At 33.3% G+C, this 72089-nt stretch overlaps 3 protein-coding genes across 5 annotated transcripts; 1 reads left to right on the top strand and 2 right to left on the bottom strand.

Annotated features, from left to right (window-relative positions):
* Positions 1-27115: 27115 nt before the first annotated feature.
* Positions 27116-52199, bottom strand: LOC132745291 (transcriptional repressor NF-X1-like). Of its 2 annotated transcripts, none has more exons than XM_060734173.1 (22): positions 52101-52199; positions 50994-51092; positions 49172-50456; positions 48380-48622; positions 47807-47909; positions 47179-47250; positions 46408-46547; positions 44177-44267; positions 42808-43016; positions 42220-42351; positions 41363-41448; positions 40850-40958; positions 38745-38864; positions 37949-38028; positions 37347-37451; positions 36208-36336; positions 35551-35636; positions 33325-33429; positions 32663-32797; positions 32007-32219; positions 31438-31545; positions 27116-30126 (listed from the first exon to the last, which is right to left on the bottom strand). In XM_060734173.1, exons 2-22 carry the CDS (start codon positions 51081-51083, stop codon positions 29838-29840), a joined length of 3930 nt encoding a protein of 1309 aa, XP_060590156.1. In that variant the 5' UTR covers positions 51084-51092; positions 52101-52199; the 3' UTR covers positions 27116-29837. The 2 variants fall into 2 exon arrangements, with proteins under 2 accessions (XP_060590156.1, XP_060590155.1); XM_060734172.1 differs by lacking the exon at positions 52101-52199 and adding an exon at positions 51928-52075.
* Positions 52200-52360: 161 nt separating this feature from the next.
* Positions 52361-59797, top strand: LOC132745293 (UPF0538 protein C2orf76 homolog). The gene is made up of 6 exons (XM_060734177.1): positions 52361-52437; positions 53741-53934; positions 54580-54630; positions 55232-55269; positions 57358-57439; positions 58316-59797. The coding sequence occupies exons 2-6, from the start codon at positions 53751-53753 to the stop codon at positions 58390-58392; spliced, it is 432 nt and encodes a 143-aa protein (XP_060590160.1). The 5' UTR covers positions 52361-52437; positions 53741-53750; the 3' UTR covers positions 58393-59797.
* Positions 59798-60250: 453 nt separating this feature from the next.
* LOC132745292 (protein YAE1 homolog) lies at positions 60251-65437 on the bottom strand. Of its 2 annotated transcripts, none has more exons than XM_060734175.1 (3): positions 65294-65437; positions 63002-63123; positions 60251-60984 (listed from the first exon to the last, which is right to left on the bottom strand). In XM_060734175.1, exons 1-3 carry the CDS (start codon positions 65417-65419, stop codon positions 60558-60560), a joined length of 675 nt encoding a protein of 224 aa, XP_060590158.1. In that variant the 5' UTR covers positions 65420-65437; the 3' UTR covers positions 60251-60557. The 2 variants fall into 2 exon arrangements, with proteins under 2 accessions (XP_060590158.1, XP_060590159.1); XM_060734176.1 differs by lacking the exon at positions 65294-65437 and adding an exon at positions 65123-65190.
* Positions 65438-72089: the final 6652 nt, after the last annotated feature.

Genomic DNA, 72089 nt, shown 5'->3' with positions numbered 1-72089 from the left:
TGGTAGACACTCATTAGAAGATGTTTCATGCTAAATATCTTAGCTCTAGCTCTCTGAGTTCTTTAAAAAAGATTTTTAAATTTTTACTTTATGCATATAGGGAAAATCAAAGACCCCCTGGGGCGGGGCCAAATTTGACCCCAGGGCTTTTATATGAACAAACTTGGTAGACACTCACTAGAAGATGTTTCATGCTTAATATCTAAACTCTAGCTATTTGGGTTTTTACAAAGAAGATTTTTAAGTTTTTGCTATACACATATAAGGAAAATCAAAGACCCCAGGGGCGGGCCAATTTTGACCCCAGGGCTTTTATTTGAACAAACTTTGTAGACACTCACTAGAAGGTGTTTCATGCTTAATATCTAAACTCCAGCTATTTGGGTTTTTACAAAGAAGATTTTTTAAGTTTTTGCTATACACATATAAGGAAAATCAATGACCCCCGGGGCGGGGCCAATTTTGACCCCAGGGCTTTTATTTGAACAAACTTGGTAGACACCCATCAGAACATGTTTCATGCTAAATATCTTAGCTCTAGCTCTTTGAGTTCTTTAAAAGAAGATTTTTAAGTTTTTACTTTAAGCATATAGGGAAAATCAAAGACACCCTGGGGCGGGGCCAATTTTGACCCCAGAGCTTTTATTTGAACAAACTTGGTAGACACTCATTAGAAGATGTTTGATGCCAAATATCTAAGCTCTAGCTGTTAGGGTTTTTTAAAAGAAGATTTTTTAAGTTTTTCCTATTGGTTGACATGGCAACCAGAGTTTTTAATGGAATTTAAATTTTTGAAAGGTGTCCACCTAAGGATCATTTCTGTAAAGTTTGGTTGCAATTGGCCATGTGGTTTAGGAGGAGATGTTGTTTGAAAAGTTTGACGCCATTTTTTGAAGGATGCACGACACACGACGGACGCAGAGTGATGACAAAAGCTCACCCTTGAGCACTTTGTGCTCAGGTGAGCTAAAAATGAATTGATGTAATTATTTACATGGTTTTTAAAATAACTAAAGGAAAGGTTTATTTATTGATGTCTTGTAAGTATAAACTGTATTTATTGATAAATTTTGTATAAATGATTGAACAATTGCTACATATTAGATCATAAATTGGTTACAAGAAAAAGTAGCTTTTGTCGTTTTTTTTCTCTTCTATTAATACAAACTGATCATGGATTCAGATTTGTCAAAACATTATTAACTAGAACTATCGCTGAATGCGATTTATACCCCCGCCAATGTCCTTGACATAAGAGGACTTGGAAAGGTGGTAAAGGGAATAACTTGGGTTCTGCACATTACCCAGTTGGGGTGAACATTTGAGTAAAGTTTGAAGAAAATTCTTCCATTAGTATAAAACTTATAGAGCGGACACGACATATTGTCTAATATTTGATTGTATGTAAATTTGAAGACTTAAAAAGGGGCATAACTTTGTTAAAATGCAATAAAGAGTTCCTGCATATCTTCATTGTGACACTTCATATACATTTTAAGTTTCAAGCAAATACCTTTTCTAGTTTCAGAAATATTCAAAACATGTTAAAATTTAAGAATATTTTCTAAGTCAATTTTTGACCTTCAAGTGTGAACTTGACCTTAAGCCGGCAAAAGGGTGACATGGGTTCTGCACATCCCCTTGTTGAGGTGAACATTTGAGCAAGATTGAAGAAAATCTTTTAATTAATGTAGGACTTACAGAGCGGACACGACATACTGCCTAATATTTGATTGTTTGATATTTGACCTTGAGCTGACACATGGGCAACATGATTTCTGCACATCCCCGTGTTGAGGTGAACATTTGAGCCAAGTTTGAAGAAGATCCTTCAATTGGTATAGGATTTGTAGAGCGGACACAAAAATGGAGACGGACGGACAGACGGACGGACCGACGGACGGACGAACGCGACAAAGCGAATCCATTATACCCCCTCCCACACACACACATTTTGTGGTGTGGGTATAATAAACATGGATATTTTTGAGACTTGAGCTGCTTAGAACAAATAACACGTTAACTTGCAAACCAGTTTATTGTTTTCAGTATGATATTTTAAATTGTAAATTACGATAAGACCTTTTTAATCTGAGCATCAATAATTGGTGTCAGGTGTAATCATTAATATGTTTAACCAACAAGTCAAGAATATTTGGACTAATCAATACCAGCTGGTACATGTATTTGATATATAGACTCAAATAAACATACAGAGATTAATCAAAGACAATTAATAAAATATGAATTATTGCATGGCTACTAGTCGGTAGAGTCAGATGGGGAGTTCAATACTTTATATAGTAATTAGTTTTCATTTTGTCGCATCTGTATAAGAAATTTTTATTTTGGTTCAAAATAATTAAGATTGTGTTACTTTTCATTGTCATTTTCAAATAAGTTAAACGATAGTGAGACGATATCAATTTGCCTATTTATGCATAATAAACTGAATTGAGACATATTTCACTATACCCTATTTTGGAAAAGTCAGTAGGCTACCTGAAAATCTTCAGTGATTCGATCCGTAATTACATGTCGATTACGTATAGTGTGAAATTTAATTAACTTAAACATTAAAACTTACAGTAAAAATGATTGCTATCAAGTTACCTTATACATAAAGTTAAAAGAAAAAAATGTCATCATTACAGAGCCAGATTCATAAAAATATTAGATAATATATTTAAATAGCTTTAAACAACCTATTGCATAATATTTTCACGGATCATTTACCCAAAACTTGGCAGCGAGCCAGAACTATAGATCAAAATGTAATGCCACACAATATTTTTATTCAGATCTGCAAACAGAATATGACAGGATAGTCAGAGAAATTTAATAATACATGTGTGATACTTATGGAAATGGAGGTTGAAACAACAACATTATATCGTCGTCAGCTGTACAGAAATAAAATTGAAGAAGCAATTTCTAGTATTCCAGATGATTGTATAAAGGCTGATGTTTTAAAATCGATTGAAATGTTAAACAGGTTTAGAATATTGCAAACAGAACGATGCGAATCGTTAACTCGAATCTGCTCAGGGTATCCATCAAACAAAAAACGTTTGAAAGTGTTTGCCTGTGAAATTTACCATCCAGGATCGTTACAATTTCTTTTTTATATTTTGGACATAATTGGACACAGAGACATTGTAAATGCAATATCAACAACGATTCGTAGACCGATACACAGACCGGAACTGCCTCATTCAAAACATTTACAGAAATTCTATTATCAGCTGAAAAATAACATCGATAAAAATACATTATATGACAGGGCCAAGTTTCTAGAGGAAATGTACAATAAAATCAGTAGTTCTTTCAACCAATATAGTAACGATGACGATAAACTAAAATATGCCGGTAGGTTTGCTGTCGTGGCATGGGTTCGTATCCAGCACTGCAAGCGAAATACACAACTTATCAGAGAGGTTTTGAATGGAATGTGTGAACGCTGGCCAGAAGGACTAGATGACACGCTAGCTGTGATATTCTACAACAGTAAAATGGCAATTGCTGCCATTATGGATGGCGACGTTGATTCAGCCGAAGGGTATAGTCGTAATGCGAAATATCTCAGTGCGTCATGGCAAGATCCATTAACAAAAGCACTTACCTGCCATGACAGCAGGTACACAAACCAGAGAATTTTCGAATATCAGAGAACAGAAGAACACCGTAAAGCAATAATTGACGAAATGATAACAGGTCTGTGTTTCCTCGAATCCGACAGTAATGGGTGCGAGCTGTTTAGTCGACAGTTGAAGAGAATGTTTTTACTCTATATTGCACAACACAAACTAAATATTCATAATGATCTAAATTGCAGTGAAAGTGTTCTCGCGTCTGTCGACGATGTAAGATATGCCTCGAACGCAATCGAATGTTTTGAAAGGACATTGGAAAGGAATGATAGGACATTGAACAAAAATGAAAGGACATTGAACAAAAATGAAGAGATATTGAACAATATTGAAGAGATAGATCCCCGGAGAGACATGATTTACAATGTTTGTAAAGCAAGAGTATGTGAAAGCCAAGGAAAATTGTCAGAGGCTGTGAATTTGCTTTATAAAGCCACGGAACTTGCAGAAGAAGGAGCGCATTACCAAAATGAAGCAAGAAATATCAGAGAATTCACAGACAGATTAGTTTTAAGAGATTAACAGTATAAAGGGATGCGATCTCCTAGTAAGAATATGTCTTTACAACAGAAAGTGGTCATGTACTTGTTTGGTAAGAAAACATTGAAATAAACTTCTATGCAACAATTTCTTCACCATGAAGCGAACACTTTCTGGAATCAATAAAGTTAAGTCTGAGAATGTTGTATTTGCCCAATAGACGGGTTTGATTTTCAGAAAAGAGCCTCCGTTAAGAGTCTAACGGCATTTTTTAGTACAAGCAGGTAGTCAATCGTTCTTACATAATTCGGGTACGCTGAATCCATTTTTTGCTCTACCACAGCTGTACTTGAATTCCTTGACCTTCTAAAGGTCAAATCAAAATGGCCGCCATTGTCCTTCGCCATCTACTTAAAAAATTATCATTTCTGGTACATATCGCATCGTATGTCCGTTTAATCTGCATGAAATGAAGTTTCAATTACTTTTAAGAATAATTGGCTGATAATTACACATGCTTTACACATTGACTGCAATGCCGACCATCTTTGATTTCAAAATGGACACCCTTTTTAACAAATATAAGTAAAGTGCTTTTAAACAAATGGATCCTTCTGTAGGAATGTGTATCAATAATTGTATAATGATATGAGCAACATTTCATGTCGAATTGTACACACACTGTGTAGGTATACTGCACACTTTAATTTATATCATTATTTCAAACTATCACAGGTTATTCTTTTTGGACAATTAATCTTTATCAGGTATCTGAGATCCAAAATGTCTTACATAAAACCTGCACATTTTAATTTACCATTAGTTGTATAAGTTTTCTTTATTTTAATAGAATAGCATTTGTGTAAACATTTGTGGACACTAGATCATTTATAATTTGAATGCCAAGAGTCAAGATCAGTATGTAAATATTTTAAAGATTGTCTGTCATCTCCATAGGTCAGCGACTATGTATTTGAGCCCGCATGTCTTTGCAACAATATCTATTGTACGACCCGATTAAAAATAGAAAAAAAAACAACAACAGAATCCCTAAAAACAATCAAAACGGCAAAATTGAAAACGTTGTAGGCTCGATTTGGTTAATGAATAATATAGAGTAAAACATCATAGGTCTACCGCGGGTACATTCATAGAAGATTAGACAGTTAATTGATACCAATTCTGCAATTAATATATTGACGATTTACTGCTGTTTACCCCTTGTATTAACACAGAATGAATTGATACAGCATTTCGGTTTTTTGATACTTAATCATGTTAAATATATGCCGTCGAAGCTTATGTCTTTAAATTTTATTAAATTAACTGAAAATCAGATTTTTTTTGCGTTTTGTCTTTATTCATTGGTATGTATTCATTGTCTTAGTTAATATCAACGTCTACATTATAATTATGTCACTTTGTCAAGGACGCTGCGCCTTATTCTATCTCATGTTTTAATATCATTCAAGTGACTAAGATATATTCAAATCTTCATACTTATTTTGTTCTTGGCTATCTTTCAAGAAATTGATGAGTATCTTATTCCATTATGATATAACATATAATTGATGTCATTTGCCACAATATAATTATTTTATCTCATATTTCTTCAGCTATCACTCCATAAAATTACTTTGGCTTTTCTTAGTGTAATTTTAGTCACTAAAATGTATACCAACTATTTTTGCACTATCCTGACAATTATGTAAAACAAAGATAAACAAGGGCGTGCCACTTGAAATGTCTCCGAAGCTCGGCTCAGTTAAGGATCCATTACCTTTGTTGCTTTGTCGTGTTGGGGGTTGCGTCATTGAACGCCACCTTTCCTTGTTAATCTTGTTTTCCAATTTTTACATTGAAGGCATGGTTACTGTAGTCTTACAAGTTTTACAAAAAAATAGAAACATTAAGAAGCATTTATTTATATCTTCTATTTCTTATTATTTCATCCATTAATGACAAAATCCTTATCCAGAGTTTTTAGACACTTTAAGGAAATATTTTGTTCGAAGTCAAAGTATGATTTTGGTCTTTGATTTACATCATCAGCTGGGTTTTACATGTGACTCATTGTCCATATGTGCCATATATTTATGCAGAATTATTTCAAAAGGCATCAATTAATGAGAACGTTGTAGATCGGACACAAACATCTTGTTATGTTTATATCATGATTTATGATATAGAAGTTTAACTGTAGACATAACCTTGCTTTTGCATTACACGACCTTTTCAAATATCTTTACCCGTACACCGCCTGCTATAGGTCAATCAAAACAGATAATTTAATACCACATGATAACAAAATAGACGACAAAAGTCCTAACACAGGGGCCTCAACCACCATGTTCTTGTCGGGTTACCTATATAAGCAAATGAAATACTATCCTCATGCATAAAGCTTGGCACTAGCATGTAGGGGCTTCTATGGGATAAACACAATATGGAATATTTCTCTTACAAGAAGAAACATTAAGAAACATAAACTCTATTCTTCAGGAAGGTAGTCTATTTCATGAAAAAAAAAAGATTTCCAATGCCAGCCTGGATGGCGATTCCTATATTCTTATATTACTTTTGGAAATACTAAGACGTTTTTAATATCAGGTCGTGCATGAAAAATTGTTGACCGGGTTCCCCACCAATGAACTTTTACAAAATTTTCTTTCTTGATAGACATGACCCTGATCTTTGGACTGTTGGATTGGCTGTCAAGCACGACAAGTCCCAGTACATGTTCTTGCGCGATTGACATTGACATAAGAAATAACCAAACAATTTTCATGGTATCCCTGTTTGAAGAATAAGTAATACTATAAGGGACATCATTCCTTATCCTATATAGGCCGTATATTTATGCTTAAATATTTCAAAATCCATCTCTTAATGACAGAATACTAAAATGCACATCTTTTTAAGTACTTTCAAGTCTAACTTTAGGAGTTGAGCTTCAAACCTGGTTCTTTCTAATGACATTGTATCAATGTGTCACACATTAATGCAATTTATTTCAAAATCTATCCAAAAATTGACAGATATGGACGGGATTAAAAACGGGCAGACAGGGACAAGCTCTTACTGAGAGATTTGTAAAGATTCTGTTATCTTCAATATTTGTTTCTTAGTCAAAAAAGCAGCATTTTTGCCTCCCATAACCAATGATTCATCCTATAGGTCGGGGTTATACGGAAATAATCTTCACGCCAAATTGTGATCGCAAATACCCCTAACTGACACAAGAGGACGCTCGGACAGATAGACGGACAGACATTTGAGCAGGTCCCCCCTCAGTGCGATACAAATCGAAATTACAAAAACATTGCAACTATTTTTAAAGAACATGCATTGTATTATTAGAAGTATATAAATTACATCTTATTATAAATGACAAGGTGAACGCAATTATGACTCTCATTTACGTTGTATTAGGGTATAAATTGTGACCTTTTGCACCATAGAATTTGTAATTTTAAATGGATGCGCTTGGAAGTCTTACTTAGTATCATTGCACTTCTAATAAAAGAAAACATGCCTAGTAATAATGCCCTTCTTGTGCTTCTTTACTTTAATTATAATACAATGTATAAAACTTAGGAAATTGTCAGCCAGTTTGAAATCTAAGAATGCCGCCGCAATATTTTTTGTTTGTTTTCATCATTCTTCTCGTCAAACTAAGCAGACTAAAATTAACAAAGCTTAAAATTGAAATGCCAAAAAAATGTGTATATACTCGCCCATGAAGAATTAAAGTAAAATTTTTTTTTTAAAAAATCAATGGCGGCCATTTTTTAAAAATTGATTTTAAAGGTCAAGGACTAAAAATACAGCCGTGGAAGCAAAAAATGAATTCAGCGTAACTCGAAATAGGTTAAGTAAGCCCCAACTACCTGAATTTGTACTAAAAAATGGCCGTTAGGATGAACATTTTCCCCCAAAATCAAACCCCAGTCTACAATTGCAATTCAACATTTTAACAACATAAAAAATAGAAAGCATATAGAAATGGATTGGGCCAAGAGTTGAAGCAATATTAGTAAAACAGACCATTCCCAATAATGTTATGGAGTCCCCTGACAATTTGAACTATAAGAATTATTTTGGAAATTTTAATTCCCTTGTTAAGTCAATGTTTAATCACGTTTTAGTGATATGTTATTGTCTATTGCAGCAAGCAAACATTTATTGCAACACTCCTGGCGGAGTTCTCTGACACAATTTTTGTAGGGATCCTGTTTGAATAGAATAGGATAAAACAAAGTGAAGCACTATTCAGTAATTGCACAACATAAATTGGAGTGTATATGCTGCAAAAAGGCATGTACAATGTCCCGAATATCAAGCTCTAAACAGTCAAAAATGATGATATAAAGGATGAATACAACGAAACATGCTTTTTGACGGTAGAAACATCAAGCAGTACAAGCAAATATCGTTGAGCTGATCCTCCGTCACATGTTTTAAATCACCTATGAAGTATCATAATATCAATGTATCTAATCACCTAATTGAAGCATCTTAATGAATGTAATGTAATCATTTTTTAATATTATTCTACCTGTGAGCATAAATATGATATTCAAATATATAAGCTGTGCATATGCACTGCATAACTCTTAAAGACATTTAATGTTGATAGCTTTTACGGGGCCTCAAAAATAAATGAAAAACATGCGTAGGGAGTAAGTCTTTAAAAAACTATGCCCCAATGAGAATTTTTGGGGGGTTTGGTTTCCTTAGGCCAAAAAATATAGGCTTTTCCTTTTAGAGCTTTTAACAAATGTATGAAAGTTTAAAAGTCGATATATATGATATATCTTCAGTGTTTGGGTCTTGGGCAAAAATAAAATCAAAAAGATGTCAAAGGGCAATTGTACAAAAAATCATAAAAAAAAGGGAATTATAGTTCTAAAACAGTGTGATTCTCGTTATCGAGATAAATTCTAATTTCAAGTGAATATCTTCAACTTCAAAGGACGAATCAACAAAGAAAACTTCTATAAATAATTTAATACGTTCTACTATAGTAAATGTTTATGAAGAAACAAGAAACCACAATTCTTCTATGCAAACCAATCGATTAAACAACTTTTCTCACAAGAAACGTTAAAGATTTGATCAAAGAATTTTCACTTAAACGTAATTGATTTCACTTATTCCTTAATGAGATGATAACCCAATATTTAGTTTTAGATTCCACACTGAAACAGTTTTATGAATGTATTCATTTTTTTTTATTTTTTTTATTTTTTTAATTTTTTGCTTTTATTTTGGGTTTTTTTCCTTTAAATTTTTTTGGTTTTTTTTTTTGGGGAAAGGGATAGGGGAAAAATTTTTTAGCTAAACAATATTAAATTTTTTCAATAAAAAGTTGTTTTTTCCCCTTTTTTCCCTTTTTTTTGTAAATTTACGATCATCCAAAAAGTTCTTTTGTTTAAAAAAAAATACCTTTTTAAAAAAACCATGAAATTTTTTTATTTAATGCTTCAACTACAAATATATCTAAATTTTCCCCCGATGTTTAAGGGGTTTTTTTTTCGCAAATGGAGGGCTTTTAAATTTAGAAGGGCACATATCTGATCAAAGAAAATTGCTTTTTCATCTGTCAAGGTGCCCTTTGCATTTATAGGGTTATTGTAGGTGTGGTTAACCACATAAATTTAAGGTCAATATTATAGTAAAAAATCTTAACGGTTAATAAACATAATAACTGTCCTTCAAAAAATGTTTTGTGTCACAAATAGATTCAATAAAGAATCACATGCAAACTTTACAACTTACAATCCAAACAGACACCATTTTCAGGTCGAATAATCACCTATCAACAAAAGGGTTCAATTTAATCCCAAAATCTTTATTTCTCTAAACATTATGAGCAATGCTTTAACCAACAACCGCTATGAACATATGGAGCAAGAAAGTAAGATGATATCATTTTATAACAGAAAAAATGAGTTACATAGTGTTTCAAAAAAAAAGCCAATAACATTCCATACATTATCTATTATTTAACAGGTAAAGAAAAATGACAAAGATATTCAAGATCTAAAATTTTACTTAACAAAAATAATAATAAATAAATTTGGCTAAGAAAATCAAACAAAGGATCTCACTGCATGCCGGAAACACACACTAGGAGTAACTTAACAAGACAACATCCGCAACTTTATGGGGGCAGTTTAAACGGTTTCCCTCTTTTACTCTTATCTGTCGAATAAGTAAGAAAAACAATTAACCAAATCAAATCTAAAAACAATAGCACCACAAAAAAAATTGGAAAAATAGCAAGCCTTAATAGCCTGCAATGACTTGTTATGAGGTGTCTTTTTTCATAAAAATTAAATTGAATAAGAATTTTAAACCTACAAATAGGTATATTTCAGAAAATTCCATAAAAACCATCTAATATCAGATTTAATTTATACAAACAGATTCTTTTTTGTTTTTAAAAAAAGACCCCCTTAAAAAATAAATAAAAAAAATAAAAAAGTAAAGAAAACCAAAAAAGTACAAAACAAATTAACACTTCTGTTTTTAGTTTACAGCTATTTTAAAAAAAATAAAAAAAATTGTGATTTAACAAGTATTGTTTCATTTTTGGGCCTTTCCAAAATAATTGGGTGCATTTAAAAACCTATATTTTCCCGGGTTTAAGGGTTTTTTTTATAGGGGTATTAAAAAAATAAGGTTTAAATCATATCTTTTAAAAAAAAAAAAAAAATTTTTTAAGGGCATAAATCTAAAAAAAAATAAGGGAAAATTCCGGGAACCTTATTTTAAAAAAATTTTCTTTGTAACATGGGTTAAAAATGAACCACTCTATTTTTATTTTTTTAACCGTTTTTGGGTGTTGGGGATAAACATAGCTTCAAAGGGGCAAACGCCCTGAACCTGGGCAAAAAAAATACAGTTGACAATGACACACTGCCTCTCCGCGTAAAACCCTTCCCCTTTTTATTCCTGTCGGTGCAAAAAAATCGAAAGCATAAATCTTTGACAAAAAGAGAGATTTTCTTCTTATGAATACAATTAAAATGATTTCCATTTACATGATTTAGTGACTCATGTTAAAGTATGTCAACAATATAATATTAAGACAAACATTCTGACAAAGATTGATGAAGATCCATCCAATCTTGTTTTTGACCTAGGTTTTCTTATGATTTGCAAGTAACTTATGTCTTTATCCAAATGACTTATATTCGAGCCTGACCTAGAAATAATCAAGACTGCCACTTTGAATGTTTTTTAAATCAATGTTTTTATTGCCTTATTAAGTCTTGTCTTCTTTTTTTAATGCGTGTTTTTTTTCTGTTATCATCGTAACAGGACACCGTGATTTACATTTTTTTTTATTATTCGGTGCTTTCATTACAGAGCTATAAACTCTTGCCTTAAAACTGGGGTTAAGATTGATTGTAATCTGTAAATCGATCATAAGTACACAAAACGTATGAAGCAATTAATAAAGTGTTTTGTCAAGGTTGCATGCCACGATATGAATAAGGTTACATGCAATTATTTTATCATTCGGAACACACGTATTCGGTCCGAATTTTGATCCCGTACATCTAAAATCAAAACAAAAATTATGTGGAATTGTTCTAAAAAATGGTATCTCAAGTGTTAACAATGATTACCATTGATTTGAAAAAGTTTAAAAAAAAAACAACTAAAAATTCAAATCAGTAATTAACAATCGTAATGTCGCTATTAATCTGTGCTAATAGGCAACCAACCATTAATTGAAAGCGGAATTCAATCTTCACCATTAAATTATCCTGTATGGTGTTTCGAACACTGTCTGATTTATTTTGACTTATATACGAACACTGTGCAATTTTATTTTGACTTATATTTCCAAAAAAGGGACCCATATATTTTCCCCCTTTTAGGATTGAATAATTCAATTTTTAAATAAAATTTAAAAAGAAAAACGGGTGGAATATTCTTAAATTTTTTTTAAAATTTTTTTCAAAAATATTTTTCCCCGAAAAATTTTTCTGTGTGTGGGGGATGGGTTTTATGCCCTGCATACGTTTGGCATTCGGGGGTGTTTGTGTGTTTGCTAGTGTGTGCGGGGGTGAAGGGGTTGGGGTTTTTTTCTATTTATCGCAAGAGAAAAATTGATTAAACAGGCAGCGATAATATTAACATTTTTTCGGTGCCCCATGACAGAGCTATAAACTCTTGCCTAATAACTAGAGTGGTGAAGACAGATCTTTCATAAATACATATTTGTATGGAACAATAACTAAAGTTTTTTGTTAAGGTTGCATGCTATATGTAATAGAAAGAGCATCGAAACACGAGACTATCTGATTTGTACGAGAGGGCGTAGCCTCGAGTATTAATCAGATTGCCGATTGTTTTGATGTCCTTTCTCTTTTGAAACATAGTCAAACATAAAAACACGTTCCCTGTTATCACAATATGAAACCCCAGAAAAAAGTAATCAATGAACGCACATCTGAATATGATATTTCTATCGCTTTCCCTTTCTCTTTCGTCACAATAAGTAAACCCAGGAAAAATTGAGCCAATGAATGGGCATGCTCTGGAGTGCGGGTAACTAATAACTGCACCCAGGGGGGAACGGGGACTGAAACAAACGTAGGGGAAAAGGGGTTAAAAAACCCGGGGCACATTTTCAAAAGAAAGGTCCCCCAAAATATTATACAAATTTTTATATTCGGAAAAACCCCCGTAATCGGCCCCCGTTTAAAGCCGCGATATGCCCTCAGGTTAAAAAAGTAAAATTTTAACCCCGAAAACATCTAGTAATTTACCCAACCGACAAGGGAATCGATGTTTTTACGGAAAAACGTCGAAAACGAAACTCGTTTTCCCTACTATTAATGGGACCTTGAAAATAAAACCCAACTTATTGAGGTGCAAACAATTTAAAATTCATTTATTTTTGATACTTGTAAACTAAAAACGTTAATCTAAGAGGGCAAACTAAAAAAAATATTTAACATAACAAAAAAGGGCAGACGTTAAAAAGATCCTGAAACAAATTTTTATATTTTAGTATCAGCAAAAATGCATCTATTTAAAAACACATTATACTATTTGTATAATTGGGAGAAATAAGTCATGTTATAAAAGCTTGTGTTTTGAGGTTATTATTGTCCTTTTTGAATTTAGAATAAATAATAATAAATAATTATCTTCATTTTACACACACATATATCATTAGTTGTGAGATACGTTTTATAGTGTAATAACGTTTGAAATTGTAGAATGATCGATTCTGAAGAATACAAAATGTCACAATTGGAGAATGATTCGTCGTCTTAAAATCAATTAAGTTTATGCCTTGAGGTTTTTGGATATGTTTTAAGAGGCTTTTGGACTTATGTTTTGATAAAACGTAAGTATTTTGGATATGCTCTCTATTTGTAACGGTAAATCAGTCAAGACAAAATGGAACGTGGCATGAGGTGGTACACAGATTTAATTGTCTGTTTTGATTTTTGATGGTGATAAAGATAGAATTAATGATTTGAATTTTAAAGAAATACTTAAGAAATAAAAAAGATGGTAGCAGTCATTGGAAACAAGAATGTTAACAACAATAGGTTAAATCAGTTAAAATATGTTGAAAAAGATCAACAAGGCAAGGCGGTGTTCAATGAACTGTATTGCTACCTGCTTAGCTGTGTGTCATGTTCTGTGTTTTGTTTGGTGTCCTGCTGGGCTCCTTGTCGGTGTTCCTGAGTTGCTTGATCGTGTTGGGGTTCATTGAACGCCGCTCTTCCTTGATGATCTTGATTTTCATATTTTATTTACATATTGATTAACAAATTTAACAACTTTAAGTACAATTTTTTCAAAGACCCTTACTGATTTATTTTAAGATTTTATAAATGAAGGCAAAAGCACATATGACAGAGACAATGAAGGTGGTCTTAATATGGGTTACATTCAATTTTATTAACATTGTTTAATGATAAGATAGCTAAAAATTAGATAGTGGTAATAGTAAAGGAAAATGTGTTAATCTTTGGAATTCATAGTTGAAATTTGATAGAAATTTGAATTGAGCAGGATAATTGAAAAGTGAATTGATAATAAGTCAGGTGGTTTTTAAAATTACTAAATCAAGGAAACGTCTCTGGATTTATGTCTTGAAAGTATAGATTGTATTTATAGATAAAGTTTGTATAAATGATATTGAACAATTAACTGATCATGGATTCAGATTTGTAAAAACATTTTCAACGACATGGATATTCGGTAAACTTGAGCTCCTTAGAACAACATGCATGTAATATTGCAAACAAGTTAATTGTTTTCAGTATGATATTTTTAATTGAAAAATTAAAAAAAAAAACTTTTTTTCAAATATACTACTATGAGCTGTTACATCAATCAATCTTAGTTGTCCGATGCAATCATTAATATGTTTATCAAGCCATAGGAACCAACAAGTCAAGAAAGATAGGAAGCATACTTTGGACTAAACAATATTAGCTGGTACATTAATTTGATATATAGCCTTAAATAAACACACAGTGGTTAAAGACAATTCATAGAATATGAATCTTTTGCTACTAGCCGGTAGAGGTAGATGGGGAGTTCAATACTGTATAGGAATAAGTTTTAATTTTTCAGTTCTGTTTAAAAAAATTGTTCTGGTTTAAAATAATTTGCATTGTGATCCTTTTCAATGTCATTTTTTTTAAATAAGTTAAACTTATTCGATATCAATTTGACGATTTCTGCATAATAAACGGAATTGAGACATATTTCACTTTACCCTATTTTGGAAAAGTTAGTAGGCACTCTGAAAATAAGAAGCTTTTGCCTTCAGTGATCCGATTCGTTTCCGTAATTACATGTCGATTATGTATAGTGCGAAATTTAATTTATTTAAACACCAAACTTACAGTAAAAATGATTGTTATCAAGTTAACTTATTCATAAAGATTTAAGAAAAATATATTATCATTTCAGGGCAAGATTCATAAAAACATCCGGTAAAATATAACTATTCTCTCGTAATACTGTTTTATGAAGTCAATTTTACAAGCCTGGTAATAAAGAAATAATAGGAAAGCAAATTTTATGGATCATTTACCAAAGATTTGGCAGCGAGTCAGAAATATGAATATCGAAATGTAATGCCACATAATAGCGCAAAATTTTTATTCCGATTATCATGCAGGGAGAACATGACAGGATAACCGCAGTAATTTAACATTGTTGTTACTTATGGAAATGGAGGATGATGATATTACACGATGTCGAAAAAGATCGAAGAAATAATTTCTAGTATTCCAGATCATCGAATAAAGGTTGATGTTTTAGAATCGATTAGAATCTGTGAGAAAGTTAAATTATTGCCAAAAGAAAGATGTGATACATTAACTGGGATATGCGTAGATTTAGAATTGAATAAAGAACGATTGTCAGTGTTTGCCTGTTGTGTATACGAAACTGTATCGTTACAATATCTATGTCAATATTTGGACATAATTGGACTAAGCGACATCGCAAATGCAATATATCCAACAAGTAATAGACCGATACATAGGCGGAAACTGCTTCATTCAAAAGTATTGCAGCTAGTCTATTGTATCCATAAAGAAATAATCGATTGCAATGCACCATTTGACAAAGGCGAGTTTCTTAGGAAAAGGTACGATTCCATTAGTAACAAATTCAAAGAAAAAGATAACTTGGAGCTTTTAAAAGAAGCCGGTAAGTTTGCTGTCGTAACATGGCTTCGTGTCCAACATTGCAAGCGGGATACATCACTTATCAGAAAGGTTTTAAATGAAATGCTTGAACGCTGGCCAGGAAGACCGGATGACACTTTAGCTGATATATTTTACAACAGTAAAATGGCAATTGTTGCCATTATGGACGGAGACATTGATTCTGCCAGAAAGTATAATGGTAATGCGAAAAAGCTCAGTGCGTTATGGCAAGATCCTTTAGTAAATGTACTAATCTGCCATGACACAAGGTACACAAACCAGAGAATTTTTTAGCATAAGGGATCAGAAGAACACCGTAGAGCAATTTATGATGAAATAATTGCAGGCTTGAATATCCCCCGGAGAAACATGATTATCAAGGTATGTAAAGCAAGAGTATGTGAAAGCCAAGGAAACTTGACAGTGGCTAGGAAATTGCTTGATGATGCCACGGAACAAGCAGAAGAAGGAGCCCATTACCAAAATGAAGCCAGAAATATCAGAGAATTCACAAACAGATTATTATTAAGAGACTAAAAGTATAAAGGGATGCAATCTCCTAGTAAGAGTATATTCTTTAGCTCTATTTGTTTGTTTGTTTGTTTGTTTGTTTGTTTCATTATTTTAATTTACGCCTGTTCCCAACAGTATTTCAGTCATATAGGCGGGTAGTTTCCTAACCATCGTTCCTGGAGAGTTACACCAGTACTAGACTACCTTCCTCCGCGCTAAACTACCAAAGCATCTCCCGGGGATCAAACCCACGCCAGAGAGGTTACTGGATTAGAAGTCATCGACTCTAACCCCTCGACCACGGAGCTCTATTTACAACAGAAAGTGGTAATTTACTTGTTCCTCAGCTAATTTGAAAAGAAAGCATTGAAATAAACTTCTATGTAACACTTTATTCATCGTGAAGCTAAAACTTTCTGAAATCACTGAAGTTAAGTATGAGAATGTTGCCCAACATAGTTACAAAAAGGAGAATAGACACATATAGAAATTGATTGGGTCACGAATTTATTCATTATCAGCAAAAGGCACATTCCCGTCAATAATGTATTGAAATCATGACAATGAATTATACAAATATTTTTAAAATTTAATTCTTTGTGACTTTGTTTTTAAATGTTATTTCTATTGCATCATACAGCACCTGTGTGCTGATACAATTTGTAGGGATCCTTTTAAATAGAATAGAGTACCAAAGAGAAGGTTTATTCGGTAAATGGCACGGCATAAATTGGGCGTAAACTATACGCGATTTCAAATATCCAGCTCTTATTATGATATCGGGAATCACATTCTGCCATGTTGTTATTATGGATTATTTTTGCTCTGTTTGTTTGTTTTTTGTTGTTGACTTTCTTTATTTTGCTTGTTTGCTATTATGCGTAATAACTTATTATCCAAAAGGAAAACTGTAATTTTTTTCGTATCAACTGTAGGATAGTAATTTATTACGTTTAAAGCAATATAAAGTGTTTCACTAAATTTGTTAAGATTGATTTTTACATATCTAATGAGCACATGTTAAAAACCAGCAGTAAAACATGTGATATGATATTACAAGCCAGAACCGACTTTCTATAGAGATAAACCTATGCATATATTTAAAATACCTAAATAAGAGCTTGAACCATTTTTAACTTCAGCTCAAAACGTATGATTTTATATATATATGAGAACCAAATTTGTATGTATACAACAAATAAGATAAAAGTATACAAATGATAAGAAATATTCAAAATAGATCAATACCCTTGCTTGTATATATGTTTTTTATGGACTGCATAAGTCCAATATGGGAAGTAGGAATCTTACTGTTTCAGAATTATGCTACTTTTTGTCTGATTGTCATAAACATAGCACATGTGATCAGGGTTTGAATATTTCTTTTAACATAATCATTTGAACTTCTTAAAATGTAAAATATATAGAATAGTTAAGCTCATGTATCTTTTAAACATGTGCACAAAATCATTGCTAATCAGTTCACACCTGATCTGTAATCTGATCAGGGGTGATATCTGTTTTTTTTCTATATTTTCCATATAGTGCACATTAGAGCAACATTTACAAATTTCAATATCAGTTTTTTAGGATTTATGTGTTTTATGGCATTTTATTAATAAAGGATTTAGATTACAAATGTTTTTGTATCTTCAACTATGTAAATATAGAGAATTGCTAAATTAAATATGATATGCAGTCATTCCTTACTGGGAGTTGAGTTTACTGATATTAGTTAATACAAGTGTTGTTTAACACAGGATTATGTAACACCATTGGAAAATTAAGTGGTCAAAATTGTGTACCAAATTTTAAAATGTAGTACTCTCAACATGTCTCTAGTTAGTTTAAGAAGTGAAAGGTTTATGCTTAACCTATGAAGGAAGAGTGGGGTGTTTTTCATATCAACTATATGATAGTATTTTATCACATGTAAAGCAATCAAAAGTGTCTCAATAAATATGTTTAGATCGGTTTTTACATGTAAATGCTATGTAATTTTTTCATATGTCTATTGTAATGTGATATATAAAACGGGACAATAAACTATACAAACTTTTGTAAGGCAGTTTAAGGTTATCTTAAAATAACTGAGAACAAAAAATTAACAACATAATTCATCCAGAACATTAAAGTTAGAAATTGCAATATCACCAACAGACAATGAAAAATTACAACATAATAACTAGCAAGTGATCTTTTATGAGTGTCTTTTCATAAATAAAATAAAATAAGAATTTAGCTAAATGTCGGTTATTTTATGTTATTCCATAACCCTATCTAATATCCAGAGTTTATGATACAAACTAGTTTTAAAAATGTGACCACTAGAGTGTTAACAAGATTTTTCCATATTTGGGCAGTGTGAGCTAATTTTTGACCCCAGGTGATTGATATTCAAACTTGACATAGAAGTCATCAAAACAAAGTTTCAGACCAATTTCCAGGATATTTGGATGAAAACAGTAGCCACTAGAGTGTTAACAAGATTTTTCTATTTTTAGCTCCTGTGACCTAGTTTTTCATTAGCGATAACCCATGTTCAAACTTTTCCGAGCAATTACCTAGACAAGCATCCTGACAAAGTTTCATGACGATTGAGTAAAAAAAATGTGATCACTAGAGTGTTAACGAACAAATGTGGATGGACGAAGGACATTCAACGATCCTAAAAGCTCACCCTGAGCAAGCTCAGGTGAACTAATAGGAGACTACTTCTGTTTATGATTACAGTCGGTAGCTATTTTAGAAAATTGTTCCACAATGTGTTGTTGACATTTTCACCTTCATTTAATAATTCATTGAATTTAAAAACTTCATTCCGTGCTGAAGTTGTATTTGTTTTTAATATCATGTCAGGGGTATACATAAATATAGGTATAGTTATAACTTAAAATTCTTAAAGAACTTTGATTTTTTAGGTCCTAAATTTAGAAGATATAAGAAATATGTCGGAGCCTTATTTAGATCATATCTTAGTAAAATGTTTAATTGTGAAACGTCCGCCGATGCGTTTACTACTTTTAACACAATTTTAGAGACAAGCTTGCTCAGAAGTTCTGTAATGATGATTGTCGGTTGAAATAAAGAGCAAATGTTAAAAATGTAGGTAATACAGTTTCAAGCATTTGGCCATTGGGTCCACATCTAAAATAGCCTTGTGGGGAAGCTTCTTAAAATACTGAATTTTCAGATTTGTTGAATCTTCAAAACTTTGCAAGTAATCAATTTTTCAACCAAGATGACTAATATTCGAGCTTGACCTAGAAAAAATCAAGACTGCCACTTTGAGTGGTTTTTTTTCTAATTGTCAATGTATTTATTGACTGAATAAGTCATATCTTCTGGGCGGGGTGTTTTTTCTCTGTCATTGTCGCAACAGGACATCGTGATTTACAATGCTTTATTTTTCGGCGCTTCATTGACAGCGTTATAAACTCTTCCCTAAAAACTGGCGCAATGATTGATTGTTATCTGTAAATCTTTCCTAATTACACAAAATGTATGGAGCAACTAAGTAATTTAATTTTTTTGCTAAGGCTGCATGCTACGATGTGAATAGGTTTCCATTCTCAGAACAGTCGATTCCCCGTAATCGACGAATGACGGAAAACGTCTGATTTTAATCCCGTATGTCTAAAATAAAAACATAAATTTTGACCAAACTTCTATCTGTAATTGTTTTAAAAAGTGGTATCTCAAGTGTTTACTATTATTTCCTTGATATGAAAAAGATTTTAAAAAAAAATAGCAATCTCACTATCAATCTGTGTTCATATGCCCCCATTGCAGACGATTAACTAAACTGAACACCCAATGACCCTGAATGGTGTTGTCGAACATTTGCGATTTGAAATAATTGGTTTGAAACGAATGGGACATTAGCAGAATAAGGTGTTGAAAGTCGTTATATCATTTTTTGTTTGCTAACGAAATACAATGGAATGTACAAGACCCACATATCTCATTTCACGTGATTAAGCGGTATTCAATGTTAAACAATGGCATTAAACAGAATACAATACCTCAAGGAGGGGGGTATATATTTAAGCTGACATGCTCATTTTTTTTTGTAAAAGTAGATCTTTTCAAGGACGACATTGACCTGATAATTCACCACCCGAATTGTTTTGTAAATTATAGTATGAATTATTGCTCGTATATTCCCACAGGAGCTTCATACATTCCAATAGGTGTGAATCATTCTAAACAACTTTCAGATGATAAAAGAAATGAATATTCTTAAATGTTTGTAAAAATATTTCAATGTATTAATTGCCTGAAAAAGTCTTCTGTATTAGTGTGTCTGTGTTTTTTCTATTATTGTCGCAAGATATATAGAAAGGACAGCGTTAACTATTAACATTTTTTCCAGTGCTCAATGAGAGAGCCATCAACTCTTCCCTTATAAATGGAGTAAAGATTAAAAACAATCTGGAGGACTTTTATAATTACACAGTCTGTATTTTAAATTATCACAAGTATAAAACAGGTTTCTTTCAAGTTTTTGAAAATTCTGATTCAGCAACGTTTTGATATAATCCCCTGACATGAATCCGTGTTGACTAATCCATTACAACTCGTCTAGGTAGCATGGAAAGCATACACCCACTACCACTATCTTTATGTTTTTGATGGGGTGTACAATCACATGTCTTTTGTAATACGGCGACATTACCGGATTATTGTCATTCAGTGGCTTATATTTCTAACATCTGTTACTTCGATATGGCGAATGCTAACATTAGGCGACATTTGAGAGAAATAGAGATATGGAGGCCTGTAGTGATGGTGCAGCAGGAAGCCACCCTCCGCCAGGTTGTTGCGGCACTTGGTGTACACCACACCGTCATCACCAGAGCATGGGAGAGATACTGGCTACATGAAAACCAGGAGGCATGCTGGAGGTTGGCATAGGGTCACAATACCTGCTCAGGATCGGTTTTTGGTCGTTCAGGGACGTCGTGTAAGGTTTTTGACAGCAACTTCTCTTCGAAATGCAGACGGTATGTAGAAGGCTGCATGAAAGTAATTAGCGGTCGAGAAAATCTTGCATACGTATACCTCGCGCGTTCGTTTGGTTTGGACCATTTAGCATACACGGTGGACCATGCAACACTGGAGACAGTATTGTTCACTGATGAGTCCAGGTTCTGCCTAGACTTTACAGATAGGCGTCAAGAGTCTGGAGAAGACGAGGTGAACGGTTTCAGGCTGAAATATTGCTGTGCATGACCGCTATGGATGTGGGTCAGTTATGGCGTGGGGAGTCATCAGCTAGGATGGATGAACCGACCTGGTTGTGCTAAATAGAGGTATTAACAGGTCAGCGATACGTTGACGATATCTTAGACACGGTGAGGTTGTTTACTGGAGCAGTCGGCGATCAGTTCATTCTAATGGACAATAATGCCCGCCTCCAAATGGCCAGGGTGGTCCAGGGCTATCTAGAGAGGAAGTTTGCGTAGCGCATGGACTGGCCAGCTCGCTCATCTTACTTGAATCCCATATTACACACGTGGAATGAGATGCAGGTAAGAATTTCAGTTCGTCAGCTGCAACCCAGAACAATCTAGGAGCTTGGAGCCATGTTGGTTCAAGAATGGGCAGCCATACCCGTAAGAACAATCAGAATCCTAATAGGGAGTATGAGAAGGCGTTGCAAAGCTGTCATTGATAGTCACGGTTCACAAACACGGTATTAAGTGTAAAACTGTAAAAGAAAAACAAATTTGGAAAACACGCTGCATGTTCTTAAATCTTCTAAGATAAAACATCAGTGTAAAACTCATTTATAGGGTTAAATTCGTCCTTCAGCTGAATAGATAAGACGGTAAATCAACATCTAAAACCTTTTGCATGGCGTTAATAAAATTATCCCAAAAAATAGTCACACTCAAACATATGGTGCTAAGCAAAAGTTGAGTAGTATATATATCCTTTGGAACATCTATCTGGTCGATTACCCATACAGGTAATCGATGTATGACAAAAATACTTCGAAAGGTGATCCCGTTTCAATATGTTATGCAATCACAATGTACGCGAATACAAAATAATGCCAGCCTATTGTTTAAGTGCACAGTGCAAAACAATGTTAAAGTTAATTATTTAGATATTTGTAAACTAAAACTGTAAAACTAAGAGGACAAAAACAAACTAATGAATTAAAACCTACATACACAGGTGCAGACGACACCAAACGTTTAAAAACCCTGATCAAATTTCAAAATTTATAGTGACAGCTAAAAACATAATACTATTTGTAAACTTGACAGAAATGAGTCATGTTATAAGAGCTTGTGTTTTGAGGTTTTAATTGTCCTTTTGAATTTAGAATAAAGAAATAAATAAACAGGATATCAAAACCTTTTAGAAAAGGTTTTAACCAGAGCCTACCTTAGTTGGGTGTGCCAAAAATTATCTTTGAATTTACCTGGTGGCCCATCTTTAGACTTTTTCAAAATACAATCAAGGAAAACATTCTAACAAAGTTTAAATGACAAGTGTCTGTGATTTGAACAGGTGATCTTGTTTCAGTCCTCATATGCCCACTTTAAATTTCATTTAAACCAATGAAAAACGTTGCCTCTACTCTCTACCGTTAACAAAGTTTTAATTTGATCTTACCTGTTGACATAGTTTTTCTTAACAAAAATAAGTCTTGCTTAAACTCGAAAAGATATTATGAAAATCATTCTGATAAAAAAAGTGACCTCTAGTGTTTTTTTCCGTTATTTAAACAGTTGGACCAGGATTTAGACCCTAAATGACCAGTTACCAAAAGTGACCATAAAATCAAAAAGACTTATTTTGAGTAAATTTCAGTTAGAATTTGTTATCCGGAAATGGGAAAAAGTGGATTATTCCAAACTAATCATCAGATACAAACAAAATAATTTCAATCTGCACAACCTTCACAATAGATTAATTAGTCGATCTGTTTCGCTAATTTTCGAATCTGTGACTGTCAGTTTGTTTGTACCACCGGATTAGCTGGGGAAACCCAAAATGTTCTTAAATCCACAGTCACTCTACTGGCAAGAGATGACTCCCCTGTGTGATTATAAGGTTGTCAATTGATCTAAACTGGCCATCTAGTTTTTACGCCGTAATGACACATGTCCGAATTCGTTAAAACTAACCAGGAAACTCAAAATAAATCAACTTCAACAGATAGTCAATGAAAGATAATTTAAGACAAGAGCGATCAGTAATCACATGTGTCGCCTCATGATGGCCAATTTCATGTTGGGACAAATTTTGTGACAGACAGACGGACAGACAGACGGACAGTGCACAACTAGACTTGGTACTGATCATTCCTGTAAAGTTTGGATAAAATTGCACCAGTAGTTTATGAGGAGTAGTCCGGACAAGCTTTTGCGTATCTGGCCACACAGAAAAATACACATTTTTATCAAAGGGCCATAACTCGGCCAAAAATCATTCAACCAAAAAACCCGTGCAATATGCGCAAGGACTTGAGCTACAGATCAATCCTGTAAATTTTCATTGAAATTGCATTTGTGGTATAAGAGAAGTAGTCCGGGCAAACTTTAAAAATAAAAATTATTAAAGGGCCATAACTCTGACAAAAATCATTGAACCGGAAAATGCTGACAATATGCACAACTAGACTTGGTACTGATCATTCCTGTAAAGTTTGGATGAAATTGCACCAGTAGTTTATGAGGAGTAGTCCGGACAAGCTTTTGTGTATCTGGCAACACACAGAAAAAACACCTTTTTATCAAAGGGCCATAACTCGGCCAAAAATCATTCAACCGGAAAACCCGTGCAATATGCGCAAGGACTTGAGCTACAGATCAATCCTGTAAAGTTTCATTGAAATTGCATTAGTGGTATAAGAGAAGTAGTCCGGACAAACTTTAAAATTAAAAATTATTAAAGGGCCATAACTCTGACAAAAATCATTGAACCGGAAAATGCTAACAATATGCACAACTAGACTTGGTACTGATCATTCCTGTAAAGTTTGGATGAAATTGCACCAGTAGTTTATGAGGAGTAGTCCGGACAAGCTTTTGTGTATCTGGCAACACACAGAAAAAACACCTTTTTATCAAAGGGCCATAACTCGGCCAAAAATCATTCAACCGGAAAACCCGTGCAATATGCGCAAGGACTTGAGCTACAGATCAATCCTGTAAAGTTTCATTGAAATTGCATTAGTGGTATAAGAGAAGTAGTCCGGACAAACTTTAAAATTAAAAATTATTAAAGGGCCATAACTCTGACAAAAATCATTGAACCGGAAAATGCTAACAATATGCACAACTAGACTTGGTACTGATCATTCCTGTAAAGTTTGGATGAAATTGCACCAGTAGTTTATGAGGAGTAGTCCGGACAAGTTTTGTGACGGACGGACAGACGGACGTTCTCACAGGACAGTAATTATGTGGCTACTCTATTGTTCTTTTAAGCCACACAAAAGAAAATAGCCACATAAAAGCATTTTGGAATGAATGACATCAAAGAGAAAGAACAGTTACCTATTGTCCCTCTAGCCACATAATTACTGTCCTGCGAGTGCGGACAGACAGACGGACGGACGGACAGACAGACAGACGACGGAGAAGTGATCCCTATATGTCGCCACTACTCCGAAGAAGAAATTTTTAAATGTATACGTTCGTCATAACAGGTTGAGCTTTTGCCAATAGATGTTATCCGGAACCTGGCAAATTTGAGTTTTTTCCAGCTAATCCGTAGGTATAAATAAACTTTTACCTTTATAGCTTCACGGTGCACTGCAACAAATAGAAGCTAAATTTCGAAGCTGTAACTGTAAAAGTTTGTTTGTACCCACGGATTAGCTGGGGAAAAAACAAATATTCTTAATTTCGAATTAAGTATATTTATAGAGATGGCCTTGAGTTAAGTTCCTCATTAAAAGCTCTTGTGGTCCTTGTGGCCCTAAAAAATAGAAAAAAGAACAAAATAAAATTTCTTTTATATAACATTTTTTTATTCCATTTACAGAAAAAAAGTAATGAGTTTATATCAATCATAATGAACAACTTTTATTTCAAAATCAACAACTATTTTTATTAACAGTATCTACACATCACCTTTTTACATAACCAATACATTTGTAGCACATCACATAACGGACGTCGTATAGAATGACTAATCATTTATTTAGCTAAGTGGGGTTACAAAAATACTATCCTTTTTTAAAATATAATCTTCTGACAGGGAAATAAATAATAGAATTAACTTCCGTCTTTACCTTTGGTATGATTATAATAATCATTATATACATAATACAAGGAAATAAATAATTGAATAAACTTCCGTCTTTACCTTTGGTTACCATTAAAATAATCATTATTTACAATGACTTTACAGAGAAAAGTTTATTATGCTCAATTCTTTTTATATAAAATACTTTATCTTTTCAAGTGTATAAAGCTATATATTTGCTGTCTGTGGATTGTAACATTACTGTTTATATTGTAATTGAAATAATTACAGAATACTAAAAATGAAAGAATTTTATCGCAAGCCAGTAGGGTATGTGTGAAATCACCGATCAACCTACTACAAAAAGCAGCGGAAATTTTGAATTTTATTCCAGAACATTTTATTGTGAGAGACAATAAGAACAAAGAGGTATACTACATTTAAAACCATATAAGAGTAACAGGTCATTACCAGTGAAAAATATTTATGATCCAAGAGTTATGGGTCTTTACCAGTGAAAAATATTTATGATCCAAGAGTTATGGATCTTTACCAGTGAAATGTATTTATAATCCAAGAGTTACGGGTCTTTAACAGTGAAATATATATCATAAAAACAAAATTACCATGCTTATTTAACAAAACCTATGAACACCAAAAATCAAAATATAAATGCAAAAAAGTTTTATACAAACAAAACAAAAATACAACAACACAAAATATATATGGTAATAAAAAAAATAAAATTGTCCAATGTGACATTCGTTATGTATTGTGTGTAATGTTTACTTCTTCAAAAAAAAAAAGATGTGTGTGTATATAACTGTTGTAAAATGATAATTTATCATCTGCTTGTGTTGTCAGTCTTATCTTGTAACAAAACAAATCTGTCTTTAAATAACTTCAAACATCAAAGTGTCCAGTAATAAAGACACGAGACAAAGATCAACAAGGGAGGGAGAGAGAGAGGGGGGAGAGAGGGGGAGAGAGTGGGAGAGAGAGAGAGAGAGAGAGTGTAACGTTAACCGCACACAGGTCAATATATCCTAACAGGCAGGGGCAGATAATTGGGACAAGGGTGACCAAACAAACAGTATTTTATAACAATCATATTTGAAGGAAAAAAAATTGAGGCTAATAATTAATTACTTCATAATTATGATACATTTTTTAAGTTTGTAACTTAAAAAAATCTACTGCTTGAAAAAGGTGATTCAGTCAAAAACATATTAACAATTTGAAATGTATCAAGTAGTAAACATAATTGTAACATTATAATTATACATAATTGTAACATTATCAAAATTCATAATCACAACAACATTCAGACAGAAAATCTCAAAACTTTTGGTGAACAACTGTATCTGTAACTAAATTGTGACAATGTAAAAATCAAGCCTACCTGAAATGATCCTATTTATTCATATGCAACTAAACCTTGCAGACACAACTTCGGCAATTTAATATTGAAATAGGTTTGATATGTTAAATAAGGAAATAAGAGCCTACAACACCTGGATCGGACAAGTCAGCAACATTAAATCTGCAAACAAATGGTGACTTATTTATTTTGATTACACAAATCACAGATTAAATTTTACAAAAAAAAGAAAACAAAAAAACATCTCTTAAAATTTTACCCACAATTTCAAAAATAATAACTTTAAACGAGGTAAGAAATAGATACTATCAAATCAGAAAGAAACATGCAGAAAAATAACAAAAAGAAACTATCCCATAAATGAAACATTGCAAAAAGACAAAAAACAACCCCATCCTATATCAAATTTACAACAAAAAAAACATATACACTATTTTTACGACATGAAAGTAAACCTTCCTGTGCATTTTAACCATAATTGGGCTTCGTCTTGAAATAACAACTTCTAAATGATTATAATTCTAATTCAAGGGCCGACCTATGAATATTATAACAAAATGTGGAGAAAATTTGGTGCTATAGGTATTTAAAGCTATCATGTAAATTTTCATAAGTATTTTGAAAATGTATTTAAATGTAAGATATTGGGAAGGGGAACATGGCCAGCAATCTACTCACTGCAAACATCACTTATAATCCACTGAAATTACCATAAAAAGGTCAAAATATGCAAAAACAGACCTTACAGTTACTGCAATAGTCACACAGTAGAACTATGGTGATAAATACTTCAAAATCAGTCATTAACCGCACATAACATTTAAATTATTACTTGAATTGTGAATCTTTTTACTTTTTTACTTTTCTTTAGATCTTAGTACATTTTTCTTAAGTTTGATTTTCTTGAAATATTTTGGCTCATCTGGAGGCATGCAGGTAAGTTAACAGACAAAACTGCAAAGGGAGAGCATCCTACTAGCTGTAGATATGATGCTGGGAACCATACTGTCAGCTGAGACTCGGCACACTGGTCTAGTGTCTTAGGGAACACTTTTGACTACAAATATATGCATATAGGGTTGCAGGCTCAATTTCCTGCTACTGTTAACAGAACCACTTCAAAGTGTTTCAGAAGAGGTTTTTAAAAATCAAAGTCTCACATAATGGTGCCTTATTATGCTATGCTCATGAAAGAACCACTTTCATTCTGGAAATAGTGCAACTGATGTATTGGGTTGGTTAAAAAAGAAGAAGAAAGAAAATGGTGCCTAACATCATCTTTATAAAAGAACCAGTTTCTATCTGAAAATTGAGCTCAATTTTTGTATTTTTCAGTTAATTTTTTTTTTAATTAGAAACAGTATTCTAGAGCATGTGGCCTACATACATTTTTGTAGGTGACGGAAAAAAATATGTTTCTGTTGGTGAATATACATAGCAAGTACATCAGTATGTTCAATTGGCAGCCAAAGTACACACAAAGAAGTGATTGTTTACCACTTCCTACATGTCCATCCTGAGGATGTTCTAAGTTAAGTTATATATGAAAACACAGCTTGCTAAATTCTGTGTTAACAACTTAACACAATTTGACAGCATGTCAAACAAATCACTTCTGCATAATATACAAAATGTTTACAAACAAAGTACCAACTTGAAATAAGTTAATATAAATACGTGCATGTATAAATCAATACAAATAAATCATTAAATTTTAAACATAATTTTTTAATTCCATTAACATTATAATATTTAACCCCAGAAACTTTTACTACTTTTAAACTGAATCAATATATTTCACAAAAATTTACATTACTGTTCCTTTGTTGTGTCAAAAATAAATAATTACCATTTTTATAATTATTCTTTACTTAAACTGGAAAAATTTATCTCCCTTATATACAAATAGAAAATGATTATTATTATTATTTTGCCTTACCAAACCACCTTGTAGCATAGGATTTTTTTCTTTTTCTGGGAGTAAGATAGAAATTAAATGAATGGCAAACTAAAGCTAAAAAACACTTGACTAATTGACTTTTGCAACTATTCAAAACCTGTGATATCTGATACTATAACTTATAATTAAATAAACATTATGCATTACTTAAAGACATACATTACACATATACTGCTATTTAAATAACCTTCAAACAAGACTGTTTATAATACTATTACTATGAATTTTCAAAACAATGATCAACAAAATATTCTGATTAAAAAACAACCCAATATTGCATCCATTATATGTTAAAGCTTTTCTAAAAATTTCAAAAAACTTCATCATAACTTTATTATCCCTTAACCTGATTTCTTCTGTATATTTCACTTTCATACATGTTTAAATGATTTTAGTAAAACACATGTTCTGTTCATACACATATGTTGTGTCCTGTTTACAGATAACCATTGCATGATTTTTTCTGACCATTTTGTTATCATCACAGCTTTGAAATGTGTCAAATATGTAACAACAGCTTAGTGTTAGACATGGCCACCTGCTTTTGTATATGTTTGAGTGAATTTTCATAATTTATAGACATTTTAATAATTAATCATAATTACCGATATATTTAAATGTGTATTGGTTATTGATCGACAGAAAATATATCAGCGATACATCGATATTGTTTCCATTGATGACAGCTCTAATAATCATTGTTCTTCATCTTATTTACACTGGCAGTAACCCTCAGCTTCATGAAAATCCCCTAGTTCGTACAGTAATTCCCTGTACAATTACAGCCTTATTCCCACATCTATTTCAAGATTTAATTAAAGCTACAACAACTTTTCTTTCTATAGAAACCATAAACATATTACCGCATCAATTATCCCTGTACCAGACATAATTGTCTGCATACAAACGGTCAACACATAAAACTGTGTTAATTAATTAACAGTGAAATCGAAGTAATCGACCACCGGTTCAGATTTCAAAGCCTGTTTACTCTCCTTGCTGAGAGAGTCGTAATTAATAGTCCCTGTAGAGCAAATGTCCTCCAAGTCGGATTCAAACTTGTCTATTGTTGAGATAGCTGATTTTGATGTGGAAGCGGAGTTCGAGCTCGTCTTTTTCGTCTTCTTTCCTATCACCTGCCAGCCCTCGGGAGTGCTGGAGGACGATGATGGTTCACCTCCGAGAACCGATGTTGATTGTTTTGTTGCTAGGTTTGTCATCCTGGATAATTAAATAATCAACTTCTTTAAATTATTTAAATTTTTTCAGGAGGGATTCCGTTTTACATCGCACCAATGCATAACAGGTGTCACCGTCATATGGCCACTTTCCAGCTTTACTGGTGGAGAAAAAAAAACGCATAAGCCCCACTGTTAATTATTTCAGGAATAAACTTGCATATGAGTAAAGTCACAGACTGTTTGTAAGGTAGCTGGATAGCTTCCTCACATGAAAGAATCCATAGTCCCTGATGGGATTCGTACCCACAGCAGTAAGGGGCAAGTGGTTTGAAGTCAACAACCTTGACCACTCAGCCACAGATACCCCTTTTAAAATATTCAAATATTAGGTCAGTTCATTCTATAAATTTGGGCCTGTCTCCTGATAAATGCAAGTTTCAAAGCAATAACTTAAAAGAGTCAAGAAAATGGGTGGGGGGAGGGTAAACTTTTACATTAATGGGATGATGGTCGTAAAGAACCTTAAAAGTTGTAAAAGATAATTATAGAAGTAAACTAAAATTAACCAAAAGTTAATTTAAAGACCCTGTAACTCAAATTTTTTTATGGTTTTATATCATTAATATGATGCTGAAATAAAGAATTATCAATATTGCAAGTTCCAAAAAGCATTATTTGTAAAGATATTACCAAATTTACATTTTATGTAAATAAAGGGAGGTAATTAGAAATTTATTTTATATAAATTCTAAGCCAAAGTTTTCAATAAGAATTGAATGCATATATTTAATGATTACTTATAATGCATATAAACATTTGCAGTATATATTTAACGTATTCTTGGATGTTTGGAAATTTGTTTTAGAAGAATAATTGTATACATATATAAAATTTCGCTTAAGTGTGGTAACAACCTGAATTAAAACATACAGGATCTTCAAATGTTGCTACATCCTTAATTACAACACACAGGATCTTCAAACCATTTCCCATCGGAGCTAGGTACCAGCTTTATGTTATTGTACATGTATTATTTTGATACTGTCTATAATATCAACTTTTATTGAGTAATCATGACATGAAATAAAGCTATATACACAACTGCTACAAACTGAAATCATTTCCTTTCATTACCATAGAAAGCCATTATGAGTAATATCTGTTAGTTATATCAAAACTTTTGACTGGTTATATGGCTGTGTCTAAACAGTTGTTTGTTATATAACCCTCATCTGGCAGTTCAGGTTATATGAGCTTAAAATCATTTATACTGCACCATATAACCGGTCATAAAATTTTCATAACTATTCAAATATTAATAATACAAATAACTAATAAAAGCACTGTTTACCTGAGAGTGTCTTCTTTAAAGAGATGAGGTATTGGTGGTGGGGCTCGAGGGTGAAGCTCCCTCTGTACAAGGGCAGTCAGTGTTACCGACGGCAACCAACACTTATCCCTAGAACAAACATTACAATTTCACTTCAGTGATTTCTATATAAATAAGCAAAGTTTCAATATTTTGGTTAATATAGAATTTTTATTATAGTTTGATTGTCTAGGAAGCTAAAAGCTTACAGACACACTTTCGAATCTGTTCCTGGAGCTATTAGTACTAAGCAACGAGTGTAAAGTTTTTTGCTCAAGGAAACAACAACTTGCTCCTGACGACGGGGTTTGAACCAAGGCCGATAGCAGTCATTAGATTACTAGTCTATTGCATTTACCACACAGCCATGCCACAATTACTATATTTACTTATTTTGTTAAAGCATATAGTGGTTTTGATCCAGAATGATATGAATTTATACTACGTTCTTATACTTACAAAATACCAAACTTACCCTTTAAACTTATTGTTTATCAAAACAACATAAATATTGACAGAGAAATAAATGAAAAACACTAAAATATTGTTACCTTGGAGCTGTAGCCACTACATTTTTCTTTGGTTCATAATCATAACTCTGTGTCTGACAGCCGTAAAATTCCGCCAACTCATGCACAAGTTTTCTCTGGTTCATATTCATACTCGGGAATGCGTGACTCCTTGAGGGCTGCTTGGATTGTTTCGCAGACTGAACAAGATCAGCGAAGGCTTTCTCAATACCGGCTACAAACACTGGATCTTTTCTACAATACATTATAATGTATGTCTTGTTAGAAGTTTGTCAAAATCACCTCACCTGCTGGAGAAAAAGAGTTGCAAAGCATTGAGTAATATGAACCCAATTTCGTCACCTCTTATGATCATGAAGGGATACACATTGATAGGAATTCTGATGCAACTCTTCAGCCACAAGGAGGATGGAATAAATTGTAAATTTGTTTTAAAACTGAGAAAACAGTATAGAATATTGTTTATTTTATTAATTTCCAAACTTGTTAAAATAGTTCCAGACTTGGTGAATAGAAATATTTCAATCATACAGAAAAACCAGTATACTCTACAAAACTTTATTCTAATAATCTATCAAGTGATAACTCACAATTAAAAGTTGACTAATGATTATTATGTTCCATTGCAAATTTATGTAATATGTTTTTATATAAAGTGTAATACAATTTTTACTTACTTTGCTTGTTCCTTTAGGAAATCAGTATAAGATGGACTGCCCAGTTTGCTACTGAGGTCAGGATTCTGTATTTCTAGAGCGAGAGCAATACGTCTGTTCCTCTCTATTACAGCACATTCTTCATTACATTCCAGCCTTTAGAATATGACACAATAAAAATTTACAATGTATGCTTGATTCACTGAGTAATGTTCTGAAGTTTATTGATCTTAGTTTAAACGTATTTATTTTAGCTTGACTGCGTAACAAGTTCTTGCAACTTATATTAATCACTTTTGAGCCCTACTGTCTGGAACTAGCCAGAGATGGTGTAAAATGAGGAAATATTATCATGCCCCGGAGTAGGGCTCAAACCCATGATAAAGAGCATGTCTGCTAAACAGCTGAAGAAAGTAGCACTAAATGAGATTTTTTGTCATAAAAGTAGCAAATTGTAAAGATAAACAAAGAAGTATTTTGGCTTCCATACAAAATACTAAAATCACTATAAATGTATTAATTGTCAAAAGGCAGCAGAAGCAAAAGACGGTTCAGGTAATTGGCCAATGAGTAACTTTATGGAAACTATAACAGGTCACCAACATAGTAAGCTATCGAGAAATAAAAATAAAAGTATTACTGGGGAATAATGGGTCTTTAAAAAGGAATAAATATATACATACACACGAGCCTGTCCTTGTTTTATTTGATTAAGTTTGCTGATGTTAACAGATGAAGAAGCACCCATAATGCCCTGAATGGAATCTTTTAAACTTTGCATAGCCAATCTGAAACATGAAATATCATAATAATCAACATCAAATGATATTATTCTGAGAAGTTCCGACAACTTTAATCAACCTTTTGTAAAGAAGTATAGCCAAGTGTTTGCACAGTATCTTTGCATATTTTGACCTTCACTTGTTAACTTAAGTAAATTGTAAGTGCTGTTTGCAATGTGTAAATTATTGTCTTTGTTCACATCACAATATTTCCTTTTTAAAACATTTTTGAAATGCTAATGCAAATTCGTATGAATCCGAAGGCATGCTGCTTTAAAATCCCTACTCATATTCAAAAGAAAGACACGTGTGGCACACCTCACTTGCATCTCCAAACAATATTTCAAACACAAGTGGTTTCCATTAAATGAACAACTTTTCTGATTACCTTATTTCAAAACACCCGGCCGAATTCAAACTCACAACATTCAGGAATAAGCGATTTAAGTTGAACAACCTGATAATGTTCAGCTCTCACATTATCTCTTATAAATAGACTCAATCAAACCGAGTCTGCAATTTCATATTCATAAATATTGTTGTTTTCGTTGCTTCTGAGGGATATTTTTTTACCAAATTAGTAACAAAGGAACTTTATTACACATATAGGTAACCACAAACTGAGTCTGCAGATTTCATACAATATATAGAGAATATTTGTTTGCTTTGCATGTAAGATTGAAATATATTTTCACTGAGTGAACACCACTTTTCATGAGTGGCATAGCCACGAGTGAAAATATAAAAGCTGGTGTTCACGAATGAAATATATTTCAATCTTATATGTAAATCAAATAAATATTCTTTTTATTTCATGCTTATTAACTGTATTTGTAACGCTACAGTCTCACTTACATCCCGGCAGAGCCCCGGTAGATGTCCGGGGTGATCCGGGAACGACCGGGGTACATCCGTAACTCTGCCGGCAACGTCCTGGATGATCTGGGATGATCCTGGAACATCCGGCATTCGACCCCGGATGGAATAAAATATTTAATATCACCGGGGTGGTCCGGGATGATCCGGGAAGGTATAGCTTTGCCGGCTTCATCCTTAGCTCTGCCAGGAACGACCGGGGTTATACCGGGAAAGCACCGTAGCTCTGCCGACACAAACTGGGGATGATCCGGGGTATGATATAGCGGGTAGAGCAACGGTAGAGTCCCGATATATGCTGGTAGAGCCCCGGTAACTACAGGCAGAGCCCCTGAGGATAAAGGTAGAGCTACGGTTGATCCCGGTAGAGCCCCGGCAAAGCCTGGATCAATTAAAAGAATAACGACAATTTGCGATGATTGCACTTGTTTGTATTTAAAGCCTTCCCATTTCCCTTCTACCCAGTATGGCATAAGGATTTTTCACAAAATCATCATGAATTACTATTCTGGAACAATAGATATTATATTAAATAAAAATTACGAATCAATGTTATCATTTTCGGGCATTTTCAATCCACCGGGATTCTACCGGGAACGACCGGGGAAGCACCAGCATGAACCGTAGCTTCACCTGGGCTCTGCCTGGATGATCCGGAGCGCATCCTGGGTGGTTAGTAGGGAACTACCGTAGTGCTGCCTGGGTAAGTGTGACCGCAACAATAATTTCATCCCGGATCATCCCGGTAACTTACCGGGATGGTCCTGGGCTCTGCAGGGAGTAAGTGAGACCGAGGCTTTACTGATTTTGCCGCGTAACGTCACGCATTATCCTTTGGAATCATATCATGACATCACATCATCAATTTTGAAATATAGGACTGTTAAATTTCTCTAATTTTATTACATTTTTTATATGATGTATGATGACATCAACTTTCTTTTCCTAAAGAAGCAAAATTTACGCATGACGGCATTTATTTCTGCCTGTTATTCCATTTAGTTATGATTTTCTTTCCATCGGCATTCAGATATAGTCTTGCTACAGTGAAACTCATATTTTATAAATTTCACTAGTGGTTAATCAGAATATAATCATCTGATATATTACAATAAACACTGGAAAGCATGAAATAAATGTCGTTTCTCGTTGCTTCTGAGGGATCTCATATTTTTCAAGATTTTTTTTACCAATCAGCAAGTTTGTTACACGTATAGGTCACCAGGGACATAAAGTATTGATATATCTTACTTTTGATAGTCAGAGTCTGGAGAGATTCCGCCTGTAGAACACAGCGTCTCGCTCTCCTTATGTCCACATACACACTTCAATATCACCTGAATATATATATCATATTATATATAATATTTACTCTTTATAATTACAGTAATTTCATGTCAATATATAAAGCAAACTAATATCCTTTCACTATATACAATAGCAATGTCATAATATCTGTTGATTTTTTTAATTAAAACATTATTTTTCCACAAATGTTTGTGTACACTTACATTTATTGCAATATTTTAAAGGGTCTACTGCAATAAATAAATTTTCAGTTAATTAACTTTGAGTATATATTTTATACACCAAAACATGCACCCAATATGTATACTTTAATCATTTTAAAAACCAAAACATAAATAAATCGGAGTAAAAAAATTTTACATAATCAAATTGTAATCAAAGAAAACATTTGTGATCAAAAGATTGCTGGCTGCATGAGTTCAAACCCCTTCAGAGGCAAGCCATTGTTTCCGTGAGAAAGAAACTTTACGCTCATAGCTTAGTACTGGTTGATTCCAGGAACGGATTCAAGAGTGTTTTGATAAGCTTAAAGCTTCCCACACAATTGATCTAAAATAAGTAAGCATAAACTAAAACTTTTTGAACTAATGACATACACACCTTAGCCTTGCATGCAGTTTTAGGACATGGCGTATCTCCATGACACATAGCACCACAAATATGATCACATAGGTCACGTTTCTTCTGACAAGGCTGTTGACAAACCTGATCTTCTTCTAAACACGGACCCTAGAAATATATATTACACTATTTATTTTTTAATCCTAGTTAATAGTTCAAAGTAATTGACAAGCAATGCATTTAAATACTAGTAGCATATAATAAACCTGTGAAGCCGTAATATTTATATGTGAGATTATAAGGCTATTACATTGGCTGCTGGTACAGACTGAAATATCTAGCTCAAGGGTAACTGTTTACTGTGCTAACAAGGCTTTGCTAGATATTACTCATACTGTCTGTGACGATGTTTGATTCTTTTCCTTGCATATTACAAATAAATGATATTACTAAAAGAAATGCCGGAAAATAAGTATCATTTTCAATTTGCACTTTCTTCCTATAGTAACATATGAATTTACAACTTCATTCATAACGGCACAATAACCTCATTCAAAGAACCAATTCATTTATAAAAGGCATACGAGAATGATGTTATTCAAAGCACGCGACTTGTTTTACATTGGGGGATGTCAGACAGGTTTTTCTAGCACTGGTGTAAACATTACATAATCTTGTCTGATATGCAATCATGGGTATTACAACATATCAACAATGTTTAGCTTTGTATTGCCACTTTTCAGATGCACTAGCTGAAGGAAACAGTGTATACTTTCAGGTACAAAATTTGAATGACATTTATATTCAACTTAACAGATGCTTTGCACTACAAAATGTTTGTAAGAGCTGTCAAATACATTATTACATTGTGGCGGCGTGGCAGAAAGGTTACCCTATCAGACTAGTAATCTTAGGATTGCTAGCCGCTTGGGTTCAAACCCTTCAGGGACAAGCCATTGTTTCCTTGAGCAAGAAACTTAACACTCATTGCTAAGTACTAATAAGTTCCAGGAACAGATTCGATAGTGTTTCAATAGGCTTTAAGCTTCCAACACAATCAATCTAAAATAAATCTGTAGAATCTAAATACATTATTAACTAGAAAATCAAATGAGAAAACCATTCTGTAATATATAATAATTCTAACTCGATATAAGTCCTTCAATATGTAAGATTACCTTATGACAAGTTCTGATACAGGAATGTTCACCACATGGTAGAGGTTTACTACACTTCATACCACAAGATATATCTGTCAGATGACATGGTATGTTAGCTCTAGTCTGAAAATAGAAAAATAAAAAAGCATTTCAAACAAAAAAATCAATTTTTGTAGCATCAATTTATTATATACCTAACAAAGCTTTGTTAAGCTTTTTTTTTTCAAAGCCTCGATAATGGCCATGTTGACACTTCTTAAAATGGTTTAGATTTCTTTCACCAAATCCAACAAAAAATAAGTTCAGTTCAGTTTTTTGAAAAAAATAAATTACCTCCAATTCCCCCCTCCCCCCAAAAAAAACACCTGCACTATATACATGTATATATAAAAGAGGGACAGTTGAAGTGAAGGTTATTTCATATAAAAGTCATTTTGTATGTCGAGGTAACTACTTAAGCAATTCTAAATAAAGCTTTTGAATATGTTTGACGTGTCTAAGTATAAATGGTCTAGCTAAAAGAATGAAGTTCTACACTGATTATAGAGCAACTCCCTCCCAATCTATTGATTTGATACTGGGGCAAAAAAGTCATGATAACTCTAATCCTAAATACTTACGACATGATTCCCCATGCACATTTTTTTAGTAAGTTCTGTACAAGGAGGACATTTCTCCTCACTATGGCAATTATGTCGCACTGAAAATAACATATGTATATATAATTATAAAACCTCATCATATAGGACATATAAAAGAAATTACTATATTGTGATGTTAAGAACTTGGACATAATTATATCCATTTATATTATTTGTGAATCTTACTTGCAAATGAAAAATTAAAAATAATTAAAAATTGAAATAATTTTTTCAAACATTAATTTTGTCCAAGCTTTTAAGATATAAGGGAATCATGAATAAAATCATCAATAAATAAGTAGTCAAATGACAAATGTTTGTTTGTTTGTTTCTTTGATTGGGTTTTACGTCACACCGACACAGTATAGGTCATATGGCGGAAGACCTCAGGTGCCCCTCCTTGCATTATTTCAGGCATGAACGGGCACCTGAGTAGAACCACCAATGTTCCGTAAGCTAGCTGGATAGATTCCTCACATGAAAGAATCTCTGTCGGGATTCAAATGACAAATGAAATGTCAATAAGGGGTTCAACCCTGCAAAAAATCAATAAACAAGAACATGCTGCTCTTGGTAGTAACACTTTCTATGATAAAGAAATGCTGAATTCCAGTCAGTTGTTGAGGAGATGAAGTCCAAGCAAAATATCCTCGTTCAAGCTTTATCAAGAAGATTGAATATTGTTGGTCATTACCGTCAAAAGCCTGTTCTGTTTGGTACACAATTAACAGAGGGCGTGCCTTTGTGGTCATATACACAGTTTACTTTTACATACCTGTATGGTCACAGCTGTGTTGTCTGGTACATGGTTTAAAACACTCTGGAGGGTTGGTACCACAGGGGATAGGCGGGTATAACACCTCGGCCCCACAGTGACAGGTCAACTCATCAAATCCTGTAACAAAGCATATGATAAAATTCTAACTTTCTCTAAAACAATGGATCAACACTGACACAACTACCTATTAAACAAGAGGGCCATGATGGCCCTGAAGTCGCTCACCTGTATATAGCCCCCCCACTCCCCCCGGCAGGCCATTATAACCCAAGGGCTTTTATTTGAACAAACTTGGTAGACACCCATAAAAAGATGTTTCATGCTAAACATCTAAGCTCTAGCTCATTGGGTTCCTTGAAAGAACATTTTTTAAGTTTTTACAATGCACATACATGTATAGTTAATAAATGAAACCCCTGGGGCGGGGCCAGTTTTGACCACAGGGCTTTTATTTGAACAAACTTTATAGACACTTACTATTAGATGTTTCATGCTTAATATCTTATCTCTAGCTATATGGGTTTTTTCAAAGAAGATTTTTAAGTTTTTGCTATACACATATAAGGAAAATCAATGACCCCCAGGGCGCGGCCAATTTTGACCCCAGGGCTCTTATTTGAACATACTTGGTAGACACCCATTAGAACATGTTTCATGCTAAATATCTTAGCTCTAGCTCTTTGAGTTCTTTAAAAGAAGATTTTTTAAGTTTTTACTATATGCATATAGGGAAAATCAATGACCCCCTGGGGCGGGGCCAATTTTGACTCCAGGGCTTTTATTTGAACAAACTTGGTAGACACTCATTAGAAGATGTTTTACGCCAAATATCTAAGCTCTAGCTCTTTGGGTTCTTTAAAAGAAGATTTTTTAAGTTTTTACTATATGCATATAGGGAAAATCAATGACCCCCTGGGGCGGGGCCAGTTTTGACCCCAGGGCTTTTATTTGAACAAATTTGGTAAACACTCACTAGAAGATGTTTCATGCCAAATATCTAAGCTTTAGCTCTTACAGTTGTTTAAAAGAAGATATTTAAAGTTTTTTCTTTCGGTTGCCATGGCAACCAGAGTTCTGCATGGAATTAAATTCTTTGAACAATTTTTAAAGGTGGCCACCAAAGGAACATTCCTGTGAAGTTTGGATGAAATTGGCTTAGTGGTTTATGAGGAGATGTCATTTAAAGTAAAAGTTTACGGACGGACGCCGGATGAAAAGCGATCACATAAGCTCACCCTGTCACTTTGTAACAGGTGAGCTAAAAAACTTAAATAAGAGTTATTGCACTGATAGCAACAAACCTAAGCCAAAATCATACAGCTAGGTAAGTCATCATGTATAAGCAGTGATATGATTCTGTGCCGGTTCCAACTCAGTTTCAAAGTCTTTTTTATTGATATCACTTATATTAACATTTTGTAGTTTCGAAATCATAGTAAAAAAAAAAATTGTGGCATAAAAACATTACACAAATACTTCAAATTTACACTGCATCAAGTGACAAATTTAATTTTTTATGCTAACACTGACTCCTCAAATAAAGATGATCTAAAGGTTGAGTTTACTGATTTATTTACAGTAGCAAAATTTTAAGGACTTAATATGAATGTGCTACAGGACCATAAACCTTTCATTTCAAAGTACAATTATTTCTCACTTTTAAATCAGCCATGTCCAATTTAGAGTAACACCGTAGTAAGATCACATGTTCATGCTATAAATTAAAATATTTAATCCCTTGCTGATAATACTGAGCCAATTTCTTACAAATTCTTCTCAAAATGTGTTATTCATGTTCAGGGGCTGCAAAATAAATTGTCTGTATTGCCCAGGTTGTCTCACAGCCCGTACTGACAAGTGACTTGCTTTTCCAGAATTTACTTTATAAATATCATACAAACAAGTAAAGAAATATCTTCAGGAAAAAAATCAGATTTTGCCAGCCCTAATGTTGTATTTATGTCGGACAGCGCCTCAAATGTTTGCAAGATGATATCAAAGAATATTACAAAAACAGAATTTGCTGCAAAAAATATCTTACACATGAATTTATTGGTCAAAATTCATTTTTTCTTTCCAGATAAATACCAGTGTAAACTTACCAGCCATTAGACATGGAGGACAGTTGTTTTTATGGCACGGTTCCGTACATTTATGCAGACCACAAGGTAGTTTTCTACCACATACCAAGTCACAGGGATGCTCTTCTCTCTGTAATCAAATACACAGTGTTTTTTTTTTTCTTCAATATTTTCAATAATATTTACAACAGAAAGTGAATCAGTAGTTTTCTGAATTTTTTTTTTTTTTTTTTTTGTTCATACAAATTCATTTCAGTTCAGTTGTGTAGGAAACTATAAGCTTATTGAAACACTTTTAAATCCATTCCTGGAACCAACCAGTACTAAGCAATAAGAGTAAAGTATTCTTTCTCATGAAAACAGCTGCTGGCTCCTGGCAATGTTTGAAACCACATGGCCAGCAATCCGTAGAGTAATCCAACACATTAACCACTCGGCCATGCCAACACTAGCAAGAGTTAAGTAGTCATAAAAGAAAATTACAAAATCAAAAACAAAAATTTCTTGACTAACACAGACAAATTATAGACTTACAATACAGCATGGTTGTCCACATTTGTGTCTGCCGCAGGATTTCTTTCTATTGCACCTTTTATCACAGAGAAATTTATGATCTTTTTCTATACAAATAAAGAGGAAAAACAACTAAAATATACAACAATACATTTATACGACAATACATTTGTTCAGGTCCTATTTCCCAACTTTTAAACCTGCATGCCCTCAGATGAGCCAATTTTTTCAAGAAATTCAAACTTGAGAAAAATGTACTAAGACACGTTTTCAATATTTTCTTGAAAAATAGTATGAATCTGCAGGCATGCTGCTTTTAATAGAATGGCACAGTTGTATGTCTTAAACAAACTGTACACAATGTAGGGATGTCAAGGGGAAAAACTGTAAATTGGAAAAAAAATAACAGATCTTCTTTACTGTAAACTTTTCTTCTTAAGTGTATATTATAATCAAATAGTTTTATAACAAAATTCATGGAAGTTGTTCAGTCCGAGGCTCACAAATTATACTTTAATTCAACTACTGTCAATGAATTCAGTATGGCATCTACCCACTCATTCAATATCCTCTAAATTGACTCTTAAATGTTTGCTTGTTTGGTTTTACTGCACAGCAATATAGTTTAGGTCATATTGTTTCTTAAAACATTTTTTTTCCTTCAGGCTTACATGACACTAACACTGTCTTCATCAAATAGCAATATTCTACCTGTACTTTGATCTTAAATAAATTTATAAATTAATGAACAAGATATAAGATTTCTGCATGCATTTCAAAACCATCAATTTTTAAGTTCTTTTCAACGAATTTGACGTTTTTCTTGTGTCAGGTATCGAAAAATCATTATCAGTGAATAAAATGAAAAGAAATTGTACCAGTCATTTTAGCAATTTCTGAACACTTGAATTCCTTGTCCATGAAGAGACATTGACAAGATAGTAAGGTAGTTCCATTGCACGGCCCACATGGTCCCTCATGACATGTCCTCTCACATCTGTGCGGACTCCCTGAAAATAAACAGCATTGCATACTCATGTTAAGGACCGTCTGTTAAAATAAACCACTTTCGACAAAAAAGTTTTAAAAAAGGGGGCATAACTCCAAAAATATAGCTTTCAGAATTACTTAAGGTGCCCTCTATTAGATTATTTCAGGCACATATATAGCTTGGAGTTAAAACTTCTTTAAGTCTAAAAGTAAGGTATATAAATATCAAAGAGAAAGATTCTCCTAGAAAGATACTTACTATAAGTTGTTTTTTTCTTCTTCTTTGGGAGGAACAGAGGGGGTGGGGGCATTTATATTGAAGACAGAGCTGCTTTCAAACATATTGAATCATCTAAAATATGATAAAACAATTCTGACAAAGATGATCCTTTTTACATAATTATGATGTAGATGTTTCTCTGACCTTAATACCTGGTTTTATCAATTTCTTTACCCACAAAATCAGTTAATCATACCTGCAGGACCACAGTCTAACACTTTATTGCAAACAGCACCACAGGTTGGTACGGGGTCCAGGCAGCTGACCCTCGGCTCTGGACTCAGGTCTGTAAGTTTTTTAGCACCACAGGGGCAGTGTGAAGTATTTTTGGGCAGCAATGTGCAGCTATCACAGGCATGTATGTGACACGGTTTCTCACATTCGTGATTGCCACAGTCCAGTTTCCTACAATATAAATATAAGATTTAAAGCAGCACACCTCCAGATTCATGCTAATTTTCATGAAAATTTGAAAATGTATTTAACAGTATAATATTGTAAAGTTACCAAAAGAATGCAATTTACACATTATCAATGGCACTTACAACCTATGTAAATTACTATAAAGAGGTCAAAATATGCAAAAATAGCCCTTACTGCGTTAGTAACGCAGTAGAAATATAGTTATAAATACTGAAAAATTTGGTCATTAATCGCACATAACATGTAAATTTTTACTAGAATTTTGAATCTTTATACCTTTCCTAAAATCTTAGTACATTTTTCTCAGGTTTGATTTTAACGTAATACTTTTGCTCATCTGGAGGCGTGCAGCTTTAAGAGATGTTAGTAAATGCAACCATATAAAAGCCTATTAATGCAGCATGCCTCCAGGTTCATGCTAATTTTCATGAAAATGTATTTAGAAGTAAAATATTAAGAAGTGAACAAAAATAGTAATGTACACATTGCAATCTACGTAATTTACCAAATAAGAGGTCAAAATATGCAAAAATAGCCTCTACTGAGTTAGTCACTAATGACACGTAACAAGTAAATATTTACTTGAATTTTTTATTTTTCTTCAAATTTTAGTACATTTTTCTCATATCTAATTTTTTAAAAGTATTTTTGCTCATCTGGAGGTCACAGCTTTAACAGTCTAAATAAATTATTGTCAACAAAAACAAATTGGAATACTCAGCTCTTTTTATCCTACTAAACATGTGTGCCTTGACAAATGATAAAAGATGACACTCCATGTTATATTTTTGTAGAAACTGATTTCTGTCCTATTGTCTTTTTATACAGATATTTATGCTAATTGTTACAAAATACTGGGGGAATTTAGGAACATTGTAAATCAAAAATTAATATACATGTTGTGGCTGAAGGCAGAGTGGTTAACGTGCCAGACTAGTAATCTGTGGATCGCTAGCCGGGTGGGTTCAAAACCCCGTCAGGGGCAAACCGTTGTTACTTTGAGCAAGAAACTTTACACTTATTGTTGAGTACTGGTTGATTCCAGGAACGGATTCAAAAGTGTGTCTATAAGCTTATAGCTTCCTACACAATCTGTATAAATTCTGTATAAACCAAAATAAATTTAAAGAAGGTTAACATACTTTGAGCAAATACATTTACAACTGTAGGATTCAGTGAAAGATTCCTCACTCCCACAAACAACCTCTCTGTTTTCATGCTCCCCATAACACTCTGTAAAATAAAATTATATACCCATAACCATACATGACATATTTCCAGCCACCCAGATAGGGGGATTTGGCTTTAAAAAGCAGGGGATTTGGACAAAAAGTAGGGTTTTTTTAAGTAAAAGTAACTGAAGTATGTCAGAGTAACCAACAATGCAACTATAGGGGGATTTCCATCCCACGGCGGGAGACAATGTCGAAAATCAGGGATTTTGTCCCCCCAGCAGAATATATGGTATGTATGTGTAACCTTAGGAATTTCTTAAATGGACTTGTCCAATGTCATTTTTGGAACTGCCCATCAATATAATTTTGAGGATATCAACATTTGATCCTAGCCAGACTGCACAGATGTGCAGGCTGGTTAGACTCTATACTGTTAGCAAAGATTTTCTGAAAAACGTTGAAATTCTGGGCCCAAAACTGCATAAAAATTGATTATCAATTTAGTACAGAGTATTTTTGTGTCGCCTTGAAAAGGTGACATATAGGGGTTACTTTTGTCGGCGGTGTCGGCGGCGGCGGCGGCTGTGTCGGCGTCCCCTAAAGCTTGTCCGGAGCATATCTCAGTCACTATAAGTCTGATTGACTTCAAACTTGGTATGCATGCTTCTTTCAATAACCCGAAGTGGAGTGCACAAGGACCGGTACTCTGCAGTTCTTATTTTTTTAGTTATTGTCCTTTGTTAATTTTCATACTTTAATTTTGTCCGGGCCATTTCTCTTCAACTACAAAAGCTATGGACTTGAAACTTCATAGGCTGATAGATCTCATTAAGAAGAAATGCAGTGCACAAGAACCAGTACTCTGCACTTCCTAATTTTTTAGTTATTGCCCTTTGTTAATTTTCATACTTTATTTTTGTCCGGGCCATTTCTCCTAATGTATAAAAGCCATGGACTTGAAACTTCATAGGATGATAGGTCTCATTAAGAAGAAGTGCAGTGCACAAGAACTGGTACTCTGCATTTCTTATTTTTTGAGTTATTGCCCTTTGTTTATTTTTATACTTTAATTTTGTCCGGACCATTTCTCCTTAAGTATAAAAGCTATGGACTTGAAACTTCATAGGATGATAGATCTCATTATTAAGAAGTGCAGTGCACAAGAATCAGTACTCTGCATTTCTTAATTTTTGAGTTATGGCCCTTTGTTAATTTTCATACTTAATTTTTGTCCAGGCCATTTCTCTGAAAGTATAAAAGTTATGGACTTGAAACTTCATAGGATGATAGATCTCATTAAAAAAGAAGTGCAGTGCATAAGAAACTGATACTCTGCATTTCTTATTTTTTGAGTTATTGCCCTTTGTTGATTTTCTTACTTTATTTTTGTCCTGGTCATTTCTCCTCAAGTATGAAAGCTATGGACTTGAAACATCATAGAATGATAGATCTTATTGATAAGAAGTGCAGTGTACAGAAACTGCTGCTCTGCACTTATTATTTTCTTAGTTATTGCCCTTTGTTATTTTTCATATTTCATTTTTTTCCTGGCCATTTCCCCTAAACTACAGTGTTCACAAGGCGACACATCCGACTCGCGGAGTTCTAGTTACATATTATCTATTGCATAGTTTTTAATCTTAAGTACACCTGTTGACTTATAAAAGAATTTCAAATTTTATGATTTAAGGCTACATTGTATTGTACCTCAGTGGAGTTCCTTTATATTATAAAAGCAGACACATGAAATATCAAAATAATAGATGTTTAAAACAGCCAGGATGGTTGTATATTTCTTGATAACTTTAGACAAGCGTTAAAATTATCTTTGTTTCCCCTCCTGCGACCCATGCCAGTTTTGGAAGGGTAGGTAGGCCGATAAAATATCTTTTTATCAAAAATGACTTTTTTTCTATCAAAAAAATTAGATCGAGTTCAAAACGAATTGTGAATGTTTAGCATCTGTTTAAAGATTCAGTTTTATTCAATATATATCCCAGTTTGTATATTAACAATTATAAAACATGAGACGGACATAAAAATGTGATTCTCACTGACACTTGCTGCTGTCATGTTTAGTAACAAAATTTTTTTTCCTAGGCAATTACATTTTTTTGAGTAGCTGTGATTTTTGTGAGAAGGTAGCGGGAGGTGAAATTTTAGGCCTATAAAACTTCGCACATATGACACATTCTTACCTTGTACAATGACTTTCTCACATTTATCACAAGGTCCTGAATGGCACTTTGCTTGACAGAAATGACGTCCACAGTTCAACATTCTTTCACAGACTAGTTCACATTTGATAACTGTAGACTGACTGCATTTAGCTGATTGTCTGAAATATACAAAATATATTAGTTCTTTAGTTCTTTTTTTATCAATTTTAACATTATTTTATGGACTTGCCATGTAGTGAAATTAAAATGCCAGAAATGCTTTGATCTTTATTTTTCAAAAGATTTTAAAATTTAATGTCATGTCATATTTTTTTAAAAGTTACTCATTGGACAATTACCTGAACCATCTTCAACTTCTGCTGCTTTCTGGCAATTAGTACAGTTATAGGGATTTAGTATTTTGTATGGATGTCAAAATACTACATTATTTATACTTTTTTATTTTGACAAATAACTTCATATTTGGTGCTTATAAGCATCTAACATGCTCTAAGATCATTCTTTGAATGTTATAAAACTGATGCTTGTCCTCACTGAAGAAGGAAAAAAACCCATCTGTTTCTGAGGCATAATGTGCCTTTTATAATGAAAGAGATACAAAAACAAAATCTCAGCATTCAAAAACAAGCAGTATTGCTTAAACGCTATATAAATTGCCTGATAATTAGACAGTGAATTCAAAAGTTTGTCTTACCCTGGAATCTTAACAATAATGTAATGAGTGTCAACAAATGTAAATTTGAGAAATCTATTTGCATTATTATAACACTTAGAATAAATTATGCTTACTTTGTTTTCCCACAGTCACATGACTTTGTGATAGTGGCATTACAATCTGGACATGGACCAGGATGACATAGTCTGAAATAGAAAAACAAAAACATGTCAATTTTTAAAAAAATATCAAGTCTATTTATTAATGTTTTGATCAGGTTTTAGGTCACGTTGACAATAAAATGACGTCTTTACAGCTTTCCAAGTAAGACCTCATATGCCTCCGTTCATTATTTCAGGCATGAGTGCCCACCAGAATAGAAACACAACCTTCCATCTGAATGACATTCCCAATGAGCCTTTAATATTATGCAATTAAAAGAATAAGAAACTATATTAAAAAGTTTTACTTTAAGAGCCATGATGTACAAAATTTATGACAACTTTCATTATAAATCTGTAACAAATGACACACAAAGGAAAACAGTTGGTAATATTCATTTTTTTACCTGCTGCAATCTTAACAGACTCAAAACTGTCGGCTGTCCAACTTAAGATTTTCAGCGTGATATTCCAAAAATATAACCTCGACAAGTCAATTTAAGAAATTCAGCAGTTTTAGTAATCAATAACTTATAATAATATCTAAAAATAAAAAGATGGTAAATAGAAAGAAAAGAGATGTGAAAAAAAACAGACTTACATGTTACAAGGGTGTTTACAACCTTCTCCTCTATCTTTCTGACACACGTCTCCACAACTATGCGGTGTGTCCATACGACTCACCTCTGGATCTCGTACTTTACCTGTTGTACAACTTATTTTAAATTAAACTATCAATGTTTCACAAATAAAATTAATTTGTCATTACACTTTGTACTTATGCAGTCTAAGCAAATTTTATTCTTGAGTATTGTTTTTACCAATATATTTGATCAGACAGCACATTTTTTTTTCACAATTGGAATCTGTTTGAATAATGTTCAATTTTAATAAGCCAGTTAATTTTGGCAAAGTTTAACCTTTAAGTGATTGATTCAGACAAATATACTGCATGTACTCTTATTATCTAAGTCAAGTATGTCTAGTCAATACCTGGGTCTAGGCCCCTACACTATAACATTCTACATTGCCATGCAATGTTATCATTTAATACATTTTAGGACATAACATGAAATAAACATAAATTACTCCAGAGTTTAAGTAAACTTATTTACATGCAATAAAACTCATTTGCACAAATAATAAGAAAGAATAAAATTCAATATTCAATTACCACAAAAGCATCTATACTGATTAGGAAATTTGAAAGACAAGTTCTGGCATGCAGGACATCTCCAACCGTCTTTCTCTGTTCCCGACACAACAGCGTTCGGAGATTTCGCCCATTTCTTGATGCAACGGAGATGAAAGACGTGGTAACAGTTACTACAGCTCCAGACAGCATTGCTGGCGCGCACCGACTCACAACAAACCATACACTCATAGCTACCTTTACTTAGTTGTTCTATCAATGTACCTATAAATAGTAAAAACAAATCATTTGTTAAACTAAAGTTAAACTAAAGTGTGTTAGAAACTTCTAGGCAATGTTCACTAAGGGTCAAAACCATCTCACCTGCTGGAGCATAGAGATGCATAGACTTCAGTTATTTGAACCCATTTAGTCACATCTTACAATCATGCAGGGATAAACAGAGGCTGCAATTCTGATGCCTCAACCATTAAATGCAAAAAAACAGTGTATATCAGTCGATAAGATTAAATGACAGTGCAATTTCAGAATGACAGAGTTTAGTATACTAGTATATCCACTTAATTTGACTGGTATACATTTATATCAGAAAGAAGTTTCAATTCTATACTTTAACTACAACTTGTACAAGTTCAACTTCAATAATGTATAAAAAAAAGTTTCCATTGTTTTTAAAACTTCCAGCTATGGCAGTTGACTACAATTCTTCTTAATTTCATCAGTGATCATCTGAGATTGTATTTTTTCCAGAAAAAAATTTAAAAAAAATTCCTGTCTAGTCACCTACAACAAAATGTTAATTTGAAAAGTTACCTCTTTGACTTTCATCCACTTTGCCTTTCTGTTTAAACCTTGACCCTCTCTGTGGTCCATTATTCTTTGATTTTCTTTGAGCATCTCTCACATTCTTACTTCCCTGTATATCACCAGCACTATCATCATCATCCTTAGACGCTGTTTCTTGATCTTGATTCTCACTTCCGTCACCAGTTACTTCTACAGTAAGTTTGGTCCTATCACCACCTCTTTCTATTGCCTGAGAATTGTATTCTTTATGTCTTTTATTGTAGTCCTGACCTCTATAATTATACCTATCATATGCATTTCTTGGGCTGTTTGACTGATTTGGCTTCATTTGCCACTCTCTCGGACTATTTGACGAGGAATAAACCTGGTATTCTTTCTTTTTCTTCCGGTCCTTCCCATTACCATCAGATTTACCACTGGCATCATTCACCGGAGAACTTGCATCGTTTCTGTCACTTTCACCAAAATCTTTTGAAACTTTATCATTACTTTCATTATTTTTGCTGTCACTGTGACTCTTATCTGTTCCATAACTCTTTGACCCATTTCTTCCGCCTTCCTGAACATTTTTTCTATCTTTTTCAGAATATCTGTCTCTCCTATTATCAAAATTATTCCTTGAATCTCTATAAGACTTCGGCCTTGCTCCCGATTCGGTATCTTCAGACAATTTACCTTCATCTTTTGCTACATCCCAATCATTTACACTGCTATTATTTCTATCTCCTTTATCATACCTTTGGTTCCTATCATAGCCCTTCTGTCTGTCTAATGCTTGTTGCCTACTATCAAACTTCTTTGTCCGAGAATCAGTCCCTTGAAACCTACCCCCTCTATTCCTAGATTTATCCTGCCCTTTAAAATCTGTTGCATCATTAGAATTTTCTGTTGAAGACTCTTTATTAATCAAATTAACTCCACTTACTTCATCTGAATCAGTTTCCTTATGTGAAACAATATTTGCTTCCATGGCATTATTATTAGAATTTTCGGTATCATATGATGAGATGTTATGTCGAACTTCTGGTCTTTGTCTATTTTTAGACCTATTCTGTGAATAAGAATGTTTACTTCTGGACGACACAGACTGCCTACCGTAGGCTGTTTGACCATCATAATTAACCAAACCTTGTTGCTGATTGTAAACAAAACCATTATCATACTGGTTGTAGTAGTTATAATTCATCCCTTGTTGAGGATATCCACCGTACATTGCTTGTTGCACAGGTTGGTAACCTTGCGGCTGCCACTGCCATGTACCATACTGTTGACCTTGTTGGTAAAAATCAGCCTGAAATATTTACAACTTAATTTTAGTCACATTAAAAGATCAAAATGTAAGATATCATCTAAGTTAAGTTAGTATCAAGAAGACAGTAAAACCTATTATAACCAGAAATAAAATAATCGTAGTTTCAATTTCAGACTACCAGTTATTCATTCCAGACATAAACTTGTAACAACTTTTTGTCTATTTCCAAATGATACTTTGTTACAGATGCTTGAAAGGTTGAAGAAGAAATGCCCTTCAATATTCAACAAACTACATGTATCAGTTCTGTAAGTAAACATTTGAAGCTTAATTCAGAAAAGAAACCATGTCTTGTACTTCCAAAAAACAAGCAGTTGATTGTAATATAATAGCTGTTAATACAATAAAAACCACAAGGCAAAAAATTTATAAGATGTAGACCGTACAAATCAAGATATACGGACTGACGGAGTCACAATTACACCAAACTGTATGCCAAAAGTGGCGACTAAGTCAAGCTCACCGCAAGCGGACTCAACATTAAACTGTCGGACCACAAGGAAGAAAATGTCATACCTGTTGCATATTCGGGTCTATATAATACATCTGATTGGGGTCATAACTATAACCGTAACCATTCTCATCTGTGTAATGGTGGCCTTCCATCCTTCTATCCTGTATGAAAATAATAATTCACGGTAAATGCAGATATCAATTTTGATTTCCTACTTTAACAATATTCAATATTACATTAAGTTTCACAAGTCTTCCACTTTATCATAGAATGAAATTCTTCAGCTCTAGGGTTTAATAAAACTGAAAGCATTACCAAACCATAGATACATAACAAAAAACTTACACTTAATAAAGGTTGATAGGCGTATCATTATGGAATATCAAAAGTAAATTTAGAATATTATTTTTCATGACATTAATTATTGGCCAAAACAAGCTTTAACAGTTCGAGTCATGGTTGTATATCATTTCATAACAAGAAAGTTACTTGGTGCCATAATGATTATTAAAGACATAAAGTGGGGCGAATCATCAGTGAACAGGGGCGGATCGTTATCAGTTAAAATATTGGTAAATGATTACTTAAAATGACCAATTACTTAAAGATACATAAAAAGAACATTTCTGTTCGCAAATATGCATAAAAATAAATTTCATCCAATTTTTTATAATGTCAATAACTTGAAGTATGTTATGTAATGATTATATTGAAGAGCGGCTAATTGTCACTGATCTAAATCAAAATGTCACTAAAGTCATTATGTGGTGAAACGTCATTCGGGCGAAATAATTATCAAATCGTCTAGATCTTATTTATATTTTGTAAAATGAATTTTGTCACATGATTCTAACATGATTGAAATGACAAAGTAATAATTTGTAAATGATTAAATTAAATGTACAAAATACAGTCAGTAATTAAACATCCAATATTTTTTAAATGCCAATACCCTGATTAACACATAAACTTCTACAATTATAATAAAATCCTAACCTGTAGATGCAGTTTTAAAAAACTTCGAGGTGGCATAATTTTTTCAGAAATGTTGATATAAATTTTTCCAGAAATTGAAAATTTACTGAATGCAATTCGTGTAACAGTAGTTTTAGTTTCAACGTAAATATCATAGTGACATGTAGCAGCTATTGTGACACATTTATAGTTACCTAAAGAGTTAATTTTAGACCGAAACTGGCGAAATTCTCCAGACGTGTTGAGCAATAATTCGTCGGCAACCACAGCAGTCTGTAACAATTATTTTCAACGAAATATGTCAAATTTTATAAACTCCAGAAAAAGATTTTACTCAAATAGAATAAATATGTTAAATTGAAATTTAAATTCAAAGTTGTGTGCTAAAATTTCAATATTCGGTATAAATAAAATAAACATGAATATTAAATTATTTCGTTTAATAATATTTCGGCTGTATCCAAAAACTGCCAGCAATCGGCTTTTACAATTTTTTTAGAAATATATATTGACTGGAGAGAATAATGTAAGGTATAATATTTGATTTTGATATAAGAATGATTTTTTTATCGACTGTTTCTTTTGTAATGGGGTGTCATGCTTAAATTTTAAAGTTGCAGCTAAATGTCATCAGTTTTCGCGAGCAAAATTGTGATAATTTTCACCTGGGCAAGATCATTGAAAAACCCAAAATCAGAGTCTATTCAAGTGTTCGAAACAATTGGGGATTTTTTTTATAAAAAAGTGAGAATTTATTTCATTTGTTGATCTTTTTCCTTCTTTCTCTTAGTAAAATTTTCCCCCTTCCTCTGAAAAAATAAGGGGAAATTCTCAAAAATATGAGATAATCCCCCATCCCCCCTCCTACAATAGACACTGAAAGTAAGTTCCGCAATCATTGTAACAATTTAATAATTAAGTCAATGTATTTATGCAATAAAACTTTACTTCTGCTGCAATGTTCGAATTTTGAAAAAATAATGCTTCCAAACAGGCTTGTATGAAATAAATTTGGTAGTGAAGTGCCTTTTAAGTGAATGGCGCATCCACAAGGTAATATAATAATTCTCCCCAGGTGTATTACAAGTGAAGTTTGGTAGTTTCCTGCTGTATAACCCTGTGTATTTACCCCATAATTTGGCATAAAAGGTATGAGAGGGTCGGCATCATCCCCCTCATACATTATATATTTTATATATGCAGTGTTCTAAATTAGCAGTAGTCCTATAGCCCCTGACTACTAAATTTTTCCTCGGGCTACCAACTTTTCACAGTAACAAGCCCGACCAGGCTACTGTATTTTCAGAGGCAATATAAACAACTGTTTTGAACAAATGAATTGTGCTAGTGAAATGCCTGTTGGGCTAGCGAATATTTCAATCTGGTAGTCCGACCAGCCTAGTGGATTCAAATCCTAATTTCTTACACTGTATATGTCATGGTTAAGAACTAGTCAAAATATATTGACGTGCCAAAGCTTGATTCTGAGATATTTTCGTTCTGGGGCAGAATCTCGCTTTAACGAGGCGAGATATTGCCCAGACACGAAAATAGCACTATATCTCATTGCGCAGTACAATTAGTTGGACTATACAGACTGTGCCGATTTTTACGGCGAAAAAATAAAATTAGAAATACAAACACAAGTTGTTTTTTTTATATTGATTAATTTCATTCGGTCTGACAGATTTCGTTTCGGTCTGACAGATTTTCATGGTTTGTCAGACCAAATGTCTGACACTTTTTTTAACTTTTGGGAAGTCTGTAAATTGTAATAATATACATAACATTTATTTCCTCTTCTTTTATTGGTTTAACTTTTATTTTATTTCAGTTTGCTTTAGATGTGTCTAATTAAGAACCATCTTAATGTGAATGAAGTTATTGCAATGGCAGGTGAAAGTAGTCAAGTGACACTTACCGTTCGTCTTATTAGATCATTTGAGCATCGTATCATCAAGCATGTTGTGTACCATGATGTTAATCTAGATCAGATAGTATCTGACTTCAAACAGTATGTGAAGACAGGTAATGATTACAATTATGATTCTTTGAGATAACATGCAGAGTGGCATACTGCACTTGTACATTATAAGTGAGGCTGGATCTGTATTGTTGGCAGCCTTAACAGGCTTATTATCTCAGAATTGTCTTTCAATCTTATTCATTCTTTCAAGGATTTTTGTTTTTAAAAAGTGCTGAATTGCAAACAGTGTAGACCATGATCACACAGCCTAACCTTGGTCTGCACTAAGATAAGATAAGTTTCATTACAAGTTGGCAAGTTTACAACAGTAGAGCTTTCATAACCTACTGTTCCCATTGGTAGATTCAAAGTCAGTATTAATGCTATATTCTATACATTGTATATATCTATCTATATATTATATTAATAATACTATTTTTAATACAACCTTTGGTTTTTACATGAATATGTAAAGGAATACAAAAACATCATAGATGTTAATATAATTACGTGAAAACAATGTAATAGTTAAAAATAGTTGTAAGTGCTTACAACAGTGAACTTAGAAGCACTCAGTTCAAAATTGCATGAGAAAGAAGCTGTCAATAATAGATAATGCATTTTTCTATAAATTACCTAACTATACAGTCATGTATTATTTGTTGTAAGACTTTTTAGTGCACACTATAAAATTTTTTTACATTTAGAACTGAAAACACATGCTGGTCTTCCACCCCCAGTCAAGACTCATAATTATGGTAAGTTGCTGTGACAACAATTCTAGCTATTTCTTCTAGCTTTTAATTGAATACAAACAAATGCTGTTTCGACTCACTTCATAGGGGTCTCAAGGCCAAGTAGTTGAGGTCATTGGCATCATACCACTTGCCCCTGTCACGGGTTCAAATCCTGACAGGGATTTAAGATTATTTCATGTGAGGAAGCTATCCAGCTACCTTGCAAAACAAAACCTTGATGGTTCTGCTCAGGTGCCAGTTTGTGCCTCAAGGCACACAAGGGTTTTTTCCACAACAACAAAAGAAGGGATTCATTTCATGTATCTATATAATTTAAAATACAAAACATTTATTTTTTTTAAATGTTTATAATTATTTCAGCTTGATGATAAGGAAAAAAATTTCCTTCAAAACTGAGCATTTACATATACTAATGTTTAAGTATAATATTAAAAAAAATATAATTGTGACCTCAGTAGAGCACAAACCCTGTGATAGACCCCTACCTTAACCACCAAATGAGTCTCTGCTCATGTGTTCTGTTCATCTGATGTTGTTTCAAATTCTAGAAAACATTAAGATTGATTTAAACACTTAACATAATTCTTCCTATGTTTTGCAGATACAATGAAAATTTCCCATCAGCCTTTTGGAGCCAAGGTATTATTTTTTTTCATCACTTTCTGTTACAGTTATAAACTTAATAAATTTTGAATTTATAGGTAATTACAAAGTAGGGCAAATAATCTTTTCCAACAGGATTTAGTAAAAGATTAGGATTATAAAAGGGACTCTACCGAGGCTTTTCGAGATGACGGGACTGGAAATAATTTTTCTAGATTAATGTTTGATTTGATGTAGGCACAGACCAATAACTTGTGTTCAAAATTTCACATCATTCGCATACTCCAGAATAATTATTCTAATTGAAGAAAATACCAAAAATTGAAAAGCATTGCAATGCGTCGCAATTTGTCAAGGAACATCACATTAAAATGATTTTCAATTTATTTTTTTTAGTATATTTCTTAATTATCTTTTGCATACCTTTCTGTTTTAAGTGCCCCAGCTAATTTGTAAGAAATTAAAATATTATGTTTTAGGCCTTTGAACCTTAGTTGAGTTCCTTTAATTATAAACAATTTAATTATGTTGGACCATGTTCAAATACACACCTTATTGAATTGGTATGCAGGAAACATTAAATATAACCCGTTATAACTATACAATGTTGTTAAATTAGACCTATTTTTCATTTATAATTGTTGAAGAGACCATTTTCCCAGAAGTTCAGGATATAGAGCATAGAGTAAAACCCTTTTTAAAACAGGCCTCACATGTTAGTATTTTTGCACATGCGCGCAAGGACGGAATCCCCCAAAGTTTACAAGGTCATGTTTTGACAACGCACATATGAAGTAATTTGAAATGAAAACTTCTTATTATATGCTGCGGAACTGACACTTAGATTTTGTTACCTTGCAAGTTCATGAATAAATTTCAAGATCAATATTTCAGTCATAATACTTCATTGTTAATTACCTGCAGTGCTATTATATTAATTTATTGATAGTCTTGTTTAGTCAGTTACATTAATTGATTTTCCCTCAGCTGGAAAGTTGCCATAATTTTTATGACCTTTACAGTGTTTGTTCGAAATAACCTAAAGGGGGAAAAAATAAAAAAACTAGAACTATCACTAAATGTGATTAATACACCCCCCAGACTGCTTTGGAAAAGAGGATGTTACTAGTAACAGAATACCTTGTGAAAGAATTGAAATAGAGTTATAGTTGTGGGCAATTAAAGATAGTTGTGGATCTTGTATGTTGCATTTCCGTTCAATGTGGTTGGCCATTGATGAAGTTTTCCAGAAAGACAAGGAAAAGGAACAAAGGGCAATAACTCTATAAATACTGAAGATTAGTCCAAATAGAGTTATGGTTCTTGTGCACTGCACTTCATCTCACTGCCCTTCACCATTGTATAAAGTTTCATTGAATTCCAACCATTAATTTTCAAGTTATGCACTGGACAATAAAAAGTAACAAAGGGCAAAAACTTTTAAATGAGTCAAGAAAGAGTTATGGTTTCTGTGCACTGTACTTCCTCTCAATATACTTAACCATTGTATGAAATAGTATTGAATTCCAACTAGTAGTTTTCAAGTTATGCTCTGGACAAGAAAAAAGCAATGAAAAGTAACAAAGGGCAATAACTCTATAATTACTTTGGACAGAGTTATATTTCTTGTGCACTGCACTTCCTCCTATTGTGCTTGACCATTGTATGAAGTTATATTGAATTCCAACCATTTATCTTCAAGTTATGCTCCGCACAAAAAAGCAATGGAAAAGTAACAAAGGGCAATAACTCTGTAATTAGTCAAGATGGAGTTATGGTTCTTGTGCACTGCACTTCCCCTTATTGTGCTAGACCATTGTATGAGGTTGTTTTGAATTCCAACCAGTTCTTTTCAAGTTATGCTCCGGACAAGGAAAAGTAACAAAGGGCAATAACTCTGTAATTAGTCAAGATGGAGTTATGGTTCTTGTGAACTGCACTTCCTCTCAATGTGCTTGACCATTTTATGAAGTTATAATGAATTCCAACTATTAGTTTTCAAGTAATGCTCCGGTCTAGGAAAATGCAACAGACCGCTGGACCGACCGACCAACCGACCACCGGATGACTCCTATATACATAAATATTACAGGAAATTCTTAACTTCTCTTATACTTGTTGCAGACAGCAGATCCTGTGATAAATAAAGAAAATGATGAAGAACTGATGCTGATAGATAACAAAACATTGAAGGAATGTGGAGTAGGTATGTCTAGCAAATGATTTATTTTATTCCATAACCTATGTTCACAGAGATCGAAAATTTCACCTGTCCGAATTCAATACAGGACGAGTAGAAAATTGATGCTACTCGTCCTGCAGTACTAGTGACTGAAAGTAATTTTCGATGTCTGGTTCACCACCATGTTGCCCACATGAAATGGTTTATAGGTGAAGGTCTCATTTAGAGGTAAGACAATCCCATTAAAATCAGATCATTGTTTTCGCTCCGTTACTCTTCGCTACTTAGTGAAGGGTAGTGGAGCGACAGTTAGGACATGACTTTAACGTGATTGGAGGTAAGAGAAAATGCATGATTTGTTTGTTTGTTTGATTGGGTTTAACGTCACATCTACACAGTATAGGTCATATTGCCACGTTCCAGCTTTACTGGTGGAGGAAGACCTCAGGTGCCCCTCCGGGCATTATTTCAGGCATGAACAGGCACCTGAGTAGAAAATGCAATAAACGAAACCTCCGCTTACAATTATAATTTTGTACAGATGTTCACCAATAAGAGCCACATTGTCCCTGCGGCCAAGGCTTCACTATGTTTACTTAACATATTGTTTTTGCCTTAGCCCTCTTTCTGTCCATCCGTCCGGTTGTCTGTCCGCATCAAGCTTGTCCGGCCTTCACAGGTCCAACTACTGGTGGGATTGCAACCAAACTTTACTGGAGTAATCAGAACCATCCCAAGATGTGCACATCACCTTATCCAAGACCCATAACTCTAAAACGGATTTTGACAGAATTGTAATCTTTTGAAATTTCTACATTATCCAGGTTCTTGTTTTACTATCAAGCACTAAGAATAGTCAAGCATACTGTCTTATTAACAACTCTTGTTTGTATTTTTCAGTGAATGAAACAGAACTGTCCTTTTTCAACCTCGAAGAGTATCGTACCTATCAGAGTAATCCGGTCCTGAACTGGTGATAGTACAAGCCTCGGCGAAGCAACATTTTTTCCCGAGGCAAAGATTTTGTGCCATATTATGATATATATTGGACACAGGTGTCTAGCTCGAAACAGCTAATGGAATGTTGAACGTTGAAGCTTAACAAAATTTAAACTGAGCTCAATTAGTTTTTGATAAAAAGGATAATATTACGCACTTTACATTTTATCCAAGGTCTATTGTGCTGAAAAGTTGAAGCTGCTCATCATATATTAACTGCAATCTTACTAGGATAAAATATTCTTGGTATTGATATTAATCATACTTTATATTCATAGTGGTACCACCTTCTGTGTACATTCTGTAGTTGGTCTTTGATATGAATGGATGTAATGTTATTTCATGATTTGAGCCGAGAGACAAATTGCAAGTGAACTTTAAGCTCAGTATCTTATGGTAAATTTTTAGTACAGCCGAGCACGGGGATGTTCTTTTGTGATGTTAAACCTCTATGCTAATGAATGTTTTATAAACCTCTGCTATTAAATTTTTATATAGAGGCAAACCTCTATGCTATTGAATGTTTATAAAGGGGCAAACCTCTATGCTATTGAATGTTTATAAAGAGGCGAACCTCTATGCTATTGAATGTTTATAAAGAGGCGAACCTCTATGCCTTTGAATGTTTATAAAGAGGCGAACCTCTATGCTATTGATTGTTTATATAGAGGCAAACCTCTATGCTATTGAATGTTTATAGAGGCGAACCTCTATGTTATTGAATGTTTATAAAGAGGCAAACCTCTATGCCTTTGAATGTTTATATAGAGGCAAACGTCTATGTTATTGAAAGTTTATAGAGGCAAACCACTATGCTATTGAATGTTTATAAAGAGGCGGACCTCTATGCCTTTGAATGTTTTTATAGAGGCAAACCTCTATGCTATTGAATGTTTATAAAGAGGCGAACCTCTATGCCTTTGAATGTTTATATAAAGGCAAACCTCTGTGCCTTTGAATGTTTATAAAGAGGTGAACCTCTATGCTATTGAATGTTTATAAAGAGGCTTACCTCTATGCTATTGAATGTTTATAAAGAGGCTAACCTCTATGCTATTGAATGTTTATAAAGAGGCTAACCTCTATGCTATTGAATGTTTATATAGAGATTATTACAGACTGTTTAACCTCTGTACTATTGAATGTTTTTGTATAGCATTTTTATTCGAAATTTCCCTTCTTGAAGTGAGTGTTTAACTCAGAAAGGTTAATTGGTACTGAATTTTCCCTTTCAAAGACAAGCCTACGTACCTATTGAACATTTTGAATTTTTATTTACTTTTTAAAGATTTTACTTCATGTTTTAGTTATGTTTGTTATTTACATGGCACTAATTGTGTAAAGTATTTTATACAATAAAATATGATAAGATAAACATATTGTTGTTTTGAATTGGTGTCAATCAACATAGATTGTAGGTAGAGCTGTCATTGATTCAGTGCAAAGCATATCAACGATATAGCGATATCGGAAGACAAATATCAACAATACACCTATATATCAATAATTACCTATAATTACTTGTCCGTCCTTCACTTTCATACCTGTTTAAATGATTGTTCTGTTCCTTGTCTTTTGTATAAATGCCCATTGCATGATTTTATTTCCTGACCATTTTTTGTCATCATTGCTATGAAATGTGTCCATAATGTAACAACAGCTTAGTGTTAGACATGGACACCTGCTTCTGTATAATGTTTTGGGTGAATTTTCATAATTTATAGACATTAAAATAGTAAATCAAAATTATCGATTTTTTCAAATTTGTATTGATTATTGATAGACAGAAAAATATCAACGATACATCGATATTGTCTCTATCAATGACAGCTCTAATTGTAGGTTTATAGAATTTTATTATAACAAAACAAAAGTTATACATATAGTTACATACAACTGAATTATGAAGGATAAACCCATAACATTGTATTGATTAGGATCCACAAATAATTCTACTGCACAGTTTGAATCAACTAAGAGTACACTGCTTTTGTCATCTGTAAAAATATAATATAGTTTGAACTTTTCTTGATGTCTACAGATCTAACATGGGGATAATTCTGTTCAACACAATTGATTTATATAACCACATTGATAATGAACACTGTCTGTTAAAATTCCTTAATATATCAGTATAATAAATTTAACTTCCAGTCATTAAAATCAATTTTAACCTCTTTTTAAACTGACTGATTTTCACCTCTGGCAATTCATTAGCCTTGTTTATATCGTCTGAAATTTCAAGTTTCTCATTCAATTCTTTAGTAACCTTTTCTTTCAACATATTGTCATCTGTAGTGTTTTCCGGCTCATCATCAACTGCTGATGAAGTATCGGTTAATCTACAATTATTTTCCTTCTCAGCACTACAATTATCATCCACATGCTGAACATTTTCAGAATCATTTGTACAAGAACGTTCCTCCTGAAGTAATTGACTGTAGAGTTGGCGAGAAAATGTCAATAATTCAGTTTCATACTCGACAATATCACCAAGTAATGCTTGTAGAAGTTGTTCCTGATCTGATGACAGAGTTCCTTGTCTCAATAAATTGTATGACAGTTTACCACTGAAATGATAAAAATTTCACAATCATATTAAATGAAAACTTCGCTGAGGTCCAAAATCCTAATAAAATACTAGAACTGAGTCCAAAAGACACGGATGCCCCCACTGACAACATATATATGGTATATAGTGAAACAATCAACAAAGGGCCATAATTCTATTAAATTTGGTTGCAGCAAAATTTCCTTCCTTTACTACCATCTACACATTAAGGTTGTTCATCCCTGGAAGTTAAAGCAAAATCTGCCATCCGGTTTAAGAGGAGTTGTGTTCTGGTATATAGTGAAAAAATCAACAAAGGGCCATAATTCTATTAAATTTGGTCACAGCAAAAATTCCTTCCTTTACTACCATCTACACATTAAGGTTGTTCATCCCTGGAAGTTTAAGCAAAATCTGCCATCCGGTTTAAGAGGAGTTGCGTTCACAAAATTTCTATATGGTATATAGTGAAAAAATCAACAAAAGGGCAATAATTCTGTTAAATTTGGTTGCAGCAAAAATTCTTTCTTTTACTGCCATTTACACATTAAGGTTGTTCATCCCTGGAAGTCTAAGCAAAATCTGCCATCTGGTTTAAGAGGAGTTGCGTTCACAAAATTTCTATATGGTATATAGTGAAAAATCAACAAAGGGCCATAATTCTGTTAAATTTGGTCGCCGCAAAAATTCCTTCCTTTACTACCATCTACACATTAAGGTTATTCATCCCTGGAAGATTAAGCAAAATCTGCTATCTGGTTTAAGAGGAGTTGCGTTCACAAGATTTCGGGACGGATGGATGGACGGACAAGTGCAACGCTATATGCTCCCACTTTGTGGGGGCATAAAAATTTGAATGTCTCAAATAGATAAGCCATTTTGGCACTTAAAACAGAAAAATATCTAGAAATAAATTGAAAATCTTATGTTTGTGCTACTAATAGCACTATCTTGAGAAAAAAGCATTGTTAAAATGTTCTTAACATGAAACAAGCTCTATGTTTGAATGAAAGCCATGCCCATGGGGGACCTTGATTCTTGTAACCTTGACTTTTGGCCCTATGACCTTTAAATGGGTTAGCAGGGAAATTGCAGATAATATCATTTTGTCTTTTGGTTGGGTTTAACGTTGTACCAACACAGTATAAGTCATATGATGACTTTCCAGCTTAACTGGTGGAGGAAGTCCTCAGGTGCCTTCTGGTTGAGGAAGACCTTAGGTGCCCTTTTGTGCATTATTTCAGGCATGAACAGACACAAGAGTAGCTGTTTAGCTTCCTCACATGAAAGAATCCATATTCCCTGTAGGGCTTTGAAACCCACATTAAAAGTCCCTGTCGGGATTCGAACCCACAGCGGAGAGGGGCAAGTGGTTCGAAGTCAACGACTCTAACCACTCAGCCAAGGACGCCCCTCAACAATCTTAACCACTTGGCCACAGACACCCCTAAAGATCATTAACGTGCATGCACATGTGAAGTTTGATGTCTGTAGGTGAAAGTACTTCCGTGCCAAGGTCAAGGATAAATTCAAGATTGATTTGTGAACATGAAAAGTAGGGAAGTTCTTAATGGTCCTGTCTAAAAGCATGCTTGTGTCTAAAACAATGCACAATGGTCGTCCTCTATCAGAAAAGTCCGAAAGGTTACTGGTTTTCAGGTCAGTGATTTTATTCCTACATTTTACAGCCGAATGAAGGCTGTTTCCCCTAGCCCAAAATAAGTATATTTTCCCCTTAAATACCCTGTGCACTTTTTCACAAGTAACATGAGTTAACAGCATCCGACATGTATCAGAAACCTGTCCCTAAAGATAGCCTCTGCTATGTACTGTACCATGCATGTAAAATTGAACTGAATAAATGTGTGGGTAAATTCCATTCTCAGATGTCTGAATTTGATTTCAGATTTCCCCCGTTTTCTGATTTCTGGTGCTATATTTTCCCCTTCAGAAAGCCACAGGTTGTTTTTAAAATTGGAAAAGAAATCGCTGCAGGTGAGTAATGTCAATGATTAAATTTAAGAACGAAAACGTACCTCACAAGTCCTCTAATTTCTGCAACTGAAAAGAGTAGTTGTGAGGACACCTTAAATGTTGTGTTAAATCCTTCCTGCAAACTTTCTTCCTGACCAACATCGATACCAGCTCTATATCCATCCTGAAAATAAACATTCTAAAGTAGAATTTCAAACATTGTGTCAGAAGATTTATAAATATCACAATATAATTATATATTATTATCATTGGTAACATCATTTTCATGTATTTAATAATTTACAATATATTGTTTCCTTTAAAGCAACTACTCTCACAAAAAAACCTGTCGAAAAACATTGACATATTTGCTTTCATTTATTTAATATGCAAAGAAGTCAAATTTGCAGGAGATATTTGTGATCCCTTTTTAAATTTTTGGTAGGGTTTTACCTGGCACACCAACAAAGTATACATTAGGTCATATAGTGACTTTCTAGCTTCACTGGTTGAGGAATAAGTGTGACCTTACAGTTATTTTGCTTCAAATATCTATCTTCACATTCCAGTTACTGCCAATCCCTTTATATGCAGGAAGATTGGAAATGTAAATAATCAATGCACAAGTATATTGCAAGTTTAGACCCACTCTCCCAAAGGGACATAACTTGGATAAATGAGTTGTTTAAACTAATAAACATGTGCTATACATCTATTCCCAACTAGCAATACAGCATTTAATCCACTATCATACAGTACATGCACATACATGTATACTTGACATCAATCAATTACAAGAGGTGCAATTTACATTTTTTTATAGACAGGTGCTTTGTTTGATTGAGACAAATATCAATCAGGAATTCAATCTCTTATATTTGGAATCTAGTCCAACTAATTCTACTACACGATGAGATGAGATGTTGTGCTTATTTGTGTACTGGTTTCCTAGTAGTTTTCGGCCACAAATCGCACTTTTTAACAAATAAAATAAAAATCAGTCTACGGAGGGGTACAAAACTTTGACAGGACAAAGTTAGGTACCTGTCCAGCATTGCCATGTGTTTAATGTTGCACTTCCATTTTACTTCTTAATTTGAATAAAGGCCTGAAATGTAACACCTTTTTCACCTTTATTAAAAAATTCATAGCAGTTTTCTGGACCTTTTTTATTTTGAATATAGTTCAGTACCATAAAGTAATGTTAAGATGGTTTTATCAGACAAACAGAACTTCCCAACCTTTTTGGTGTTGTGTGCAAAAATATTTTCCAAGGTATTTATGTACCCAGAATGGGGTCTTAGTTATTGTGTATGGATATATTCAAACTAGAATTCCCCAGGTGTTGCTTATTTTTGAAAGCTGCAAGTTCTCTTATCATTATGTAACTTTAAATAACAGGCAAAACTTCAAAACATATATAAATTGTTGTACTATTTAAATGCTGTTTTAAACTTTAGCATAGAAAACAAATGTCTCTCTGACTGATGAAGTAATGTGGACGCCTTACTGGTAAAATAGATTGTACTGGACGGAAATGATAAAAGGCTGGAAAACTGCTTGAGGACGGAAACTGCTAGGAAACCAGTATGGGCAATATATCCCCTCTAAGCGAAATTTATACTATATAGGGGGTATTTTTGGATATTGTCGTTAATTAATAATGGTTATTTGATAAGAATTTCAAGTTCCTGTGTCATAATCTACCTTTGGTTTGACTAATTCTGAATCAGAATCAAGGTCAAAATGTCTTGGTCTTAATGAATCCTGCCTTGTTATCATATGTATGCAAAGTTTTGTATAAGCAGGAATACTTCCAAGTCGTTTAGTATGACTAGCCAGGACGCATTGTATTGTCTAGCCGTATGGCACTGTTCAAAATTATATGGAAGTATAAAATGCATATGTTATTTTGTGTCTTTAAACAAGGATTTTAATCAAGTCTACGCATTTGTCCTCGTGTGGATGCTCCACTATTTGTAAAAAAAAAGAATACAAACAAGCGTTGTATAATCTATCTTGATAAAAGTGTCAAAGTACGCCTAGAACTTTTGCCTAGCCGTACACTTCCTTTTATTTTATGATAATGAAATTTTTTATTTATTCTGGCACACCATATGTAGCATCTAGATTGATTACTTATACAATTGAATAATAATATTTTTGAGTATACTGTACAGTACATTGTAAGAATACTTTATGAAGAAACTGGCATTGATCATTAAGTTTACAACTGCCTATCTGGTGTTGCGCAATATCAATCACGTTGAAAAAGAGTCGCGAAAATTAGTGATATTATTGAAAAAAATATTTAAAAGTGACTATATCCGAAATGCACCATGTAAGAAGCCAACCTTATTGATCCCATCGACAGTTTTCTTCCAGTTCTTTTCTAAAATATATTTCTCTGCATCATCATCCTCAAAATCGTCACACATTTTGTTTGTTTGTTGTTGTTGTTTGTGGTCAGACTCGTACATTAAGGTCAGACACTTACATTGAGTTTCCCATTGACTTACATCCCTAATCGATCCTACCATAAAATTGTGTTTCTATAGTAAAGATATCAGAATTAAATGCCTGGCACATTAAAACGATCCTCTTATATAGGGGTAGCCAACCAAATGTTTGGTAGAATGACCTCAAAGAGGATTACCCTCCCCCTTTTTCATTGAATTTTTCTGCTGAAAAAAAAAAATTCTGCAGGACTGTCGACATACAATTTTTTATAAATACAAATATCCAAGTCTCCAATTATAACAGAGACTTATGAAATATTTCATTTTATTCAGTAAACTATATAGTGTTAATTTCAAAATTAGTTTTCTTATATGGCAATAAAAACCACGGTGATAAGTCAGAAAAAACAGTGACGCTCACAAGCAACGGTGACAAACCTTTAAGAGAGTACTCATGGCAATTAACCCACGGTGATAGCCTCAGGAAATACAGTGACGCTCACATAATCCACGGTGATAGGCCTTTTAAAATTTTTTTTTTTTTTGCAATTTAAAACAAACGTTGATAGCCTCAGGGAATACAGTGTTGCTCACACAATCCACGGTGACAGACCTTTAAGTGGGGGTTTTATGGCAATAAAACCCACGATGATAGAATCAGGGAATACAGTGACGATCACAAACCCACGATGATAGGCCTTTCATAGGATTCACATGGTAATACAACCAACGGCGATAGCCTCAGGGAATACAGTGACTCTTACACAGCCCAGTGTGACATGCTTTTTAGAAAGTTCTAATGGCAATCATTCCGACGGAAATAGGCCTAGCTCAGCGAATACAATGACCCTCACAAAACCCACCGATTGTGTAAGGCTTAATAGTTCTTATGGCAATTAAATCCACGGTGATAGCGTCAGGGGCGACAGTGACGCTCACACGACCCTATAAGATAGGCCACTTAGAGGGTTCTCATGGTAATTAAACATACCTTGATAGTTTCAGGGAATAGAGTGACGCTCACACAACTCACGGTGATAGGCTTTTTAGACGGTTCTTATTGCAATAAACCCACACTGATAGCCTCAGGGAATACAGTGACGCTCACACAACCCACGGTGATAGGCTTTGAAAAGGGTTCTTATGGCAAACAAAACCAAGGGTGATGAAACCATTTAATACAGTAACACTCACCAAATGGTGTTTATATTTCTGGCTCGAGAAAAATGTTTTTTTTTTCGAAAATGTATATACTTTATATAAGTTATTATGTAAAAAACAAATCGCAGATCCATAAAAACGACCATGCCACGCTGAAATCTCCCGGACATATTGCTTGGGCTAGGGCTTTGAACATTACCTTATGTAAAGAAAACCATCCAAACTAGTGCAAAAACGAATCTTCAACGAAAACAGTCAAATATATAGCACTTGATTAAACGGCTGGCTTGAGAAAATAATGTTGTTGTTTTTTTAAATGTATATACACTTAATATATGTAAAGAAAAAGCTCGTAGGTTAGGAAAACGACCATGCCGACAACTGGTGTTTAAACGGTAGACTGTAGAATATAGTGTTTTGTACTGAAATTTCTTAGACTTTCTATACTTACAGACCTAACCTCTGTTCCAAAAAGCGAACATATTTTACGCGGGTCTTTCGCTTTCATGTGCCTTAATTGTATTGCTGTTAACTATATCCTCTAAGCCATCACAATCTACTTGATAATTCCACTTTTTGTTTCAGAATGTAGCGGGGTTTTTTTTACAATAGCTAGCTGTGCTTGTCGTGAATTCCTGTAATAACGTGCTTTAAAGCGCGTTCTGTCTAACAATACTAAATTACATTCGTATGAAGATGTGATCGATCAAAAAATGTAAAATACAATTTCAGGAGGGTTTTCTGTCCATGACGTAACTTTGTAAATTTTCAGTTGATCTACGTTTACATCGAAAGCAGCAAATTGCCTGTCCAAAAATGGCCATGTCATGCGGAAAGCTCCCGTACATATTGTTTGAGTTAGGGCTTTGGTCTTTTTGTGCAAGGAATACCCTCCAAAGTTGGACAAAATCGAATTTGCAACATGATCAGATAAATGTTGTTTAAACTGTTGGCTCTAGAAGATGGTGGGTTTTTTTTACGAAAATTTATGCACTTTATATAGAGAAAGAACAAAACTCTTTTCCAAAAAATGACCATGCCACGCGAAAATCTCCCGGACATATTGTTTGGGTTATGGCGTTGATCGTCATTTCGTGCAAAGAAGACCCACCCTCCAAAGATGTTAAAATCGAATATGCAACGGAATCAGACAAATGGTGTTTAAACGGGTACGTAGGGCTCAGTTTACAATGGCTAGCTGGTCATTTCTACCAAATTTGGGCATTTAAGACGGGACAAAACATTGGAACAAATAAGCAGTTTTTGTTTTATTATCTATATTAAGACTAACTAGCAACTCTCTTGAAACAAACTGTAGCTGATGCATAATTTTCATTAGTAAGTGTAAGAAATATCCAAAGGTAACAAGATTTGTCATTAATTACCACAACGATCTGAAAAGGCCTTTATTTTTTTAATTGCAATATAATTATTTCGTTTCAAACAACGATTAAGTGCAAAACACTTGAAAAGAAAATAGCTTTTGATAGATATACCAAAAATAAAATGTCTATAAATCTTTTTTTAATAAACTTGAAAAAATTAATACAATTTTTTTTATAAACAGTGTGGTAATGTTATAATATTTAAAAGAATCGTCTCTGTTTGTTTCTACTATTTCAGTAAATGGATAAATTATACCACACCAGTGAAATATACCTTCATCATATCAACCATTTATACGACTAAAATTATGTTAAAAGAGGAAAAAATGCATGTTGCGGTAATGATTTGTTGTTACGGAAATGACAAGTCTGTTACGGTAATGACTGAAGTAAAGACAACATTTTTTTCATTTTTGCATTTTATTTTTATCACATCACAACTGTGAGAAAAGTGAATAAACTTTTAAAAGAAATTATTTTAGTTATTTTTCTTTTCTGTTTTTTTTTCTCATTTCATTCAACAATTACTATTCTTACCATATCATATCTATTTTAAATGATATCAACTTCATGTACCAATAATTATGAGGTTATTATATATTGTTGAGTCCTAGCCGAGTCTTATAAAAAGAATAAGTATCGTTCTCAACGATATAAGGATTTGATATGTTGTTTTCTTTTCAATCTGAAAATTAAAATGAAGCTATGCATTAGATATAAACATACTTCGAATGAAGCTATATTGATAAGATTGTGGTTCTACATGAATTGGTGGAAACGCTGAAAGTTTACCAATTATATGTCATAGCATGTGAAATAAACACTTAATGGTAGTCATGCAATAGTCATGGATTGTTCATATTCACACATGTTAACATTTCATTATTATAAATATTGTCATATTATTATAAATTTCTACAGCAAGGCAACAAAATAACTATTCATTGTCCATTTCTTCTGTAATGGCATCCCATACAACTTGGTCAATTTGACAATGTCTCTTTGTAACATTTCGTGGCTCACCGTCAAGCAATAACACAACTTGATTTTTCTGGTACCAGAGTCTGTCTTAGAGTAATGGCCAGAAAAATCGGTTGACCTCTATGCGGTTCATAACTTCCAATTCATTATCATCTACATCTAAGATGACGCCTAGCTGGATAAGGCAAGCGGTCATACTCAACTACACATTATCCTCCAATTAAAGATTCATCAACCTCTAATACTTTAACAAGAACTGTGTCCTACAATATAGTGTACAGAAATCAACTCCAGCAGTTTCAATTTTAAAAATGCATTGTTTGATTTGAAAAAATATGCAACGTTGATTCTTAAATATATGTAATTCAAAATGATATTCATTATTTGATAAAATATTGACAATTTCTACTCTATAATTAAGAAGCAAAGAATGTTTAGCATTAAATATCATTGTACTTTTACATAATTACAGAATCTATGCTAATATTAAGGATCGTATTGTGCGTTTTATTAAACTTAAGTCATGTAATATAAACCTGATATTCAGAAACGTACATTTGTAACCATTGTAGGGGACACCATGTTCTGCCATCATAATATTGTGTAATAATTTTATGTAAGACTTATAAATAAAATTCAGATGCTAAACAAGTTTGACCATGGGGAGTATGCACACTTTCTCCTATACTTTGCAACATGTTGTAATAAGTACTAACAAAATTATTACAAATTTATAAATAGACATTCTTCAAGCTGTGTGCAATATTTTAATAAGCCTATTATCATCATCTTATAATATCAACAGCTCTTTGCTGGTTAATTCAAACATATTTCAGGAACTAACATAAATGTTCTTTTAACACTTGAAAGAATAAAAATGTTGGTGACATCTCACTATGTATACATTTTTACCTGCAGACTCTCTTTTTCTCCATGTTTGTTCATGTTTACAAAGCTAGTCTTAACTGGATTATAGCAGTCACAATCATTCCAACTGCAAAAAACAGCTCGGGGGACGGGAGTAGATAGTATATGGCTTTGTATCAACAATCTGATTAAAACAAAGTATACAGTGAATTTTTTTTAAAACTAGAAAATTAATAATAGAGAGTTGATACAGCTTTTAGTAATTTACACAACTGCATAAAAAGGCACCTTTAAAACCCAAACTTTTGAAGAAATGTTTATGAACGAAAAGATTCATTAGCGTTATTTCTGCATAAAATGAATTTGCGATTGTCATTAGTGTATCCCAAAAAATATTTATTTTTCGTCTTGCATTCTGGTTGTGAGCGTGATATGAGTTTTTTTTTATTTTGATGTTAAAAGTATCGGGTTATCATCAGGTACTACTGCAGTAAGCTTTTACATGGCACCTTTACCAAGAAAATTTTAAAAAGACGTGCAATAATAACAGCTCGTGTTAATTTTATAATCCATCAATTACGATTTCTCCTTTATGTACCTACGCATGCAGAGTTTTATACAAAATATTGTTTGAAAACATATACATTGTAATTAATTAACTTCGATCACACAACTTAGTTTAAGTTTTATACATGTCGTTTAAATATCATTACATTGAAACTTTTTTTACTAAAAATGATTTCATTTTAGATCAAGGTTAGTGCAATTAAAATAAATTACCTGATGTATTTTCATCGTTTCAGGAACAGAAGGAATATTTGCATCAATATATTCATTGAATGAATCAATGTCCGCCTGTGTTACTTCATACAGGTCAATCTTTGTGCCCAGCTTTGTCAACCCTTCTAACAGCTCAGCGTCCTTTGTGACATCTTGCTTGTCATGTAATACAAGAGAGTCAGCTAATTGTTTAACACATGAACCAATGCCATCGGAAGCACCTTTGCCGTGCCCGGCCTCCCAGACAGAAATTCCAAGTTGCTGACTTAAAACCAAGTTCAAAAATTAGTTTTGAAAGCATGTAAAAATTGTTCGTTGACCTATACTGAGTTGTAGGTCAATCAGACAGAAAATGGACCCTTTCAATATTTTTCTGTTGAACAATTTTATTTAGGACATGCTTCATATGGCTGCTGGACCCTGGAACATGATGTCTGATAATGTTGTGAATGAATGACTTCTGTCCTTATAGTATACTATACCAGTGTGAAGGGTAATTTGCCTCTGGGAGGAACCAAAGTGCATACCCTGTATTTCTGATCTGCATTTACACGAGTATTAATCTTCTGAAAAGTCTATATGTACTATTACATCTTTATCTCCAAGTGATTCTCTAAGTTTCCTAATTGATCTATATTGATGTTTGATATTGTATACATGTCTCCCAACTCGTTTCAAATTATTTTGCATGTCAAAAGTAAGGTTTTCAAGAGTTCCATATTCTTTTTGTTTCATCGTTTTTACAATTTTTCTTCTTTCCTCGGTGCAATTTTCGTTTCTCATTTCTTTTTCAAATCGTACATTTTTCCAGTTGGACCAAAATACTTCTCTGCCATCGGCATTTTTAAATGGCAAACTTTTGGTACGACATTTTGCACATTCTCTGTACGTACATGCTTTGCTTTCTGTACTACAACTTATCTCTTTCAATAGGGAATCAATATTATTTGTTTCTATTGCCTTTTCTTGGAAACATTTGTTAATCTTAAATTGTATGTTTTCATGATCTTTGCTAAGGCATGTTTCTCTGTGTTTCTATGTTGGTTTGATGACATAAAATTGTTTAAGTTTACAAGAAAGACTGTATGATATTTTACTTGTGTGCTCACTAAAGAACTTTTCATGTAAGTTTTTCATACTGTCATTTAATAGGCGAATCTGTTTTTTTGGTTCCGTGTCATGTAACAGTGAACTTCTTACCCCCCATGATACGTGATTTGTCATCACGTTAAACAAAGCTTACAGCTAATGTTTTTATCAATGAGCATCGTTTTTCTTTGGTTTGCCTTTTTGTATTCTTGGTCACTTTCATAGATAATACTTTTTGAGCATATTTTCATAGCTTGTAATTTTTCAGTATTTTGTCTCTACATACCATTTCTCTGATTAATTTTTTGTCCTTCTTGTTTACTTGATCATTCATTTCTTTTATATTTAGGATCATTATCGAATGAAGTGTTAAAGCCTTTCTGATATCTTTGGTCTTCAGTTTTTATCTACTTTTTTATCTGTGCATA

Source organism: Ruditapes philippinarum, unplaced genomic scaffold (genome assembly GCF_026571515.1).
Source record: "Ruditapes philippinarum isolate M1 unplaced genomic scaffold, ASM2657151v2 ctg448_1_1_1_1, whole genome shotgun sequence".
Taxonomy (NCBI): domain Eukaryota; kingdom Metazoa; phylum Mollusca; class Bivalvia; order Venerida; family Veneridae; genus Ruditapes; species Ruditapes philippinarum.
This window is presented reverse-complemented; position numbering and strand designations above follow the sequence as displayed.

Excerpts from the sequence above, each read along its gene's own strand:
- LOC132745291 (XM_060734172.1), bottom strand. The coding sequence starts at position 51,963 with ATGCCACCTCGAAGTTTTTTAAAACTGCATCTACAG. Across the intron at positions 43,017-44,176 it reads TGTAAATGTATTTGCTCAAA|GAAACTGGACTGTGGCAATC; the intron begins GTATGTTAACCT and ends TTTATATTGTAG. Across the intron at positions 33,430-35,550 it reads CCAGACTCTGACTATCAAAA|ATTGGCTATGCAAAGTTTAA; the intron begins GTAAGATATATC and ends TTCATGTTTCAG.
- LOC132745293 (XM_060734177.1), top strand. The coding sequence starts at position 53,751 with ATGTGTCTAATTAAGAACCATCTTAATGTGAATGAAGTTATTGCAATG. Across the intron at positions 53,935-54,579 it reads CAAACAGTATGTGAAGACAG|AACTGAAAACACATGCTGGT; the intron begins GTAATGATTACA and ends TTTTACATTTAG. Across the intron at positions 54,631-55,231 it reads AGTCAAGACTCATAATTATG|ATACAATGAAAATTTCCCAT; the intron begins GTAAGTTGCTGT and ends TATGTTTTGCAG.
- LOC132745292 (XM_060734175.1), bottom strand. The coding sequence starts at position 65,419 with ATGTACGAGTCTGACCACAAACAACAACAACAAACAAACAAAATGTGT. Across the intron at positions 63,124-65,293 it reads CTGTCGATGGGATCAATAAG|GATGGATATAGAGCTGGTAT; the intron begins GTTGGCTTCTTA and ends GTTTATTTTCAG. Across the intron at positions 60,985-63,001 it reads GAAATTAGAGGACTTGTGAG|TGGTAAACTGTCATACAATT; the intron begins GTACGTTTTCGT and ends TTATCATTTCAG.